At 39.6% G+C, this 72,089-nt stretch overlaps 2 protein-coding genes, 1 non-coding gene and 2 pseudogenes across 3 annotated transcripts; 3 read left to right on the top strand and 2 right to left on the bottom strand.

Annotated features, from left to right (window-relative positions):
* Positions 1-7,990: 7,990 nt before the first annotated feature.
* LOC119543128 (olfactory receptor 8S1-like) lies at positions 7,991-8,926 on the top strand. Its single transcript, XM_037847815.1, has one exon. The coding sequence runs from the start codon at positions 7,991-7,993 to the stop codon at positions 8,924-8,926; it is 936 nt and encodes a 311-aa protein (XP_037703743.1).
* A 24,305-nt stretch (positions 8,927-33,231) lies between these two features.
* Positions 33,232-34,862, bottom strand: LOC119542799 (annotated as a pseudogene).
* A 4,407-nt stretch (positions 34,863-39,269) lies between these two features.
* Positions 39,270-40,194, bottom strand: LOC119542798 (annotated as a pseudogene).
* A 741-nt stretch (positions 40,195-40,935) lies between these two features.
* On the top strand, positions 40,936-41,042 carry LOC119543569. Its single transcript, XR_005218635.1, has one exon. It is a non-coding gene; the product is annotated as a U6 spliceosomal RNA (small nuclear RNA).
* Positions 41,043-51,629: 10,587 nt separating this feature from the next.
* LOC119542797 (olfactory receptor 8S1-like) lies at positions 51,630-52,559 on the top strand. Its single transcript, XM_037847446.1, has one exon. It carries the CDS (start codon positions 51,630-51,632, stop codon positions 52,557-52,559), a length of 930 nt encoding a protein of 309 aa, XP_037703374.1.
* The last annotated feature ends 19,530 nt before the right edge of the window (positions 52,560-72,089 follow it).

The raw sequence follows: 72,089 nt of genomic DNA, 5'->3' as shown, positions 1-72,089 counted from the left end.
TTTTTATTTTTTGCTACAGCACTGGGCATACTTGCTGGGGGTAGGGGGTGTGGGGGTGGAGGCTCCTTTTCCTCCACTTCCTATATTTCTTCCTTTTCCCCCTCTTCATCCTCAGATGAAGAATCTATGGGATCCCTTGGTTTTGGGTCTCATCCTGCACTAATTAGTATTCTCTGGACTTGAACTCAGGGTAATTTTCAACCACGAGCTCAGCATATCTACAAGCTAAAATTTCTAATTGATCATCCACACTACACAAGCACTTGGTTAAGGCATCTTTCATGTTTGCTTGAGGGAGCTATGTGTCCCTTTCTAATTTTAATTCCTTCTCTAGATGGTGAGCTGTTGTTTTTGCTGAGGCCATATGTAAGTCTCCTAAAAGGGACCAGGGTATAGCTGCCACTACTTGGCATTATCCTACCTTTTTGCTAAGATTTAGTTGTCCTGCTATATGTTGCAAAACAATTAGCAAACCTGCCAGTTTTTAGGGCACCCCCGTATTCTCATGGTGTTCTCCATCCATTCAGGAGGGCAGCCACCCCTCCCCACATAGATGATGCAGGCCAATGTGGGACTTCCCCCACCAAATCTCCCTTCCCCAAAGGCTTTGCCCAAGACTACTGCTGAGGGCAATGTCTCAGTCTCCTGCCTGGCTTGACAATTGTTTAGGCCCAGACCAAGTTCATGCAAAGAAGGCCAGGGCTGCTATGAGACCAGAAAACACATCAGTCACAGAAGTAAACATGGATTTATTAGAACTTAAGAACAGGAGCGAGTCTCTGGTCTGGATAGTTGGCACTCTGCAAAGGAGCAGGGAGTACAAGGGTCAATATGTACATGACTTTAAAACAAAGACATTCCATATAGTATGATGATAGTATAATCATTAAAGCGGTGTAACTCTTGATGTGTTACTAGAATTAAGGTTTAAGACTAAGATACAATAAGTGCCATTTTGCATTCATGATTACATGCTTCTCCATCCAGGGAGATTGTTTACTTTCTCAACCTTTCTTCTGGTTAAAACAGTCATTACATGCTCAAGATCTCATTTCCATTTAGAAAGGGCCTGGGTCTTCGGTCGCCAAACCAGTTTTCATAAAATATTATAAGGCGTGCAAATACTCAGAAAAATATGATTCAGACACAGGAAAATAAGCAGTTACTAGAAACTGTCTCTAAGAGGTACCAGATGCTGGAGTTAGTAAAAAAATAAAAAAGACCTTTAAGCAGTAATTAAGGTGGAAACCTGCCAACATGCAGATGAACTCAAGTAGGTTCCAGGATATCAGACAGCAAATTAGTATATGTGTGCATACACATATGACATGCACATATATATTACATTCAACATATATAAAATATATGTGCATACACAACATACATATACTGGCATATATGTAGGAATGTAAATACCTCATATACAAAATAATAAGATACTAAGTAAACATAAATAAAATAATTTTAGTATCTTTATACGTATTCTATAGAAATCCAGAATTCTGCAAATGGACTTAATTATTCTAATTTCCTTACAACTATTTTCCTTTTGATTATTTAAGAAATGACAGAGAAGAAACAGAATGGCTGTTAAGCATTTTAGCTGGAATGAAAGCACTATAGCACATCATAAATAAATAAATGAAAATATTAGTTTAATGTAATAGGCTATTATGATATAAGACAATGAATCTAATAAGCTAACTTTTCTCTAAATAAAATCTTAATCACTGAACAAGCAAACTTTTATAGAGCCATTGTGTGGCTTGAGTATAAATGGATTCATCACACTAGAAAGAGTTGACTGGGCAGTTTAGACAAATGACTGGTTATGGGATTTCTTTCAACTTGTTATTGTTTTTATTCAACTGATCATCAATTCACATGTACGCAGCAAATTTATGTGGGTGAAGGTAACTGAGAATCAAAGAGAGAAAACACAGTCCTTGGAGTATCAACTGAAAAATGGTCATTCTTAAAAGGAAACTGAAATACTCTATGCCTTCACTGTCTCTTATGAACTAAAGCAAGAGTTCAATTTTGATGACTCTGGTCATTATTTCAACCCAGAAGTCCCAAAGGGTCACTTAAGAAACCCCTACTCCAAAAAGGTATTTATTAAATGGCTTAATTCTTGACTACAATGTCTGACTTCAAGTTCTCTCCATGGGGAATAATTGGCATTGCCTGAACCATCCCTTGGGCTACTGAGATCAAACAAGCTGCCTAAACACAGCTGCTCTGAAGATTAGTTAGACAAGAGTATCCTATATATGACTGAGACTATTTATTTAGAAAAATAGGGGAAAAATAAAGAAATGCCAGAGTAATATTGCTTGAGACCATTTGAAAGAAGGAACTGCCCTGGTGCCATTTCACATTCAGAATGAAGAATCCAGGAAAACACCTCTTCATCAATAGAGTATTATAACCTCAATCATAAAACCAACTGTAGGAAACACCTTCTCCAGGTCATTTTTATTTTTAGTTGTGGAATCAAACAAGGTCCTGCAGCCACATCGGGGAGCAGACTGTCTTTTGAACAGAAGGTAAAGTTAATGTGTATTTGGGTTTGGGGTTTGGGGAAGAGAATAGGGATGTGTTGATGACTGAATACTTAAAAAGTGAGGACTCAGAAATTCCCCTTTGACGGACAGCAAAGAATGGCCAAAACCAGGAAATGTACTCGGCCAACATGGCTAGTCCTATGCAGGAACCGAAGGTCCTATTCTAGTACATCCAGACCAAAGCTGAATCTGAAGAATAATATTCTGTGTTCAAACAGCCAGAGCATTTTTAGAAGGACACCTAAGTTTTTGACAAAACCAAAGTCGAATGAAAATGATTGGCCTGAATACCAGAATGCCAAGAAAAGTATAGAAGTACAAAGGTGAAAGGGGAAATCCAAGTATCTGTACTACTAAGATAAACAGGACCAAATGTTCCTGAATGTTCCTGAATGTTGAATGTTTCTTAGAATGGGTGGAGAATAGCTCTTTATTAAAGACATCTTTCATTGGGGCAGGGAATAGCAACTACTGATGATTCCTGAATCATTTAAGTCTTCTGTCAAGCTCTTAAGGTTCTTGAAACATGGGCTTTGAAATTCTGTCCCTCCATTTCTTCCATCCTACCATCCTTGGGACAGTGGTCCCTGCTATGGAACCTTACACGGAACTCCTTCAAATCACCTCTTCCTCATTGTCCCCTCCTTCAATCACCTCTTTACTCTTTGCCCAGAGGCTTGGCACTTCACAGGATACATAATCATCCCAGAAATTGATTTCTAGACGGAGGACGCTGGTCCAACTTCTTTCCTTTGCCCTCTCTGGAGTCTGGCTGCCCTTTCTTCCTCAATGGTATTTTAACCTCGGTGACTTCAAGATAATTAATCCTCTTAAGTGAGAGGATGCAATGTGATTGAAATTGCTGAATTTCCTTTCAAATGGGAATGTGGGAAAAGGAGAGAAGTTAGGTAATGAACACATGTCAAAGCTGGATGTAAGAGCATCTCCTGTTAGTCGTTGCACTAAGTTGCCTACCCACATTCTAGGCTGCAGCTACTAAGAAATATTCAAGTTTTCTCCAACATGATTTGCTACTTCTCAATCCTGATCCTCTGATCAAGACAATCTCAATCTAAACATGCTTCCATTGCATGACTCCACTGAGAAATAATACATATCTCTAAAAATTTTGCCCAAGTATCTTCAACAGGATGACATTACTGTCTTTTTTCTAAATCATTCTTAGAGCTCCTGTAACAGTCACCCTGTGATTTTTTTTATAATAAATTTTATTTTGAAATAAGTTCAATCTTACAGGAACAGTTGCAAAAACAGTACAAACCCCATACATGGAACACCATCATACCCCGACCCCCCTGCCCCAATACCCCGATCCATCACCTTTAAGATCCTGTCACACCACTGTCTCTTTCTTTCCCTCCCTCCCTCCCTCCCTAACACCCATCATCTATTGCTCTATCCTCTGAACATATGAGAGCAAGCTGCACACATCTTTGAACAAACAATATAATTCACATATACCTTCCCCATGGACAAGAACATTCTTTTATGCAATCCCGTTAAGCACAGCTAAGAAGTTCAAGAAATTCAACATTGGTATAAAGCTTACATTCTGTATTTCCTTTTTTATTTTTTTTTTCCTTGTGTCCCATCTGTGTCTCTTTGAGCCTCCTCTCCTCCGACCTCAGATCCCATCCAGATCACCCTTGACATTTAGTTGTCATCTATTTAGACTGTCATTTTTTTTTTCAATTATGGGAAGATATATATAGCCTAAATCTTCCTATTCCACCCCTCCCTAGCATTCCATTAGTGGGATTAATCACATTTAGAATGTTGCAATGCTATCACCTTCTGACCATCCATTTCTAGAAGTTTCCCTTCACCCCAAACACTCTACTCTCATTTCTTAACTCCCCATTGCCCCTTCCCCCACTTCTTGGAACCCCTACTCTACTTTTCATCTCTTTGGTCATATTCTCTGATACTTTCTTTGTGTTTACCATGGGGCTTAAATTTAACATCTTAAATCTATAACTATCTTGTTTTTCTTGGTACCAACTTAAGTTCAATGGGAAACATAAACTGTGTTCCTATACTCCTCCATTCCCCCACCTTTGTGTAGTTTTTGTCAAAAATTACATATTTTACACTGAGTCCAAAACCACCAATTTATCATTACAGTTTATGTATTTTAGATCCTGTAGGAAGTAAATAGTGGAGCTATAAATCAACAATACAGTAGTATTGGTCTTTATATTTACATGTGATCTTTACTGGAAATCTTTATTTCTTTATGTGGTTTCAGTCAATTGTTTAGTGTCCCTTCCTTTCAGCCTGCTTAGGACTGATCTACTGGTGATGAAGTCCCTCAGCTTTTGATTATCCAGGAATGTTTTCATCTCCCCCTCATTTTTATCCTTTAGGTGTTTGTGAATTTTCCAAGTCTCTGATGATTATTGACTTCTATTTGTATTCCACTGTGGTCAGAGAATGTGCTTTGAACAAATTCATTTTTTTATTTTTTATTTTGTTGAGGCTTGTTTTTATGTCCCCGCATACAGTCCATTCTGGAGAAAGATCCGTGATCACTAGTGAAGAATGTGTGTCCCAGTGACCTCGGATGTAATATTCTATATATGTCCATTAAAAGTCTCTATATATCTCTCTCATTTCTTTGTTTCTCTGTCGGTAGGGCTCACTTTAGCATCTGAAGTAGGACAGGTCTTTTATTAGCAAACTCTCTCAGCATTTGTTTGTCAGTGAAAAATTTAAGCTGTCCCTCAAATTTGAAGGAGAGTTTTGCTGGATAAAGTATTCTTGGTTGGAAATTATTCTCTCTCAGAATTTTAAATATGTCATGCTACTGCCTTCTTGCCTCTATGGTGGCCGCTGAGTAGTCACTACTTAGTCTTATGTTGTTTCCTCTGTATGTGGTGAATTGCTTTTCTCTTGCTGCTTTCAGAACTTGCTCCTTCTCTTCAGTATTTGACAGTCTGATCAGAATATGTCTTGGAGTGGGTTTGTTTGAATTTATTCTATTTGGAGTTCGCTGGGCATTTATGCTTTGTGTATTTATATTGTGTAGAAGGTTTGGGAAGTTTTTCCCAATAATTTCTTTGAATACTCTTTCTAGACCTTTACCCTTCTCTTCCCCTTCTGGGACACCAATGAGTCTTAAATTTGGACGTTTTATTTTATCTATCATATCCCTGAGATCCATTTCAATTTTTTCAATTTTTTTCCCCATTCTTTCTTTTGTTCTTTCATTTTCTGTTCTGTGCTCCTCAAGGAGGCTGAGTTGTTGTTCAACTTCCTCTAATCTTGTATTATGAGTATCCAGAGTCTTTTTAATTTGGCCTACAGTTTCTTTAATTTCCATAAGATCTTCTATTTTTTTATTTACTCTTGCAATATCTTCTTTATGCTCTTCTAGGGTCTTCTTTATGTCTTTTATATTCTGTGCCATGCTCTTCTTCAAGTCTTTTATATCCCATGCCATGCTCTCATTGCCTGTCTGTAGTTCTTTGACTAATTCTGCCAGGAACTACGTGTCTTCAGATCTTTTGATTTGAGTGTTTGGGTTCGGGTTCTCCATGTCGTCTGGTTTTATCATATGCTTTAAGATTTTCTGTTGTTTTTGGCCTCTTGGCATTTACTTTACTTGATCTTTAATTTGTTAGAATTGCAGCTTGGTGTCATACACTTTCTCTAACTAACCAGCAGATGACGTCTGTGAGTCACTTATTCCCCTCAAGTCAGTTCTCCCCAACTTTGTGGTGTGTGGGGATCTGATTCTTTTGGGGTCCAGTTGGTGCACTTAATTTGGGTGTGTTGTCGGTGCTGTCTGCCCTCAATGAGGGGTGTGTGCCTGAGCGGTTAGGGAGGAAGGGCAGGTTTAACAATCAAACCTCCCAGGTGTTCCCAGAGATTTAAGGCTGTTCTCTGTCACTGACACAAAAGTCCTTGGTATTGGCGTAGGTTCCCTGGGATTTCCGAGCGGTTCCCCCCTCCCTGCTGTGCTTTTCTGGGACCTCTGTTGAGGGGGGGAGGGCCGTGCCACATCACAAGTGAGTCCCGGCCTCCAGGGAAGCCCTGGGCTGCCGGGCTGTGTAGGGGCGTTCCCAGCCTGCTTCAAAGATGGTTGAATGGGACGTGTTAACTTCCCCCTTTCCACACAGCTCCACTCTCCCAGCTCCGGGACAATCAGCCGTGGGTGTATTCAAGGCCACTGTCCACGGCCAATATTGTGTCATGTGAGCAGTGCTGCGGGAAAGACTCTCTGTCAGGTTGGGTTTCTTGGCTCGGGTCTGTGCTGTGTGTTCAGCCCCGGGCAGGAGTAGCCCCACCCGCTGGGGAGATGGCTGCAAGTCGTGCATCTCCCCTTTGCTCCCCTGGACCCGAGACAATCAGCAGTGGGTGTGGGAAGGGGTATCCTCCACCCCAGACACCGAGGTGTTAGTCCAGACTGCTCTAGTCTTATCTGCAGCTGTTCCCCGGCTTCTTTTTTTAAAAAAAAAAAAAATGCCAACCCACCATTTCCCCACACCACAGCATGGCTGAGGGACTCAGACGACTCACCACTTGTTTCAGAATGCAGACTCCTGGTTTCACCAAATGCACGTTCCCTGTGGCTTTGGCAGAACTTGTCCGGCTGGTGCTACTCTGGAAGTGGTGTTCTGGGTCACTTTCTGGTTTTTTATCTAGTGTTTTCCATGGAGGTGTTTTCTTCTCTGTCTCACCTAGCCGCCATCTTAGGTTCCTCCCAGCCTGTGATTTAATTGCTTTATTTCTGTGTTCTTTTGTGGACTGTGACATTTTAGATACAAGAATTGTGTCATTCATTTTTATGATGCAAGTGACAGAAACAAAATCTGGCCCACAATTTCTGTAAGATTGTGATATTAAAAGGGAACCAGTGTGAGTGTATGACACAGTGAATTTTGTGGTTGAAGATGACTGTGATTAACAGTACAAATATTTAAAAGCTTTTTCATGAACTAGAACAAATGTATGACACTATTACAAGGAGTTAATAACAGAGTGGTATATGGGATAATTTGCTTATTGCAAACTATAGACTATAGTTAAGAGCATGTCTTAATATTGTTTCATCAACAGTAAATAATGTACCACAAAAATACTAGGAGTCAATAATGGGGGGTGGGGGGTATAAGGGATGTGGGATATTTGGGGTTTTCTCTTTTCTTTTTTTTTTCTTATTTTGTTATTAGAGTAATGAAAATATTCCAAAATTGAATGTGGTGCTGAATGCACAGCTACGTGACGATACTGTGAGCCATTGATGATATACTTTGAATGGATTGTGCAGTGTGTGCATATATCTCAATAAAGTTGCATTTTTAAAAAAAGGGAACCAATGCAATGTGAAACTTCTTTGGTGGTGTATATAACTTCACTAACCATGCTGTCTGAATCTATCATAGGCATCAGTCATCTAGATGGCCTTTGTGAACCACAGCACCATGGCAGAATTCATCCTTCTGGGATTCTCTGCTGACCCCCACATCCAGGCTCTGCTCTTTGTGCTGTTCCTGGTAATTTACTTCCTGACCCTGATGGGGAACCTTATGATGTTGTTGGTGATCAGGACTGATTCTCACCTCCACACCCCCATGTACCTCTTTCTGAGTCATCTGTCTTTCATTGATCTCTGTTTCTCTTCTGTTATTGTGCCCAAGATTTTGGAGAATCTTCTGTCCAAGAAGAAAGCCATTTCAGTAGAGGGTTGCCTGGCTCAGAGTTTCTTTGTGTTTGTCACTGCAGGGACTGAAACCTGTCTGCTCTCAGTGATGGCCTATGACCGCTATGCTGCCATCTGCTACCCACTGCTCTATGGCCAGATGATGAGGAAAGAGCAGTGTGTGCAGCTTGTGTGGGTCTCATGGAGCTTAGGTATTCTTGACGGACTCATCAATATCCCCCTGGCAACAACAATGGACTTCTGTGAGACCCAAACCATCCCACATTACAGCTGTGAGCTGCCCTCTCTCTTCCCTCTGTCCTGCTCTGATGTCTCCACCAACCTCATTGTCATGTTCTGCTCCATCATCCCACATGGTTTTGCCACTTTCTTCTCAGTCTTCTACTCTTATGGCTGCATTGTCTCCACCATCATGAGCATCAGCTCCAGCTTAGGCAGAAGTAAGGCCTTCTCTACCTGCTCCTCTCATGTTGTTACAGTGAGCTTATTTTATAGCTCAGCTTTTCTTCGCTATCTCATGCCACCCTCAGGATCACCCCTGGAGTTGATCTTCTCCCTGCAGTACAATGTGATCACACCCATGCTGAATCCCCTCATCTACAGCCTGAAGAACAAGGAGGTGAAGGCAGCTCTGAAGAGAATGGTGGGAAAGAATTTACAATGTTTTAGGTGACAGCATAAAGAGAAGGAATGACAGCCAATTAATATAGAAATGCATGTAGAAGGGCACTGGGTGAGCTGTCATTGAGGAGACTTCCGAATTGCTCATGATATGAAATTTGGCAAAATAATTAAATAATGCATAAGAAAGAGGCACAGAATTATTATAGAGTGGATCAGGCCATTCAAGCCCATTCAGAAGCAAAAGAATGGATTAAATATTCTTCTCACACCATAAAATTTAACCCGTACTTATTAATTAATTGTTCCCATTTCTCCTCAGATATATACATTAAGATTGATTTGGGCAAACTATCCATCATTATTTGTAGTTGAGTTTGCAAAGACTCTAAAATCCATTTTTATTCCTATGTAGAGAAGTGCCCGAGTCCTTGGAGCAGAAAGGTCACAACTAGAGCTCATGGGGACATTGGATAAAGAGTTCTGGTTAGAGCTGTCAGGAGAGAAATGAACAAGTCACCACAATGAGCCGAAGCCTTCCTCTTACACGGAGTTTAATATGGGAAGTGGCCTGTGGAGAACTGACTCTTAGGAAGCTCTGCAGACCTACTTCTTCCTCTTTCCTGGGTTTAAGTGAGGATCTGGGTTTGCAGGTAAGGGCAATGTTCTTTTCAGGTCTCCTCCAAGAGGCTCAGAAATGGGGCTTGGGATGGAAGGCATGTGTGGTCATCTCTCCAAAATAAGGAGATGCAGGTTCGATTTGGGGGAGAGTTGTAAGTTAGGACATGTTTGATCAGTCTTGCATGATTTCATGAATCCTATATATATGAGGAACATTCCTGGAGTCTCCTTACTTGGCTTCAGGGAAGGGAGTCACCCATCTCTCACCCTTGCTGTGAGGAAGGTAATATTTGCCCATCAAATGCATAGCAATTCCCAACAAGGAAGAAGGCATCGAGAACCGCCCTTCCTAATTTTACTTTCCCAGAATTTCCCTTAAATATTGTTGAGTGTTTGTTTCCAATAGCACATTTATTCCACCCCTTGTTAGTAAACCAAGGGGTAAGTGTTTGGCCACAGTTGTCAGTTCCATTTAAAATGAGGAAACTTAGCTTCAGCTCCACTCTGAGACCCAGCACCACTTACAGCTCAGCAGGAAATTTCCCATTGAGATGTTTTATATTTTCTTATATATATATGCAATCATACAACATGTACAATTTTTTATCCAGACTTTTTTACTTAAATTATATCATATTTTTGTTAATGCATGCCTCTTCTAAATAAATTTTATTTTAATAATTGATTCTGCATATATTTCAAGGTGTGCTTACTAATTTCCCATCATAAGGAATACTTTATTGGACTATTATCACTCATTTCCTGAGGCTGATAGAAAAAACCCAAGTATCCACATTAAATGATGTAACTGGAATTCACACTAAGCAACTCAGAATCTAGTGACAATAATATTAACTATTACAAAACAGGAAAATTGAAATGAATTTTAATTGATTCCATTTATTGATGTAAATAATTACTTTTCCCAGCTTTCTACACACACACACACACACACGCACACACACACACACTTTTAGAGGGAACTCATCATTGTCTACATGCATGGGTGACCAGCTTTTCAGTCAGAGGGGTTACAAGGAGGCACTGAAATCTAACTTTGAGTTCTCATACAATCTTCATTGTCTGATCAGGAAAACTTCTTTTCCTTCAATCCATTTATATTTCTTGATTCTACCTTGTGAAGGTGTAAGCATGCACCCCTTTTTAAAATTGTCTATTTAACATGCCCCAGACTAATCATCTGTTTTTAACTACCTTTGTGGGTTTGTTTTTTGTTTTGTTTGGTTTGGTTTGGTCAAACAGCAACTGGTAGAAGTGTAGGAGCAGCCCTGTTTGCTTGTACTAAGGCCATTGCTTAAGTCTGCAACAAGAACTCATTTCTTTCTGAAAATTACAAAACCACATTAACATGGTTCTAAATATTTCATTTATATTTAAAATTATTTTATTCACTGTCATTAAGTGAAATCAGGAAAGGAGGAAATAAAGAATTTCCAGATAATTAATATTAACTCATCTTCTCCAGCCTCTTCTGTGAGTTTGCCTCTGGTTAGGGTGTTTCTTGCTCTTCTGGTAGTTGACCTGTCCTAAGGCATGGATGTTCTCAATTGCTACTAAAAACAGAAGCAAATAACAAATAATGAGACCCAGGATACCTGTTACCATACTGAGTGTTGACTGACAGAAAGTTATCAACAGACTCATGTATTTTCCTTTGTGTAATAGTAACATGAGGGAGTAGCTGCACTAGGGCAGATACAATCCCAACGTCAGTTGTTTTTTCGCAATGGAGGGGCTGCTCCTCCACTCCTTTGGGCTTCCATGCCCCACAAGAGCCCTCCACTGTCCACTATTCTTCCTCACCTTGGGAGGATCTCATAGGACCCCTGGCGGTATGGCCACATGGTGGACTTCTGATTAGCACATATAACTGGAAATAACCCCAGCACATATGCGAATGCCAGTAAGGGTCAACTCATGATGAATTTCCAAGCTTCTGTATCCCAGGAGTAAAACCCCCTAGTGACAGCTGCAATATAACTGACAAAGGGGCAAGAAAGGCTGCCTGGGAGGGAACCTTGAAATGTAATCTGTTTATGTGATTTTTGTGAACTTACTTTTTTTTTTCCTAGTTAACAATATCATCATTATTGTGAACTTACTTTTTTTTTTCCTAGTTAACAATATCATCATTATTGTTATGTTTATATATAAATATATCTGTGGTAATTTTATCTCCGTTTTTTAAATACATTTTTTTTCTGTGAAATTTAACATATCTACAAAACAGTGATAACTTTCAAAGTACAATTTAACAAGTAGTTAAGAGCAAATTTCAAAGAATGTTATGGGTTACAGTTCCACAATTTCAGTTATTTCCTCATTGTGATATATAACATATACACAGAAAGGGGATAACTTTCAAAATGCAATTTAACAAGTAGTTATATAGGTAATTTCAAAGAATGTTCTGGGTTACAATTCCACCATTTCAGTTATTTCCTTCTAGATATTCTAATACCCTAGTAGGTTCAGATGATTTTTAAAATTTAACCATAGGTACCCTATATATTGTTGATCATAAACTTTTTTCAATATTTTTCTTTTTTCTTTTATTAGTGTAAAATACATTTAACGAGATATATAATGTGTATATGTATAATGTATATGAATTGTGAAATAATATGACTGTATAATTTATATGTATATCATATATAACTGTATATACATATCTGTTCAGTTTATGTATATATGCAACATAAAAAATAATAATGAAATGTGTGGAAAGCCGCCTCCCGAATCGGGCCTAGCGTATGCGCTGCAGCCTGCTCTAGAGTTACCCCCGCCCATCGAGTGAGCCAAGATGGCGCCTGCATCCTGTTTCCGCATAGTGACGCATGTATCCGCCACCCGCTCCTACCAATCGAAATCCTGTATACGCGATACTAGCCTAGAAGCTTATTGGTTGTTAATTGTGTATAAAAGGTCTTACCCGGACGGGGTAGGGTGAGACAGCCCACAAGGAGCCGTGCCTGACGGCCACATCGAGGCTGCTCTCCCACGAGGCGCCGTGCCCCGTGTGGGAACCAGTAACACAGAATGTTCATCTAGCTGTAGTAAAGGGCTTGCTTTCACAACTGCCGTGTGGTTCGAGTCGTGATTCATGACCAGGTTAGTTCGCGCAGTCTGCATCTCTCTCTCTCCTTCCCTGTTTCCCCTCGCCGGCCGGGAACCGGGGACCGAGCGGGGCAGCGCCGGACAAGTGGTGGCCCGTACGGGGACGCTCCTCCTCCTGCCTCGCTCTCGACGGTCCCTCTGTGAGGAGAGCAGCGCTGCGCGTCGAGCTTACGGCGGACTTCCCGCGCCTGATCAACGCGAGAAGGTGAGTGCGTCTTATTACATGATAGTTAGGGCCCGTGGGTTTTCAGGTGACCCCGGGGGACTCGGAAGAGCTCTCCGAGTGACTGAAGTATAGTGCCGACTGCAATCATGGGGCAGTCCGGAAGTTCACCTCTCTTAGCTCCCTTAAAGAACCTTTTGAAACAACGGGGTATCTCGGTCAGGAAAAGCTCCCTTCAGCGTTTTCTTGATGATGTTGATACTTTTGCCCCTTGGTTTGCCTGCACCGGCAGCCTTAGCCTACCCTCTTGGATGAAGCTCGGTCGCGACATAGACCGAGCGCGCCAGACGGGCGTGTGTATGGACCCGATTCTAGTACCCATATGGGAGACCGTCCGTGCGGTCCTTGAACTAGAATCGGCTACCGGCCTAAGCCCATCCTCTGTCTTGCAAGAAGCACGGTGCGCGCTCCAAGAAACCCAGTCAGTTTCGTCAGCGGACGGCTCCTGTAAGGGCAAACCGCCGGAGTCCAGTGACTCTGACTCAGAGTCAGATAGCGATACTGACGAGAAGGCGGAAGCATCCCCGCTAATTGAGTGGGAGGAGCCTCCCGCCACACCCGTGCGGCCTTCCGCCCCGCCAATGTCTACCGCTGCACCCCCAGGGACACCCCAGCTCCCAACTGACGCCTTGGGCGGGTCCCACCAAAGGACCTTGCCGAGAGCTCCCTCTAGTGGCCATGCCCAGTAAATGTAATTATCCTTTGCTGCCAGACCCGGAAACCCCGATGGGTCGGTCAGGGGAGGGGCAACCTTTGCCGTACCCCCCGCCCGAGTATACAGGCCCTCAGGACCCTTTGCCATTAGGTAGTGGTGGGAGACATTTCTGGAGATGGAACCCTTTCACAACATTTAGACCTTTTGGCATGCTGGGTGGCTACCAGCCACTTGAGCCGCAGCCAGTCTCAGAAATGTACCCGGTTATTATCAATCCCCAAGGTGGCAATCGGCACGAATCATATGATTACAAACTATTGAGGGAATTGAGGCAGGCCGTCCATCAGTATGGCCCCAATGCCCCTTATACCTTGAACATGATCGAGAACCTCTCTGCTCTAAATCATACACCCGCAGATATTTTTCAGCTAGCCCGTGCTTGCTTGCCGTCAGGCCGATTCATAGATTGGAAAGCATGGTTTGAGGAGTTAGCTGAAGAGCAGGCCGCAAGGAATGCGGCGGGGAGACGTGGCGGGTGGAATGCTGACATGCTGTTGGGGAGAGGCGCCCATGCCCAGAACCAAACGGGTTTCCCACAAGAGGTCTATGCCCAGATCTTCCGCTGTTTTGTGGGTGCCTGGAAAAAGCTAACAGGTGAGGGAGAGGCTCAGGCCTCACTCAGCAATATACACCAAGGCCCCACAGAACCATTTGCGGATTTTGTAGCCAGGATGCAAACCGCAGCTGAGAGAATCTTCTCAGATCCAGGAGTAGCAGAGACTGTGGTTAAGCAAATGATTTTTGAGCAGTGCAACAAGGAGTGCAAAGTTATCCTGGCACAAAACAGAGCAAAAAATTTGACAGAGTGGGTCAGGCTCTGTAGAGATGCTGGCAGCCCTTTAACTAATGCAGGTCTAGCTGCCATGCTAGCCAGCTCCCTACAGGTGGCTACAAAAAGCCCGAGAACCTTAGGGGCAAAGTCTAACGGGTGCTATGGCTGTGGCCAATCAGGGCACTTTAAGAGAGATTGTCCCAATAGACGTCAACCCCCTGCCACTCAACGGTTTGGCGAACCAGGTGCAGCAACCAGGCCGTGTGGCCGTTGCCACAAAGGCCCCCACCGCGCAGAAGACTGTAAATCGGTTTTCGATGCGCAGGGTAGACGCCTCTCTGGCCGCCCCGAGCAGATTCCAAAAAACGGGAAGAGGGGGTCCGCCCTTTCGACGGACCCCCTTGCATGCCATTCGACAACACAGGATCCGATCAAATTCGTGCGTCCCCCGGCTCAGCAGGACTGGACCTCTGTGCCACCTCCAGACTCGTACTAACCCCCTCCATGGGTGTCCAGTTAGTAGGGACCTCCTTCAAGGGGCCCTTACCGGCTGGTACTGTAGGGCTCATATTGGGAAGAGCATCCACGGCCCTGAAAGGATTAACAGTTATACCAGGACTTGTAGATTCAGATTTCACAGGCCGTGCCCAAGTTATGGTTCAATCTCAGCGGGGCACCTTAGTCATTGCAGAAGGTGATAAGCTGGCGCAGCTCCTGCTCTTACCCAGCTTACATGCAGTCTTTCCAAGCAGAATCAGACAGAGAGGGGAAAAAGGGTTCGGATCCAGTGGAGCGATTTTTGAGGGACTCCATATGTCCCTGGAGTCTCGACCTATGCTAACCATTAAGGTGCAAGGCAGATCTTTCTTGGGCCTGCTCGATACAGGGGCCGATCGGTCTATCATAAGACAACAAGAATGGCCCCCCACCTGGCCAACGAGCAGGGCGGAAGAGCCCATTAGAGGAATAGGCCAAATTTCAGCGCCCATGCTCAGTGCAGCTGCCCTTCATTGGGCCGATGAAGAAGGACACCAAGGCAGTTTCCAGCCTTATGTATTAGCCCTGCCTGTGTCTTTGTGGGGAAGAGACATTCTGACCCAAATGGACGTTACTTTAATTAGCGGCTACTCCCCAACCTCTAAGCGACTGCTAAAAGAAATGGGGTATACCCCCGGCAAGGGTTTAGGAGCTTCACTGCACGGACGTGCGGAGCCTATACAAGCTGCCCCCAAGTCTGACAGACGAGGCTTGGGTTTTTCATAGGGGCCACTGAGGAGAGATTCCCACCCACACCTATAAAACTAAAATGGAAAACCGAGGCTCCGGTGTGGGTGCCTCAGTGGCCCTTGCCACAGGAAAAACTTGCAGCGTTGCACGCCCTAGTATCAGAACAACTAGAAAAGGGCCATATCGCCCCTTCCACGTCACCGTGGAACACCCCTATATTCGTAATAAAAAAGAAATCTGGTAAATGGAGACTGCTACATGATCTAAGAGCTATTAACGATTGCATGGAGCCTTTAGGGCCCGTTCAGATGGGACTGCCCCTCCTCTCGGCATTACCGGAGCACTGGTCGATTTTCATCATAGATCTGAAAGATTGCTTCTTTTCTATTCCGCTCCACCCTGAAGACACCCCTAAGTTTGCCTTTACTGTGCCCTCTAGTAATCAAGAGGAGCCCTGTCAACGCTTTGAATGGACAGTCCTGCCCCAAGGCATGGCTAATAGTCCTACCATGTGCCAGCTGTATGTCGCTGCGAAGCTAGCTAGCACTCGGCAGCAGTTCCCTCAAGTGAAAATCATCCATTATATGGATGACATTCTCTTAGCCCATAGAGACACAGATCTTCTTAAAACAGTTTTGTCACATTTAGTCCTTAGTCTTAGAGAAGCTAACCTAGAGATTGCCCCTGAAAAAATCCAAATGACTGACATTACCACTTTCCTGGGGGCGAAAGTCGCACCCACTCATGTTTCCCCCCAAAAGGTGTCTCTCAGGCTAGACAATATACACACTCTCAATGATCTACAAAAACTCATGGGGGATATCAATTGGATCCGTCCATACCTAAAAATACCCAATGTCAAACTAACACCTTTGTTCGACCTGTTGAAGGGGGATTCTAATATAAACTCACCTCGAAGCTTCACTCCAGAGGCAAGGCGAGCACTATGCCAGGTGGAACAGGCGCTCAGTGGCGCTGCATTGAAGAGAATAGACCCTGATGAGCCTTTTGAAGCCTGCGTGCTGCCGACAGAATTACAGCCCACTGCGGTACTGTGGCAGCGGGGGCCGCTGCTCTGGGTCCACCCTGGAGTTTCCCCCAAAAAAGTCCTAGAGCACTATCCTACAGCGGTTGCAGACTTGGCCCTAGAATGCATTAAAAGGGCTGTGCAGCATTTCGGTCAGCAGCCCAAAAATCTCAGGGTGCCTTATTCTTCCCAGCAGCTTGAGATACTCACCGGATGCATAGATCAATGGGCCATTCTCCGGTGTACATTTCTTGGTCCCATTAACAATCAGTTCCCTAAGGCTCCTCTCTTGCAGTTTGTCACCCGGCACCCAGTGATTTTTCCCAAAGTAACCTCTCCTAGGCCACTAGCAGGCGCCCCCACCGTATACACGGACGGCTCCAGCTCTGGAACAGGGGCGTATTGTGTGGAGGGGGACACTCCTAAAACAGTGCTCTTCCAACCACAAAAGCCTCAATGGGTAGAACTGCAGGTTATCATTGCAGTCCTGGAAAGCCTTTCCGAGCCCTTAAATGTCGTCTCGGATTCTGCTTATGTTGTGAACTCTGTACAAATTTTAGAAACGGTGGGCATTGTTAAACATTCCTCTACAGTAAGGACGTTCTTTGCCAAACTACAGGAGGTTATATGGACCAGGCAACACCCTTTTTACATAACCCATATTAGAGCCCACACAGGTTTGCCTGGCCCTATGGCCCAGGGGAACCATAGCGCAGATGTAGCCACTCGACAGCTGCACATCTTTCCGACGCTGGTACCGTATCAACAAGCCCGAGAATTCCATGCCAAGTTTCACATCAATGCAGGTACCCTAGCTAAGCGGTTCAGCATACCACGTGCAGCTGCTCGAGATATTGTCCGAGCCTGCAACAATTGTGCAGAGCAGAGAGCAGTCCCCTCGGTTGGGGTCAACCCTAGGGGTCTCACCCCAGGGGATACTTGGCAGATGGATGTCACTCATCATTCAGAGTATGGTAAGATCAAGTACTTACATGTGTCGGTGGACACATGCTCCCAAGTTTTATTTGCCTCTGCTGAACCAGGAGAAAGAGTCTCCCACGTCATTGCACACTGCCTTGCTGCATGGGCAGCTTGGGGTAAGCCAAAGACGTTAAAGACGGATAACGGGCCTGCCTACACTAGTAAATCCTTCCAAAAATTTTGTGACAACATGGATGTCCAATTAAAACATGGCATCCCCTATAACCCTCAGGGGCAAGGAATCATTGAAAGAGCGCACAGATCTCTCAAAGACTTGCTTAAAAACAGAAAGAGGGTATAGGCCACGGCCTGTCCCCAAAAGCTCGACTGTCTGTAGCCTTGCTCACATATAATTTTTTAAACGAAAATTCACAAGGAATGACACCTGCCCTGCAACACACCACCCCGAGTCCTCCGCATAGAGGTCTAGTCCGTTGGAAGGATGTCCTGTCGGGGCAGTGGAAAGGCCCTGACCCGGTGCTCAGCTGGGCCAGAGGCTCTGTTTGTGTTTTTCCCCAGGAACCAGGACGTCAACCAGTGTGGGTTCCAGAAAGACTGGTGAGAACCGTGACATCACCTGAAGAAGCCAAGGAACAGCTGTCAGAAACGCCAACGAATATACAACCTGAACCATTAGACCAAGCCTCCGACCCTGCTGATGATGGCGACGACCGACAAGACGATAATAGTAGGACTGACCACCCCGCGGTTGCCCAAAAAGAGGATCGGTAACTCTGTTCTTTGCTCTCCTATAGCAATCCTTCTAATCTGCCTTTTTCTTTTTAGTGGAACTATATTTCCTCCACAAGCTTCAACGAGTCCTTCCCCCTCACCAATGACACACTGATCCTCTCTTTTGCTAACCTCTCTGTCAAGGTTGTCAACACCACAGTTGCGGCGAATGCTACTTGTGAAACTGGTAATGGCGAGTTAAGTAAGGGAGTCTTGCTTGAATTTCTTAACGTTACAGGGAAGAGCCGCCAGTCTTGTGAAGGGATCTTGAGTAAAAAGGAGACTCAAAGGTGCCTTTTCCTTCCAGGGCTTGCTCCTACAGTCTGCAACCGTTCCAAAGACCCGGATGCCTCGCCGCCCCGCTATCCTAGTGTATCGCCCAAGTTATGTCTGGCTCCCCGTCAAGGCAACCGACTGGGTTGGCCCTGTTTCTCAAGTTGTTTCACTTAACAATATCCCCTTCTCTAAGTCTAGGCGTCCAAGAGGCATAAAAGAATGGCTATCGAATGCTGCCAGTGTAGCTTCCTCTTTGTTTGTCCCAACGATCGGGCAGGCTGTGCTACAAGCATGGACAGATCGGCAGCTCGCCATAACGATGGAAACGGTAAATGGCTTGGTCAACCTTACCCGAGACGTGCTACGCCGCCACAATCAGATGCTGAACTTAAATTTCCAGGCCATTCAGAAACTCCAAGCGGAGATAGATGAACTTGGACTGGAAATAGATGGACTCTGGAGAGTGCTTCAGCAAACATGTGACACCCGGTGGCTTACGGTTAAACTCTGTGTCACTCCTGTCAGGGCCAACGTGACCGGAAGCATTTCCAGAGTCTCTGATTGGCTGAAAAGGTCATATTTTCCTGAATTTGTTAATCTCTCCCAACAGGTGGAATCTAGTTTAGACACAATTGGGGGGATCAAGTTAAAACCCGTTAAAGTCGATCTCTCCGGGTTAGGCGAGGTTCTACAGAAACTATTGCACAGTGTTTCTTCCTGGTTCTCTTGGCCCAATTTAACTAATTGGATCCTCATTGCAGTGGGATTATTGGTGGGATTAGTCGTTGTTAAATGTTTGCTAGAACGCCTGTTTCAAGCGCAGCAGCAATTGCGTGTTACCACTATGATGGCTATGACTCCCACCTCTGTTACCCCCGATAGTGACCGATTTATTAACCATACCCCTTCCTGGTCGCCTCAGGTGGGGCGCTTTGGAGCAAAATTTGTAGCGAATCGCATGGCTGTTTCTCGGGTGTAAAAGGCGACACCAGTAGTCATAATTTTGTCTCAGGTGGGTCTCTAGGGCAGAGTCCTAGTTGTGGCCAGACTGGACCCTAGCCATTGCACAGAGACACCTAGTGACACCCCCGACTCTGGTTACTGCTGTTCCTGCCCCCGTCGTTGTTCCCCAGTTGCCAGGCAAAGCACTGCAGGGAGAGTCACGTTGCTTCCAGCTTACGGACTCTCCGGTCTCCATATGACGTGAGCATTCTGGTTGGTGCTAGAGGCTCCGCCGCTGGATGGCTGAGGCCTAGTCCAGACTCCCCAAAGCACCAAAGAGGTTGTGAACCATTTGGGTTCATGGGAGCACGCTCATCACTGGAGACACTGGGTCAAAAATAAATAAGAAAGGGGGAGATGTGGAAAGCCGCCTCCCGAATCGGGCCTAGCGTATGCGCTGCAGCCTGCTCTAGAGTTACCCCCGCCCATCGAGTGAGCCAAGATGGCGCCTGCATCCTGTTTCCGCATAGTGACGCATGTATCCGCCACCCGCTCCTACCAATCGAAATCCTGTATACGCGATACTAGCCTAGAAGCTTATTGGTTGTTAATTGTGTATAAAAGGTCTTACCCGGACGGGGTAGGGTGAGACAGCCCACAAGGAGCCGTGCCTGACGGCCACATCGAGGCTGCTCTCCCACGAGGCGCCGTGCCCCGTGTGGGAACCAGTAACACAGAATGTTCATCTAGCTGTAGTAAAGGGCTTGCTTTCACAACTGCCGTGTGGTTCGAGTCGTGATTCATGACCAGGTTAGTTCGCGCAGTCTGCATCTCTCTCTCTCCTTCCCTGTTTCCCCTCGCCGGCCGGGAACCGGGGACCGAGCGGGGCAGCGCCGGACAGAAATGAATATATATCTAGCTTAAAAACAACTGATTGTATGGATATTTTAGAACCCACTGAGGTGCTTCTTCTTGATCACCTCCCCATGTCCTCCACCACCAGAAGTAAAATCTCCCCTGAGTTTGTTAATTGCATAACAGACAAAATAGATACATATTTACATTCAGTAGATACTGCCAAACTGTTTCCCATAATGACTGTATCATTATTCACTACCAACTACAGAAGAGTTTCAGTTGTTCAACATCCTCACCAACAGTTGATGTCGCCATTCTTTTTCTAGACTTTCTGCATGGGTGTATAGTATTATCTCATTGTGGTTTTAGATTTCACTCTCTGCTTAATAATGGCATTGGATGTTTTTATATGATTATTGACCAGTTGGATATCCTCTTGTTTGAAGGAATCAGTCGACAGTTTTGTCTGTTTGTAATTCAGTTGTTTGACTTTTTTCTAATTGATTTGTAAGAGTGCCTCAGATATCTGGAAATGACTATGTTGATGGATAAATAAATTGTAAATATGTCTCCCATTCTGTGGTTTGTCTTTTCACTTTCTTAATATATATTTTGATGAACAGAAGCTTTTAATTGCTATCATGACAAATTAATACACTTTTGTGATTGCTAGTGTTTTGCAGTTTTGTGTACATGTATGTGTTTTAAGAATTGTTGCCTATATGAAGATCATAAAGAGAATTTCCTTTGTTTACTTCTAGAAACTTTATTATTTTATCCTCATCTTTAGATCTCTGATCCATAAAATTTAAATTCTTTTAATAATGTGCATTAAGAGTTGAGGATCCTCTTTATTTTTTTTCATTGCACAATATGCATTATATGTTAAAAATACAGTTCTTAACTCAAATTCAGTATAATCTTTGCTGTAAATCAGACAATTTAAATGGCGCTACCGTTTCTACACTCTCAATTCTCTACAATTGATCTATTTTTTTCCATTCATACCACCCACATTTTGAAGGACCACAACATTTTTTTCAAGATTTTCAGGGACTTCTAGGTCTTTTTCATTTTAATGTGAATTTCAAAATAAACTTATTATTTTATATAATAAACTTCTGGATTTGTATTGCTATTCATTGACTCCAAAGATCAGTTTGGGGGAAAGGGTGATGTAAACTTACTGAGTCTTCCAATCTATGAACCTGGTATATTTCTCAGTTTATTGAGGACTTCCCTAATTTCTCTCTGCATTGTTTTGTTGTATTCATTGCAGAGCTATTCTGTATATTTTATTATGCTTATTCCTAGGAATTTGATATATTTATTCTATTTAATTGAAAATATTCTTCAGCTTATTTTTCAGGTGATCCTTGAGTATATATGGATAAAATTGGCTTTTTAATTTAGAATTAATAACCAGCAACTTGTCTAAATATTAAATATATTTAAAATGTTCAGTTTTCATGTACTATTATAAGAACTTGCAAACACCCAGTAAAAATGAGGCATAGACTGTAAAATAAGAGATTAATAGAAACTGCCTCTGAAAGGGACCAGATTCTGCAGTTACTATAAAAAGACACTAAAACAGTAATTGAAGTAGAAACCAGTCAGCATGCAGATGAACTCAAATAGGTTCCAGGAAATGGGTCAGCAAATTACTATATGTATATATACACACTAGACATACATACATATACATTACATATAAGATATGTGTATGTACAACATACATATACTCAATACATGTAGGAGTATAAATATTTCTTATAAAAAATAATACTAGTAAGATATCAATTAAATATAAATAAAAAATTTTAACATCCGCACAGATTTCCTATTGAAATCCAGTATTCTGAAAATGGACTTGAATTCTCTAATTTCCTTACAACTATTTTCCTTTTGATTATTTAAGAAATGACAGGGAAGGAACAGAATGGCTGTTAAGCATTTTAGCTTGAATGAAAACACTACAGCACATTGCAAAATAATAAGGGAAAATATTGGTATAACCTAATAGACTATTGAGATGCAAGACAATGAATCTAATAAGCAAATGTTTCTCTAAATGAAATCTCCATCAATAAGCAGGCAGATTCTTATAGAACCATTGCATGGCTTGAGTATAAATGGATTCATCACACTAGAAGCAGTTGACTAGGCAGTTAAAGCAAATGACTGGTAATGGGATTTCTTTCCTTTCAATTTGTTATTGTTTTTTATTCAATTCATCATCAATTCACATGCACACAGCAAATTTAGATGAAATTGGCTGAGAATCACAGAGAGAAAACACAGTCCTTGGAGTATCAGCTGAAAAATAGTCTTTCTTACAAGGAGAACTGTGAAATACCTATTGCCTTCTCTGTCTCTTAGGAACTTCTGAAACAAGAGTTCACATTTGATGATCCTGGTCATTGTTTCAATCCAGAAGTTCCAAAGGACCACTTAAGAAAACCTCTCCGCCTACAAGATATTTATTAAATGGCTTAATTCTTGACTACAGTGTCTGACCTCAAGTTGGCACCCCGGGGGAATAATTGGCATTGCCTGAACCATCCCCTCGGCTCCTGGGACCAGGGAGTCAACCGAGCTGCATAAACACAGCTGCTCTGAAGGCTAGGCCAGAGTATCCTGTAAACAGCTGAGGAAATTTATTTAGAAAAATAGAGCAAAAATAAAGAGATGCCAGAGTAATGTTGTTTGAGACTACTTGAAGGAAGGAATTGTCCTGGTGCCATCTCACTTTCAGAGTGAAGAGTCCAAGGAAACCCCTCTTTATCATAGAGTATTATGAACTCAATTGTAAAACCACATGTAGGAAATACCTTCTCCAGGTCATTTTTATTTTTAGTAGTTGGATCAAACACAAGGTCCTGCAGCCACATGGGGGAAAGGATTGTCTTTGAATGGGAGGTACACATAATGTGCATTTGGGTTTAGGGAAGGGAATAGGGAAGTCCTGATGGCTGAACACTTAAAAAGTAAGGACTCAGAAATTCCCCTTTGTCAGACAGCAAAGAATGACCACGACCAGGAAACAGACTTGGCCAACATGATGAATCCTATGCAGGAAATGAAGGTCCTATTCTAGCACATGTTAAGGCATAGAGAGGCATGGAAGCTAAGCAGTCCCCCTGGAACAACTGAAAAAAACCAGAAACAACTAGTAAATAATCCAGAATAACTGTGGGGGGACAAATGAGACTGTCCACTCATCATACACCAACCTGAATAGGGAGGATTGCCCAAGATCACAGTATAAAATCTGTAAGTAAAACCTGCGGATCCAAGCCAGGAGCCCCCTCCCCCATAGCCTGAGCTGCAAAGCCTCGTGGTGTCAGAGCGAAGCTCTCTCCCAGCAAGCAAATATAGCTCAGCTGAGCTCCAACTGGGGTTTTAAGTAGTGAGCATGAACTGCTCACTACAGGTACGAATCCCCAAAAAACAGACAGAGGCTTTGGGTGACAACTGACCTTGGAGAGCCAGAGGGTTGCCTTGGACTAGGTCTGAAGAGGACTATCTGTTTCTTTTTCGGCTCAGTGGAGGAAGCCCCAGCCATTTTTAGTTCCCAGTGCTGTGACTCAGAGAAGGGTGAAGATAGCACAAGCAGAGAGAGAGAGACCATTGAAATGCTAATGACCTCCCCCTAGGGAGTCTATCTTCTCCAAGAGGAAAGGGGTGGGGCCCTTTCTATTCAGAGCCTGGGGGAACACGGCCACACCTCCTCACACCAGTCAAGAATTATAGGCTAACAGACACCACCTGCTGGGCAGAAAAGCACAGTGACCTGAGGCATCACAGAGGAAGGTTGGGAGCATGTGTGACACCAGAAGAAAGGAGGAAAGATAAAGACTGTGACTGTGTAACTTGGTGAAATCTAGAGTATTCAACAATTGTGATAAAATGTACAAATATGTTCTTCTATGAGGGAGAACAAGCAAACGTCAACCTTGCAGGGTGTTAAAAATGGGGAGGCATTGGGGGAGGGATGCAATCAACATAAACTAGAGACTGTAACAAATAGAATCATTGTATCATGCTTCCTTTAATGTAACAAAGGTGATATACCAAGGTAAATGCAGATAAGAAGGGGGCGGATAGGGGAGGCATGTTAGACACTTGACATTGGTGGTATTGTCTGATTCTTTACTCTACTTTGATTTAAGATTATTTTTCCTTTTGCTGCTTCATAGCTGTCTTTTTTTTTTTTTCCTCTTTCTTTTGCCTCTCTACCTTCTTTGACTCTCCCTCCTGCCTTGTGGAAGAAATGTAGATGCCCTTGTATAGATAGTGGTTAAGGTGGTGAACACATAAATATATGACCATACAGAGAACCATTGATTATTTACTTAGGATAGAATGTATGGTGAGTGAACAAAACCATATTAAAAAAAAAGGGGGGGTTGATGAAAAAATCTCGAGGGCAATATACTGAGTGAAATAAGCCAGACACATTAGGACAATTATTGCAGGGTCTCATTGATAGGAACTAATTATAATATGTAAACTCATAGACATGAAATATAAGGTACCAAGATATAGGACGAGGCTTAAGAATGGGGAGCGGTTGCTTAGTATGAGCAGAATGTTCAGTTAGGATGAACTTAAATGTTTGGAAATGAACAGAGGTGTCTGTAGCAAGATGTGAGAATAACTAACAGCACCGAATGGTGTGTGAATGAAGTGGAAAGGGGAAGCTCAGAGTCATATACGTCACCAGAAGGAAAGTTGGAGGTCAAAAGATGGGAATGTATAAAACTGAATCCTATGGTGGGCAATGTCCATGACCAACTGTACAAATACTAGAAATCACTTCCATGAACCAGAACAAATGTATGACAATATAATTAGAAGTTAATAATAGAGGGGCATATAGGGAAGAAATATATACCTATTGCAAACTATATACTACAGTTAGTAGTATTTCAATATTTTTTCATAAACAGTAACAAATGTATTATACTAATACTATGAGTCAGCAATTGAGGGCGGTTGGTTAGGGATAGGGGAGGATTCAAGTCTCCTTTTCTTTTTTTCTTTTTTCATCTTTCACTTTATTTCTTGTCTGGAGTAATGAAAAGTTTCTAAAAATTGAACAAAAATTAAGTGTGGTGATGGATGCACAGCTGTATGAGGATACCCAGGGGCAAGTGATTATACACTTTGGATCTTTGGATAATTGTATGGTATCTGAACAATCTCAAAAAAAATGAAAAAAAAAAAAAACTGACACAAACCATTGGAGAAGGAACATAAAGCAAGCCTGTTGCTCTTGAGTCTGGGGAAGGTGAGAAGTTTGGAATGGAGGGAGGTGCAATAGTAGTAACTGAGAGATTTGGATTTTGAGAGTTCTCGGCCTAGCAGAGATGGGAGCATCCAGAGGAGATAGGGCAGCCAAGACAGAAAAGGATCCATCAGAGGGTTCCACAAAAGCCAGTTTCAAAAATCTCTTACAAAGTAAAATATGAGGACATATCAAGGCTGTGATTTCATAAAATAGACCATTTAACAGAAAGACTTTTTGCTCTTGAGTGTGATATTAGGATAAAATAGGAGAAGACATAGTTTGAGGAGGAAAAGAGCAGACTTCAGTGATGAACAACAGGATCAGAGTGGGAAAGGACAGTAATTAGAAGTCCAGATCAGCCAAGCAATGCAGAACATCTCTTTGCTTTAACAATTCATGCCTTAATTGGCCTCTAAACTGATGATTGCTTAGGTCTTCATTGGAGGATGGAAGTTCTCTACAGAATTCTGCAATAAAGTACAGTATTGGGACTTGAGGATGAAAGGACTTTGCATTGTTTTCCAAAATATGAGAATACAAGTGGTTCCCAGCTAAGTGTAAAAGAGATCAAGTTGGAGACATTCTCTACTTTCTTTTCACTTCCTCTTCTTGGTGCCGTGTTGCCACTGAGGCACCAAATACCTTCAAATTAACCTCTGATTCTTTGACACATAATTTCTACATTCAAAAAATTATGGGATACACCAAAAAAGCAAGGGAAAACATTGTAAGAGATAAAGTATTGCACCAAACCAGATTCAAAGATAAAGCAGAGATTCAAAATATCACACATGGACTTTAAAATACCCATGATAAATATCTTAAGGGAGCTAGTAGAAAAGGTGGTCAATATTCATGATAGATGGATAATTTCAACAGTGTTAGAAACTATAGAAAAGGGTCAAAAATAAATGCAAGGAAAGCAAAATAATAGAAATGAAGAATTCTTTTGATGAACATATCATCTGACTAGACATAATTGAGGAAAGAATTGATGAAATTGAATATAAGTGACTAGAAATTATCCATATAAAAACACAAACAAAAATAGAATGAAAGAACAAAAATGGAAGAAAAGGTTTGAGAGCTTTCAGGCACCAAGAAGCAATTAAGATATAGGCATCTGAAAGTTTTTACATGAGGGAGAAAAAATGAATGTCACCATTGCAAGGTGTTGAAAATAGGATGGTATACAGACAAAATACAATCAATGTAAGCTAGGGTCTGTAGTTAACAGTAACAGTGTAATATTCTTTCATTAATTGTAACAAAGGCAATATACCAAAGCTAAATGTCAATAAGAGGTGGATATAATTGAGTGGTATGGGATTCTTGTTACTGATGTGGTTGTCTCTCCTTTTTATTTTTCATTTTTCTTTACTTTGTAATTTTTTTCCTCTTGTTTCCTTGCAGAATAAATGTGAATGTTCTCATATAGGTTGTGGTGGTGAATGCATAACTATGTGACCATACCAGGAGCCATTGATAGTTAACTTAGGATAGATTGTATAGAATGTGAATAAAACTGTCCAAAAAAGAAACAGAAAGATACAAGTGCTGGAGAAGATGTTCAGTGAGGGATATACCTATTCACTGTTTGTAGGGCCATAGAATGGTGCAGCCCCTCTGGACAACAATGCAGTGGTTCCAAAGGTGCTGGGTATAGGGCTGCCATATGATCATGCAACCCTGTTATGTGGTGTATACCTGGAAGAACTAGAAGCAGGGACACACATAGACATTTGTGCACTGATGTTTATGGCAGCATTACTCATGATTTGCAACAGATGGAGGTGGCCTAAGAGTACAACGATGGAGGAATGGAGGGGCAAACTGTGGTATTTGCATACAACAGAATATTGAGTGGCTGAATACAGGATTGATTTCATGTGGCATGCAAACAGGTGAATGCATCTTGAGGATATTATTTTGAGTGAAATAAGCCAAAAATAAAGGGGCAAATATTATCAATTGACACTAATATAAACTAACTATAATGAGCAAACAATGAGAATTGATTTTGAGAGCATAGGTTTTGTGGAGATAGAACGGGGTCAGAAATTAGGCAATTGATGATTTAGGAGTACAGAATATTCAATAAGTCTTACTGTAAAGGTTCCTAGATTGTAAACTTTTACAGCAGTCACATGTATTCCTGAGTTTTAACTGTTATTTCTAAATTCTGAGATGCTGAACTCATAGTTCCCTGGAAATTTGGATATCTGTGTGACACCTAATAGTCAGAGTTAACGTTCTACAGCTCTGAACATCAACATTACTCCATATATCAACTGTTAAAGAAGCTGAAAAAGAGATCAGACTACAATTAGAAATATGCATGAAACAGACTTGGTTAGGACAAAGGTAAATTAGAATACAGGGTAAAGGATGATATTGACTGTATTTAAAAACTTCAACTCAGACCAAAGGAAAAGAGGTTTATTTGGTACAAAATTTATATTTTTCTGTAGCACACAATGTAATTTAACCTGGCTGGTCAGTTTATTTAAATAACATTCTTACCCAGAACCTAGAATAGGGAACGAGTTCTTGTTATTCTGTACAGGCTAATGTATAACTCCAATGCATCCCAGAATATTTGGTACAGAAAATAAAAAAGTATTTGCAAAGTCCCCTTGAGGGATTGGGAAAAAACGTGGAAGTATTAAACTTCCCTAATGAGGCAATTCCTGCTATTCTCTAAGCAATATGGGCCCCCAATTTAATAAGACAAGCCCTTGATCTAGAGGCTTGCCCTTATGCAAATTCTCTCCTATGGTAAAGCTAAGCCTATTTATAACTATGTCTAAGGGTCACCCCCAGAGAACCTCTTTCGTTGCTCAGATGTGTCCTCTATCTCTAAGCCACCTCTACAAATTAACTCACTACCCTCCCCACTGTGTGGGATATGACTCCCAGGTATGTAAGTTCCCCTGGCAATGTGGGACATGACTCCCAAAGATGAGCCTGGCCCTGAAATCATGGCATTAAGAAAGCCTTTTTGATCAAAAGGGGGAAAAGAAATGTAACAAAATAAGGCTTCAGAAGCTAAGAGATTTCAAATAGAGTCAAGAAGTGACTCTGGAAGTTATTCTTATGCATTATATAGATATTCCTTTTTAGTTTCTAGTGTATTAGAATAGCTAGAAGGAAATAACTGAAACTGTTGAACTGTAATGCAGTAGCCTTGATTCTCAATGATGATTGTATAACTATTTAGCTTTTATCATGGGGCCATGTGATTGTGAAAACTTTTGTGACTGACACACCACAGATTCAATGTATGGCAGATGAATAACAAAATAAAGACAAAATATACATAAATAGAAGTGGGGGGGTAAGGGGTATGGGATGTTTTGAGTGTAATTTAAATTTTTGTTATTTTTTATTTTTATTATTTTTTGGTAGCAATGAAAATATTCTAAAATTGATTGTGGTGATGAATGCACAACTATATGATTATACTGTGAGCCATTGATTATATACTTTATATGGATTATATGGTGTGTGAATATATCGCAATCAAATTGCATTTTAAAAAAAAGACATAGGAACCATATAGCAAAGTTATTGTCCTCCTGCAATGTCTCTCTAGTACCCCTCTAGTAACAAAATTTCAGTACTAGATGGCACAAGAAAAAATTATTCCAAAGACTCAGATCCATGTTCACGTAGCAGTCTAAAAGGGTGAATTTGGGGTTGAGAAGTATAACTGGGGGCTGAGATAACTGGCACAAAGGACTACGTAATGACCAACTTCCCAAGCATCTCACTATGAACCACATTCTTCCCACACATAACACACTAAGAACTCTTAAATGGATCCCATCAGTTGTGAACTATGTATGCTTCTGTCTTTTTCTTCTGTTCTCCACAAGACACATTCCAGCAGCACTTGTGGACTTTCCAGCTTCTCCAGTGTCCAGCTCCATTATATTGACTTCCATGAAAGTGGAGAAAAGAGACTGGGTGTTCACTGCTACATTTGCCAATATATATTGGGCATCATTATTGTGCATACTCCAGATGCAAAAAGAATGAAAACTAGTTGCGGGGATCATAAAAAATTTAAAAAAATAGTGATTTTTAATAACTACTGGGGCGGTTACCACAAGTTTTCAAATGGCAAAATTATAGTACGATCAAAGACATAACACCCAATGATGGCAGAACACATCACTAATAATCTCATGGTATAAAGGAGAGGGAGTGTCACCAGTTGAGAATTAGGAATTGTTTGCTGTCTGTGCTTGTTTGTATGTATTATGTACCCCAAAATGCCATGTTTTTTAATGCACTCTTGTGAGGGCAGGCATATTAGTGCTGATTAGGTTGGAACCTATTTGTTGTTTCAATGGAGATGTGACTCAATCAACTGTGAGCAAGACCTTTGATTGGATAATTTCCATGGAGGTGTTAACCCACCCCATTCAGGGTGGGTCTGAATTAAATGACTGGAGTCATATAAAAGTGCTGACAAACAGAAGGAACTCAGAGCAGCTAAGAGTGTCATTTTGGAGAGCAACTGAGAGTGACATTTTGGAGCTGTAACTGAGAGACACATTTAGAAGATGGCCATAGAAAGCTGACACTGACAATTTGGAGAACACCATTTTGAAATGCAACCTGGGAGTAAGCAGATGCCAGCCACATGCCTTCCAAGCTAACAGAAGTTTTCCGGCTGCCATTGGCCATCCTTCAGTGGAGGGACCCTATTGCTGCCATAGCTTGGACACTTTTATAGCCTTAAGACTGCAACATTGTAACCAAATAAAACCCCTTTAGAAAAGCCAATCCATTTCTGGATTTCTGGTATTCTGTATAATGGCAGCATTAGCAAACCAGAACAGTATCCAATAAAAGAATTTAAGTTGTTTCAGTAATACCAAAAAAAAAAAAAAGAAAAAAAAAGGCATAGTTATCTGGAGTGTCATAAAGAGAATAAAAAAGCAGTAGAGAAAAATATTTCAAAAGACAATGGCCACAATTTTTACAATATCAATGAAAGTTATACCATGAATCTAAAAATCCCCAATAATGCAAAGCAAATAGATACCTAAAAAGAAAAAAAAAAAAAAAAAAGAAACACAATGGTGAAGGTTGGAATCAACAGATTTGCCCAGATTGGGTGTCTGGTCAGCAGGGCTGCTGTAAAAACTGGCAAAGTGCAGGACATGGCCATCAGCAACCCCTTCATTGACCTCAACTACATGGTCTACACATTCCAGTATGATTCCACCCATGCTATATTCAAAGGTACCACCAAAGTTGAGAACAGGAAGTTCATCATCAATGGGAATCCCATCAGTATCTTCCAGGGTGAGATCCTGGCAGCATCTAATGGGGTGATGCTGGTGCTGGATCTGCTGTGGAGTCCACTGGTGTCTCCACAACCCTGGAGAAGACTGTACCATCAATAAAGTGCACTGTACTAAAAAAAGTGAAAGCACAATAAAGACATTTTAATAAAAATTATAGCTGTGATAATTCACTTCCTTGGGGCTGGAGCTACATTAAAAGTTAAAGGAAGTTGTTCAGGCAGAAAAGGTATTATAGAGGATGAAAATGTGAATGAACCAAAAAAATGAAGGGCTTAAGAAATGGTAAAAATAAAGGGAAACCAGAAAATGTTTGCTTAAAAATAACAAACTGGCCAAAAAATATATTGTTGTGTTTATAAAATAAAGAGAGGTAAATTGTATGACTCATAGCACAAAGAATGGGAGTGGGGAAATTTAAGTACACTGTTGTAAGTTACTTACACTATACATGAAATGTTATACTATTGGGAGGTAGAACATAAGTTAAATATATTTCCATACACACAGACATAGTAAGTCCTACAGCAAATAGCAAAGAAATAAAAAAGAGACATAACTAATAAGTCAGTAGTGGAGCTAGAATAAAATCAAAAAATAAAATTAATGCAAAGGAAGTCCTGAAAAAAGGAAACATGAGCAAAGATAATAAAGACAAATATAAAACAACTAGTAAGATGGTAGGTTAAATTCAACCATATTCTATTAGTCAGGGTTCTCTAGAGTAACAGAACTGGTAGGAGATACCTGTAAATATTATGAGATTTTATTAAAATGTCACAGGTAACTGTGGAGATGCATAAGTCCAAAATGCATAGGACAGGCTGCAAGCTGGAAACTCCAATGAAGGTTTTCAATGAATTCCCCAGAAGAAGTTGGCTGGCTGACGTAGAGATGGAAATTCTCTCTTGTGACTGCTGAGGTCATCACTTCTTTTTTCTTTAACTACAAATAACATTTATTTTAATTTTATGCAAAAACATACAGGAGGTAGGCAGACCATTGTTGGTATGGCTGTTCCACAAAATCAGCAGGTTTGTAGACTACCTCTGTATTCCACCATCCCTAACACCCAGCTGCCATTCTCAAAGTCTCCATGGGACTGCTGGAGCTTCAACTTAGATGTCAACATTGTAGACAGGGTGGCGATGGGAGTGGGAAGAGGAGAGGGGTAAAAAGTGTTTCCCAAATATCTTAACCATACAATTACCACTTCCATCTTATTGACCTTCCACCATGGCTGAGTTTTTCAGCTCGGAATTCTGTTACTAAAAAAGGGAAAATGTATTTGGGGTAGGGAATAGCAGTCTTTGACGCAGGCTCTCATAATTTTTCATTTCAAGATAGTCTGCAATATCAGTTTTTGTTTTCATTTTAATTCAAAAGGGTATACATTCCAGTTTGTTAAAATTTCCTACTAGAAAGATTTATTATTGTTATTTTTTCATTTCTAAATAATGCTTTTGATGTGTGGTCAAAGACGGTAGAAAATATGAGTTTTTGGGCTTTGTTACAAATTACTTCACACCTCTTCCAAATTCTCTAACAGCTGGGCTCAACAATCTACTAAGTAAATCCACAGGAGTCCTTTCCAGTATGAATTTTCTCTTGTAGCACATTGAATAAAATCAGAATGAATGCTTTCTCATATTTATTACAGCATACAGACTTCTCCCAAAATAGTCCAGGAAACATGTTAATGAAACATTATTCAATATTCATTACACTCATAGTGTCCTCTGGTCATGCAAATTCTCTAAAGTAACAATGATATTGATGGCTAATATTTCTGATAGTGCTATATTCAAGGCACTGTTCTATGAGCTTTACATGTAATAACTCATTTAATACTCCCAGGAAACTTATAAGGAAAGTATTTAAGACTATAGTACAAATGATTAAACCAAAGCAGAGGTTGATTGTCATGATAAATATTATCAAAGAAATTACTGATAGAACCAAAATGATATTGAAGAAGATGTATGCTATGGCTAAAGACTTTCCTATATTTACAGAATTGTCCCCTATTATAATTTGCTAAAATTTCATACATTTTTATTAATGATAGAAGGGTTTTCTACATGGATTAATAGTATCTTTCCCCCATGTGAAAACTGATGCTGAACTTCATGAGGCAAATGTACTCCCATATTCACATTTTTTAAGATTTCTTTGAAGGTAATGGTTAAGCAGCCAGAGAAGACCCTCTACATTAATCAGAGTCAAATAATTCATGTATAAACTTGTGATCCATGACTAAAGTCAATTCCACATTCCTTAAATTCAAAAGATTGCTCATAGATATGAATTCTCTGATGTTATATTAGCTGTGAGCCATGAGTAAATGCCATCCCACATCCCTTATATTGATATGGTTTCTCACAAGTGTGAATTCTCTGATGTCATGAAGGATGTGAGCTTTGAGCAAGGCCTTTCTACATTCTTTGCATTCATAGGGCTTCTCACCTGTACAAATTCTCTGATGTAGAGTAAGTTGGGAGCTATGACTAAAGGCCTTCCCACATTCCTTGCATTCATAGGGTTTTTCTCCAGTGTGAATTTGCTGGTGTTGAGTAAATTGTGAACCACAAATAAAGGCCTTTCCACATTCCTTATGTTGATAAGTTTTCTTACCAGTATGATTTCTCTGATGTTGAATAAATAGTAAGCCATGAGCAAAGGCCCTCCCACATACACTACATATATATGGTTTCTCACCACAATGAAGTCTCTGATGTTGAGATATCTGGGAACTCTGAGTAAAGGCCATTCTATGTTCTTTACATTCATAGGATTTCTCACCAGTATGAATTCTCATGTTGAGTAAGTTCTGAGCCATGACTAAAGGTTTTCCCACATCCTTATATTCATATGGTTTCTCACCAGTATGAATCTTCTGATGCCAAGTAAGGAGTGAGCCATGATTAAAGTTCTTTCCACATTCCTTACATTGATAGGATTTCTCACCAGAATGAATTCTCTGGTGTTGAGTAAGTTGTGAGCCATTACTAAAGGTCTTCCACACTCCTTACATTCATAAGGCTTCTCATTGGTATGAATTCTCTGTTGCTGAGTAAGTTGTAAGCCACATATAAAAGCCTTCCCACATTCTTCACATGTATTTGGTTTTACACCAATATGAATCCTCTGATGTTGTATAAGTAATGAGCCCTGAATAAAGGCCTTTCCACATTCCATATATTCATATGGTTTTTTTCCCATCATGAATTTTCTGATGCTGAGAAAGCTGTGAGCCACAAATAAAAGCTTTCCCACATTCCTTACATTCATAGGGTTTCTTGCCAGTATGAATTCTTTTACGTAGAATAAGTCGTGAGAACTGAGTAAAAACCTTTTTACATTCTTTATATTCATAGAGTTCCTCACCAGTATGAAGTCTCTGGTGCAAAGTAAGTTTTGAGTTCTGAGTAAAGGCCTTCTCACATTCTTTACATTCATAAGGTTTTTCACCAGTATGAACTTTTTGATGTCGGGTGAGTTGTGAACTAGGAATAAAGGCTTTCCCACATTCTTCACATTTATACAGTTTTTCACCAGTATGAATTCTATGATATAAAATAAGTTGTGAGCTTTGAGTAATGACCTTCCCACATTCCTTGCATGCATAGGGTTTCTCACCAGTATGAAGTCTCTGATGAAGACTGAGCTGTGAATCTTGGCTGAAGGCCTTTCCACATTGCTTACATTCATAGGGTTTTTCTCCAGTATGAATACTCTGATGTTGAGTAAGGTGTGAGGCTCATCTGAAGGCCCTCCCACGTTCCTTACATTTATAAGGTTTCTTGGTAGACTGACATCTTGGGTCTTGAGAAAAGTTAGTACGCTGGTTGAAAATGGACATTTTTTCATGTGTGGTTATCCACTCACTGAAGTATTCCTGCTGCCCAACTCAGCAAATAAATTCATTAACCTCCCCCACAAGAGGGACATGATTCCCAGGGAAATGAATCTCCCTGGTGACATGGGACATGACTCCAGGAATGAGCCTGGCCCTGGCAGGGAGGGATTGAAAATGCCTACTTGACAAAAGGGGGGAAAAAAGAAAGATGACAAGGTGTGGTCACAGTGGCTGAAAGATCCCAAATAGAGTTGAGAAGCTATCCTGGAGGCTTCTCTTATGCAAGCTCGAGCTAAACATCCCAAATGGCCACAGCATGCCATGCCTTTACCAAAAGTAGTCCCCAAATACCTAGGTACCTACCTGAGATTCTATAAAAGATTCACTCACTAAGTTTTATCTTTCAGAAATGTAAATCCACCAGAGTGTGGATTTGTCAGTGTCTATGCCAGACAAGTCCTAAAATGCAGAGGTAACAGTCTCTTTAAGAACAACAATCAGATGCAGCCCCCTTCCCCATACTGTCAACAACCCCTTTCCATATGAAAAGTTAAGGTGTTCATTGCCTAGCTGCATTTGAAGATGGAGAAAGAGATTAAGTGAGAGGAAGGGGTAGCAACAAACAAGATAAGATTTAACAAAGGTCTATGAATACTGAAACTTTATATGTATATATACACACGCACATATATATATACACACTCATACATATATTAGATGCTGGAGTGTTGGAATAGCTGGAAGGAGGTAAATGACACAGTGAAACTGTAACCTACAACAACCATAAAAATTTGCCCTATAGCCACTCATTGAGTTGTGCTTTGAAAGTCTTCACCTCTCTGTATATACCGTTTATTACATAATAAGTAAAGAACTGAAACAGTGGAACTGTAACCCATAACAATTTTTTAAATTACCTACATAACTTGCTTGTTGAGCTCTACATCAAAAGTTAACACTTTCCTGTAAGTATGTTATATTTTATAATTATAAAAACAGTTGAAGTTGTGGAGCCATGGCCCATGACATTCTTTGAAATTTGCTAACTACTTGTTAAATCATACTTTGAAAGTTATCACTGTTATGTATATATGCTAAAGTTAATAATAAAAATGCATTAAAAATATATCTATAACCAAAAATAAACCAAAAAATCTCAAAAAAATAAAAAATAAAAATGAAAAAAAGTACAAATTATGATTAGCAAAAAATACAGAAAACATTCAGCCTCACAAGTAAAGGAATGAGAATTAAATCCACAAAGATGTATTTTTTCTCTATAATATTGTGATTTTTAAACACAAGTAAAATCAGAATTAATGAGTATGAGGGCGCAAGGCAATTGCATAGATTGCTATTACAGTGTAATTTGCTATCACCCTTGGAAAACCTTGGCTAAGATATCTTATTAGTTTTCATACCCTTTGACATATAATTTCTGTCTAGAATATTTAGAAATTACAGAAGAGGCTAAAATGTCTAAACATATTATTTATAATTGTCAAATTCTGATATTTATCTTTTATAATCAAGGTGAGAAGTGAAGGAATAACTGAAGAACTTCAGAAGGTTCTTACAATCACGGTCTAAGTTAAGATTTTTCAAGCAACAAGAAAGAGGAGACATGGTCCCTAAACGACTGTTGGAATGACAGCAGAGGAGTCAGCACAGCCACAGCAGAAGGCAGGACATCAAGAATCATACCTCAAATTTTAAAGAAAAAACAATTCATGTAAAATTATGTGTACATCAAGAATATCTTTCATGAATGAGACAAATAAAGATATTCACAAATAAACAACAATGGAAAACTTTTATAATCTAGTTACATGTTCTAAAAGAGCTTTTAAAGAATGTGTTGAGGAAGAAGGAAAATAATCCCAAAAGAATATTTGAGATGCAAGAAGATATGGTTAATGTATATACTGGTTAAAGTTAAATAAAATGTAACTATTTCTAATATATAATTAGTGTTTATTTGTAATGTTAATTAAAAAAGTGAAATATTTGCCAACAATATTGTTTGGAATGGGAGTGAAGCCCAAGATAGATGCTTTTTATTAGAAGTAGTTTAGTCTTAGGCCAAGTGGTAGGGTCATGGAGAGTTTATATTATTATTAAAAACCAGCAAATATTCATTAAAAAGTTAAAATAAAATAAAAGATATACATGTATAGACCAATGATAAATAAAATTACAGTTAATTTAATTTTGTGATATAAGGTCCTAAAGGGGGAAGAAAAAAAAAAAGAGGATAGAATGAAGAAAGGGAAAAAGGAAGACAGAACTTCTGACTTTAAATATTTTGAGCAACTTAAATGGTGAATAATATAGTGTACAGAAAAACATTTAATACTAGGTGAGTTAGTAACAATGGAATGGCCTATGTGGTTAACAAAATATAAGAAAACTTTAAAATTATGTTTTGAAATGTGGATATATTTATTAATGATACTTTAAAATACTGGATAATATTGCAAATAAATATGATTGTGATTATGTATAAGGATGTATATTACAGACTGTTCCCATAGAAAAAAAGGGGAAGAAAATGGAGCTCAATGATAGCAATAATTTTCCAATGAAAAATAGGTGGGCTATTTTTTCTTCAAAATTTTAAGTTGAAAAAATTTTAGGGATTAGGCAAAGGTGAATATTGCTTAGTATTGTACAGAAATCAATATTGCTTTGAAAAATTAAAGAAGTGAAAAATAAAACAAAACGGAGCTTAATATGCTAGCAATATTCATTACATATTTTCATTAAAATGGTGGGAAATAGAAACAAAATTTGACCACACACAAAATTGCTTCTTATACCCTCAGTGTAAAAATGCATGCAGATGAGATATTGGCAAAAACAAGGCAAGTATCTTCAAAATGGCTAACTAGGGTGAATCACATATTAAGAATTGAATATTTCATAAACACTTATTTAAATAATGCCATTAAAAAGAAAGGGGATTGGCTGAAAACCCTCAAAATCTTCAAAGTAGGTGAAAGAGAAAAATAGACATGTAATAAGGAAAAATAGGGGAAAGCCCTAGATCAGCCTTTAGGGCATGAAATTCTGAAATTAAGTAATGAAGAAATCCAAATCTCCTTGAGGAAAAAAATCCAGGTGAATTTGGAGATCTGCAGAGGGCAGTGCCTGATGAGAACAAATACTCATGAAAGTGAGGGGCACAAAAAGGGGAGGAGGAGGCCACCAAGTGAGCCTGTTGCTCAAGGCTGCTTCGTGATTTCTGAGAATTTTAGAGTTTGAAGAAAGACCACTGACCCCTACAGCCCAATATTCTGCCTTAGCACAAGGGCATAATTGAGGAATTCTGTCCACCCTTAATCTCTCCTCTGCATTCACTGAGGAATCCAAGTCCTGTTATCCAAGGATGTTACTCTTGCTCACTCTTCCGACCCTCATTGAATTTTTCTCCTTTCTAATGTCCTCTTCTTCCTCCCATTCTCCCCTCCTTCCCTTTTTTTTAACATACTTAGCCTTATCTTTATAATCTCGTTTCCTTGCCTGAGGAGGGTCATACGTTCATGATTATCTTTAAGGCCAGTTGGTTTTCTGTTTGCCATCAGCCAGAAGCTCTTTCTAGTTTCTCTGCTTTCTATTGCTTGGACTAGGTGCATGCAGAGAACATAGCTTTGCAAAAAAGCTTTGGTTTAAAATCAGCCCCTGGAAAACATGATGGGGAAGGAAAAGAAGCAGCTAATCTGGTTCTAGCAGAGTTTACGCAGTATGTCTTCAGCAGCCAAGCATCGGCTGAAATCGCCCTTCCCTGGCCTCAGCACCTCCCCATCAGTCCCAATAATAGTGTCCCCTGAGTGGGGGCTGCTGACCTCCCCTTTCCACCTTCCAGGTGAAGGCGCCAGCAGAGACGGGTCATGTGGAATGAATCTGAGAGTCTGGTCTTTACCCTGCAGGATGACTCCCTCTCTCAGCCACTCTCAGCAACTTCTACCTTTTCCACACTCACCGTCCAGTCCAAGCTCCAAACCTCTGAGTCTCAAGTTATGTCTCTTTATTGTGTCAGAGTTTCTGACTTTTTATTTCTGTCAAAAGTTATCCTCTAAATCTCAAACCACACTTGGATCCAAATATGAACTCAGATCATAGGCAATGTTCTCAGTGCTAAACCTAATTAACATTTCACAAATAAAAGGGAGAATAAGTCAGCAATCATGTTTTCTGCATTATAATTACCTGACCCATTGCTATGCTCCCAAACAAATTACATACGAGCAAGTATCTTCTGACTTTTCTTGAGAATTTCAAAGGAAAGAGGCTTTTACAAGGTAAGTTGTCATATCTGCCATGAGCAAAGAAAATTTTGCCCAAATTCTATTTGCAGCTATCTTGATGTCAGTCAACCCTGTGTCCCAAATTTCCTCTGCCTGTTCTCTGTTATCTGAAATGTTGGAAACCTTTTTGCAACATTCTATTCAGAGCTGCTTTTACCTCATTGTTCTTCAAGCTGTAGGCAAGGGGATTCACTAGAGGACTGTCCACACTGCACTGCAAGGAGAAAACAAATTCCAGTGGGGAACCTGAAGTTGGCATGTAATAGCAAAGAAAAGCAGAACCAGAGAACAAGCTCACTGCAGTGAGGTGGGAGGAGCAGGTGGAGAAGGCCTTGCTTCTGCCGGTTGTGGAGCTGATGTTCAGGATGGTGGAGACAATGTGGGTGTAAGAGCAGGAGAAATGTGGCACTGGCATGCAGGAGGGCAGAGCATATCAGAACCACAAAGTTGGTGGAGACATCAGAGCAGGACAGAGAGAACAAAGAGGGCAGCTCACAGCTGAAGTGAGACATAATATGAACCTCACAGAAGTCCAGGTTCCATGCCAGGAGGGTGTTGATGAGAGCGTCCAGAAAGGCCAGTCCCCACGAGGCCCACACCAGACCCTCACACAGCTGCTCTCCCATCACCTGACCATAGAGCAGAGGGTGGCAGATGGCGGCATAGCGGTCATAGGCCATCACTGTGAGCAGGCACACTTCCGTCCCAGCCGTGGCGAACACAAAGACCTGAGCCAGGCAGCCCTGTACTGAGATGGATTTCCCCTGAGAAAGAAGGTTCTCCAGCATTTTGGGCTCAGTGACTGAGGAGTAGCAGAGGTCCAGGAAGGAAAGGTGGCTGAGGAAGAAGCACATGGGGGTGTGGAGGTGGGAATCCGTCCTGATCACCAGCAGCAGCATCAGATTCCCCATCAGGGTTAGGAGGTAAATCCCCAGGAAGAGCACAGATAGCACAGCCTCAGTGTGGGGGTTGTCAGACAGTTGGAGGAAGATGAACTCGGTGACGGTGCTGTGATTCCCTAAGGCCATTATGGAAGATGCTCCTCTGGAATAAACACAGAGTCAGAGCTGAAGAATTCACCTTTGCTCCTGCCACTTCAGGGTTCTCTTATCATTATATGTAAACAGAGCTCTGTCCTCAGCTGCTCACTTTTTCTCCTGGGTTTCTTTTGTATTCCTTCCCTCCCCGGATCCTTCCCTGACCTGAGGGCTGACTGCACAACTCCCAACCCTGAATCAGCCCATTTAGGATCTTTCCCTTGGGGCTCCTCCACTACAAATGACATACTTTTTCTGGCTAGTTCATGACTAATTGGTTCCATTTTCTTGAACTGGCCCCTGCTTTTTTTCTGCAACACCTCTGGTGAACTTTGCACTTGGCACACTTCCTTGAGAAGCAGTTTTAATGGTCTGCTTTCCTCAGTCACAGTTTTATACTCTCTTCAGAAAAACTTGCCATGGTACAATACTACTTAACTACATCATGCTGTATTTGTTGTATTTTTTACTGTTTATATGATATATTCCATTATTCTATACAATGGACAGTTCTAAGGTATGTGTGGGGGAGTGGGGAATGGGGATAAGAAAGGAGATTGATAAATACATTTTTTCAACATTAAAGAAAACTGAGCCTGAGAATTGATACAACTTGTTCACTTCCCAAGTTTGAATATCCAAGATATGTATCCGCTATATATGAGCCTACAGCTTATTCTACTAATCCATGTGCTGTTTCCACAGCTCCTACTGAATAAAGATGAACTTCTCGTGCTCGCTTCGACAGCACATATATTAAAATTGGAACGACACAGAAAAGATTAGCATGGCCCCTGCACAAGGATGACACACAAATTCATGAAGCATTCCATATTTTTATAAAGACTGGGACTGTTTAACTTAGAAAAAACTGGAGTGGCCAATGATTGTGACTAAATGTATAAATACAAAAATGTTCTTGCATGTAGGAGAGCAAATGAATGTCAACCATGCAGTGTTGAAAAATGAATGGTAATGGGGAAAAAATATAATCAAAGCAAACTGGAGTCTATGGTCAACAGTAACATTGCAATATGCTTCCATTAAATGTAACAAAGGCAATATACCAAAGCTAAATGTGTATGAGAGGGGCATATAATGGAGGGGTATGGGATTCTTGGTAGTGGTGTTGTTGTCTGACCCTACTATTATATAGTATTGTATGATATTTTATTTTTCTTTTTATTATCTTTTTTATTATTCATTTAAAAAAACTTTTTTGTAGTAATCAGTGTGTTCAAGTGCTGACTGTGGTGATAAATGCACAACTATATGATGATACCATGAACAACTGATTGTACACTGTGAATAATTATATGGTCTGTGAAGATAGCTCTATAAAATTGGAAGGAAAAATATAAAAGTGCTGAAGAAAACATGGAGAGAGGGATGTACATATTTACTGTTGGTTAGGAGGCAGAATGGTGTAGCCTTTCTGGAGGACAGTGTGGTGGTGCCATAACGTCCTGCAACCTCATTAGGGGGCATATACTTGGAGGATCTGAGAGCAGGGACATGAATGGACATTTGCACAATGGTGTTTATGTAGAGAGTATGCATGATTTGCAATGGGTGGAGGTGGCCTAAGGGTACATCGACTGAGGGACAGAATGGTGAACTGTTGTATGTGCATATAATGGAAGACTGAGCAACTGTGAGAAGGAGAGAAGCTGTGAGTTACATAAGGAGGCGAATGGATCCTGTAGACAGCATTTTTAGTGAACTACACTAGAAACAAAGGCAAACACTATAATGCCTCAACAATATGGACTAACTACAATGTGTAAACTCAGAATTGAATCTTAGAGCACAGCTTATCAGGGGAACACTTATTGTAATGGTCCCTAGATTGTAAGCTCTTACAGCAGTCACATCTATTCCTGAATTGCAATGGGTATCTCCAGATTCCTAGATGCTGATCCCTTTGTTTATAACCTGATCAATCCCTGGAATTTTGGGTATCCATGTGACACCTGAAACTCAGAGCTAGAACTCAGCAGATATGAATGTCAGTAGTAGTGCATACAGCAACTGTTAAAAAAAAAAGCTAAAAAAGAGCCCATACTTCAATTTGAGTTATGAATGAAGCAGATCTGGTTAGGACTAGGGTACATTGGGCCAAAGGGTAAAGGATGATACTGACTGTGTGTTAAAATTTCAACTTTCATATGAGACCAAAGGAAGAGATGTTTAGTTGGTACAGGATCTGTATTTCCTAAACAATTTAACTCAACAGTTTGTTCAAATACCATAATTACATGGAATTTTGAACAGGAAGTGAGACCTAGTATGTTTGTATAGGTTAGTGTGAAATAGCAACACATTCCAAAGTAATTCGGGCAGAGATTAAAAATATGTACGCAGGGCCCCACTGAGTAGCTGGGGGAAAATGTGAGGGTGTTGGGCTTCCTCACCTGGATTGTTGCTGATGTTCTCACAAACATTGAGGACTGAGCCTTCTATCTTGGGACTTGTCCTTATGAAGCTCATTTACTGAGAAGGAGAGACTAAACCTGCTTGTAATTGTGCCTAAGAATCTCCTCCTGAGTACCACTTTGTTGCCAGATGCCATATGATTCCATCTTTATGAAACTCTAGAAAAGGTAGATTTAATTTTAAGGGACAAAAAGCAGATCAGTTATTATCTAGACCTCTTATTAACTCATCCCAGGGTCACTTGATATACAGAAATCAATTGCATTTCTACACACTGACAAAACACATATAAAATGATATTTTAAAAAATGATATCACTTAACAGAATAGGAAACACTAAATGCCTAGTTACATATTCCATAAAATGTGTGCAAGAAATCTGTAATAAACTGTCCAAGATATTTTTGTGAGAAATTAAAAATACCTAACTAAATGGAGAGATAATAATAATTTTTTTTACATTTTTAAAATTGTGAAATATAACATATATACAGAAAAGTGATAACTTTCAAAGTATGATTTAACAAGTAGTTATAGAGCAAATTTCAAAGAATGTTACAGGTTACAGTTTCACCATTTCAGTTATTTCTTTATTATGAAGTATAACATACATACAGAAAGGTGACAATTTTCAAAATACAATTTAACAAGTAGTTATAGAGTAAATTTCAAAGAATGTTATGAGTTGCAGTTCTACCATTTCAGTTATTTCCTTATTGTGAAATATAACACATACACAAAAATGTGTTAATTTTCAAAGTATAATTTAACAAGTAGCTATAGCACAAATTTTGAAGCAAGTTACATGTTACAGTTCCACAGTGTTAGTTATTTCCTCCTACTATTCTAGTATCCTGAAAACCAAAAAAAAAAATTTTTATATAAATATTCAGTATTCATAATCCTTTGTTAAATCCTATTTTGTCAGTTTCTATCCCTTTCTCTTGCTTGAGCGCTGTCTCAGTCTTCAGGGATATCTGGGCAGTGACCAACCTAACTTTTTCATATTGAAAAGGGGTGTTGACATTTTGGGAAGGGGGAATGCACCTGGTTGATGTTCTTGGAGAGGCTGCCTCTGGGTTTGGGGTCTTATCTGGCATAGGAATACTCTTGGGGATTTAAGTTTCTAAACAGTAAACTTAGTGAGATAAACTTTTATAGAGTCTCAGATAGGGACCTAGATATTCTTTAGTGTTTTGAGGACTACTGTCGGTTAGGGCTTGGCATATTGTGGGCATTTGGAATATCTAGCTGGAGCTTGCACAAGAATAACCTCCAGGATAGCCTATCAACCCTATTTGAAATCTCCTAGCCACTGAAACCTTATCTTGTTACCTGTCTTTTCCCCCTTTTGGTCAAAAAGGCATTCTCAATCCCTCAGTGCCAGGGCCAGGCTCATTCCTGGGAGTTGTGTCCCACATCACCAGGGAAATTTACTCCTCTGGGAGTCATGTCCCATGTAGTGGGGACGGTAATGAATTTATTTGTAGAGTTGGGCTTAGAGACAGAAAGGTCCCATCTGAGCAACAAAAGAGGTTCTCTGGAAGTGACTCCTAGGTGTAATTATAGGTGGGCTTAGCCTTCCCTTTACAGCCATAAGTTTCACAAGAGCAAGCCTCAAGATCAAGGGCTTGACTTATTCAGTAGGGGTTTCCTAGTTTCACACAGCATATATTCTATTCAAGATAAACTATCAATGTCTCACATTATCTTCACTTAGTTGTACAATCATCACTCTCAAATTTTAAACAATTATCATAACTCCAAACACCCCAAAGTCATATCAGCCCTTAGTTATTTATCCCTAGTATTAGTGTGGTACAGGTTAGGTATTCCTATTAAAAATAGTCTATAATATGCAATATGTAGTTCTTTCCATATACTATCTGTTAACTCTTTGTACCAGTGTCATACCTTAGAAGTAGATCATGCAAGCACTTGTGGGATACATACCTTTAAACAAATGCTTTCAATCATGTTCATCCTCAATGTGGCACTGATACTTATAATCCCATTAACAAACTATCATCACTCTGTCCATTCCCATGCCTTTAAGTTCACCCTCATTAATATGTCTGTACAAATTGGATTATCATTTCCCCTTCACTAGCTTCTGATTATCTCCTGTTTCTCTATATTCTACATTATAAGACACTAATTTACATTGATCAGGGAGTTCATAGTAATAACATGCAATATCTCTTCTTTTGTGTCTGACATTTCACTCAGCATTATGTCTTCAAGGTTAATCCATGTTTCACGTTTCAGGACCTCATTCCTTCTTACTGATGCATAGTAGTCCCATACCACATTTTGTTTATCCACTCAAAGTGTTGAAGGACATTTGGGTTGTTTCCACCTTTTTGGCAATTGTGAACAATGCCACTATGAATATTGGTGTGCAAATGTCTATTCATGTCACTGCTTTCAGATCTTCTGGGTATATTCTGAGAAGTGGAATTGCCATGTTGTAGGGTAACTTGATATCTAGTATTCTGAGGAACTGCCAAATTATCCTCCACAGTGGCTGTACCGTTATACATTCCCATCAGCAATGAATAAGAGTTCAAATTTCTCCACATCCTCTCCTAATAATTGGCATCTTTTGCAATCTGGATAGGCCTAGGATTTCCCAAATCATCAAACATGGTTCCTTTTTACTTCCTGGTTCTTCCTTAATCCATGTTTTTCCTCTCACATTTTACTATAAGCAGCAAGAAGAAACAAGGCTGCATACAAGAAACATGTGGCTTGGAAATCTATTCACTAAATAACCAAGTTCATTGCTTACAAGTTCTATTTCCACAAAACTGTAGCAATAAATTCAGTAATGTTTCCTGCCACCACATAACAAACTTTACCTTTCCTCAAGTTTCCAATAACATGTTCCTCATTTTCTTCTGGAACCCTTCAAGTAACACCTTGAATATGAATATTTCTGTCAACATTATATTTATGTTATTTATATTCTTTAACAGGATAGAAGCTTAATCTACCAAGCTTTTCATTGCCTTGTGAACCCTCACCAGAATCAATTTTAATGTCCAAATCTGTATCAATAATCACTTCAAGACAATCTAGGCTTTTTCTATCATGCTTCTCTAAAGTCTTCCAGTCTCTACCCATTATCCAATTCCAAAATCCCTTCCTCAATTTTGGAAGAAGCACCCCGCTTCTAATATTAATTTCCTATGGCTGCTGTAACAATTTGCCACAGCCTAGTGACTTAAAACAAAAGAAATGTATTCTCTTGCAGTTCTGGAGGCAAGTCCAAAATCAGTCCTTTTTGGAGGTTCTAAAAGGAATCCATTCTCTGCCTCTTCCAGCTCCTGGAGGCTGACAGCATTCCTTGACTTGTGCTCACATCTCTGTAATCTGTGCTCTATGATCACATTGTCTCCTCCATTCTCTGTGTCTTCTCCTCTTTATGTGTATCAAATTTCCCTGTCTTTCTTTGATAAGGATACTTGTCATCAGAAAGGGCCCATCTCAATATCCAGAAAGATCTCCTCATCTCGAGATCCTTGACTTAATACATCTACAAAGACTGTTTTCCCAAAAAATAAATATTCACGGGTATCAGGGATTAGGGCTTGGACATATGGTTTGAGGGCCCCTATTCAACTCATTACAAACTAAGACCAACAACCTAGCCTTGAAAAGAATTTCTCTTCCGCAAGCAATATATGAAAATAATACCTCATGCTAAAGAAAAGTTAGATAAATCTCATTTCCATTCATTCCTTATTCAACAAATATGTTGTAATTACTTTGTAGTGCAAGGATCTTGCATATATTAAAAATTGAAAAAAAGAGCTACCATGATAGATCTTACATGCTTACATTCTAGGAGGAATAGAGTAATTATCAAAATAAGACATGTATATATGGTAATTTGTGCTATGGGAAAGAATAAAGCAAGGAAGGAGGATAGTAAGTGAGAATTTCAAGTTAAAATAGGGTACTCAGGAAAGGCCTCAACAACAGGGTGACTTTTGAATAGACTAAAGTCCAGAATGAGGTAAAGGTAAAGTCTTAGGGAAAAAATAGGGAAAATATTCTGGGAGAGAGAATAGCAAGTATGAAGGTTGTAAGAGGGACACTGCCTAGTAAATTCATATTTGATAGAGAGTAAAAGGATAGGAAATCCTTTGTTACTTTCTATCTCTTATTGTAAGAAATTTACTTCCTTTGATGTTGTACTTGGGCAAGTGTTGGCCAGTCATCCCTAAAACTTGCCCTTTATCATGTTTTATGTCCTCGCTTGAGACTATGTACCCCAAAAAAGCATGTTCTTAAACTTAATCCATTTCTGTGGATGTGAACTCATTGTAAATAGGACCTTCTGATGAGGTTATTCAGTTAAGGTATGGTCCAAAGGAATCACTATGAATCTTAATCCTATTACTGGGGTCCTTTATAAGTAGAATGAAATTCAGAAACACAGAAAGAGAGGGACACAGCAAGAAGTCAGAAGTCAACAGAACCCAGAGAAGCCAGGGGAGGCTGCCACATGCACTGCCACATGACAGAAAAGCCAAGGACCAAGGATCGCTGCAGCCAGCCCCAGAACGCCACAGTCTTTTGGGAGGAGGCATTGCTTTGCTGACACCGTGATTTTAGACTTCTCCTAGCCTCAAAACCATGAGTCAACAAATTCCCATCGTTCAAGCAAACCCACATTACATGGAGTTGGATATAGCAGCCAGAAAGCTAAAACAATCACAAATTATTATTCATTGTTTATTGTTTTTATCCATAAACCATCCTCAACCCAATTGTTCTGTGTTTTGTTACGGGCTCACAATCTTCCTGTCTACTTCTGTTTTTGTCATCATAATATGCAATTTCAGCATTTATATGGATGAACCATCCAAAACCTGATCTCAAATACCTATAATCTCTGACCTCATCCATTGTTAGCCAGTGTGCCAGACCCATCCCACGGCTGTGCTACAGACACATTTCTGATTGGTTCCAGTAGAGATTTCTTTCAGCAATGCATTAATGAGTTGTCCTAATCAACTGGAATAGCCTGGCCTCTGTGATCTTTAATCTCTGACTATCATCTTCTATCTTCCCACTTTGTCACTTTCTTACTTTCACTATACTTTATTGAAACTTCAACCTCTATAGTTCCTCCCTTTCATGACTCTAAGTGGTATTTTATTACAAAGTATAATTTTTGCTTCCTGAAATTAAGACATTTATTTGCTAACATGCAGTCAGTCAGATATTAAGCAACCAGTTATGACTGAATCTAATTTCTCTCAGTGGATGATACTGCAAACACAAGGACTATGTCAACCCAGAAGGACTGATGAGGATGGGAAGGAAAGCATTTTATTTAGACTTGAAGCCTAAATTTTTCAGTGCCTGGCTCACACTTCTCACTGAAGATATGTTGAACAAATGAATGCTTTATAGATTTCTACCAAAGTTTTTAAAATTATTAAGGAATCCATGTCCTCTGTGTTTACTTATGAATAAACTACATGAAAATGTTTATGAAATACCCTATGTCAAATAAGGAATAAAAATTGTTGACTTTAGATCAGAAACGTTTTAATAATTCTTTTATGCTTAGAAAGATCAATCCTATAATTTCCCCATTTTAGCTGGTCCCAGTTTATCATTATTTTGGATAATTACATGGCAAATATAAGAAAAAAATCACATGTACACAGAAAAATGAACTAGAGTAGTGTGTTACAGCTTAGCTTCCTTGAGAATTCCCAAAGGCATTCTCACCCCCATACGACCATGAAGAAAATGCCATTTTTCCAGTAGAATAGATTTTTTTTTAAATCCATTTCTTTTTCTTACTTTTTTTAAGGCCACACAGCATAATAAGACTTCTTTTCTAAGTTTTAAATAATTGCCTTAATTAAGACATTTCAAATACTCCCTGGTGCTTCTTACTGTTTACCTCTCTAGTTACCCAGCCACTGTGCAATTAGTCCAGAACTTGACTTTAGTTTGAGGCTTCGGGGAATACAGGACATTGGCCCAACTCCCTTCAGGTACCAGACCCAGCCCATGGCTGCCTAAGTACAGAGAGCCTTCTCGTTGATTCCATTACAGAGTTCTTTCTTTAAGTGATGCTCTCAGAAGAGTATTCAGAATTAGAGAGGAAATACACGAAATGATGCCAGGTTACTGGACCTGAGAGCACTTGACAAAGATTCTATGAAATATATGCCAGCTGTTCATTACATGAAGTTCTTTAGAGAAATTGCCATCGTCTTTCCCTATGGTGGCCTTTTTCTACAGCTGCCACTCGAGATTAAAATATTGAGGAGATAACCCTGATTATGCGACATTTCAAATGTTTCTAGATCTTGAATGAGTCTAATGCCTAGCACTCATTAGGCAAGGAGAGCAAGCTATCTACTATGCCAAGGGTCAGGCTCCTACAACATGAATTCTCTGATGGGGACCCTTTACCTGTGATGTCTACCCATGGTGAGAAAGCCGGAACACCCGAGTGCTGCCTCCTCCAGGGAAGGCCAGGAGCATGGTAATATCTTCTCTGAGTCCCTGATTCTCTGATATTTTTCTTCTTAAAATGTCTCTATATGTCTTTTAATTCTGCAGTCCATCCTCTCCCCCACACAACAGCTTTCTACTTCAACAATTACATTTATGCTAGAGTCATCTGCACCGTTCATCTTCTCTGAGCTGAGATAGAAACATCCTGCTACTAGGGAGGCGATGTCCTTCCCTGGATGGACCCTGATGTATCATTTACCTCCAAATGGTGCATTTGTCCCAGCTGCCTGGGGCAGCTTCTCAGAAATGTTTCTTTCTCTCCCTGCCTAAGACTTGGGAACAGGAATATCATACATCCTGGGCATAAAACTTCTAGTGCTTCAGATACTAAAAAATGGCTGAATGCTGAGGCCTGAAATTAATTGAGTATATTAGACATACATTGGACTTGTGGAGCTATGTTTCCCCTGCTTTTCCAAACTCCAGTGAGGGGAACTACAGGAAATTTTCTGTTATTTAAACCCCCCTCGGATCTGGGCAACACCGAGACAGTGTGAATAGTGTGAGGGCAGCTGGCAGAGGACACCTCTGAGAATAATGTCAGTGGATGAATTTGCCTTTGGTTCCCCCTCCTGCTTCTAGAATCCTTCCTCATGAATCTGGTGTATGAATTGGGCCCTGTAGCCCCCAGGATCTCCAAGGTGATCTTGTCTAGGTTTACTTCCACACACAACCTTCACTCATGTGTTTATTCTAGACATGTCTTGGAGGAAGCCATGTAAACAAAGCTTTCTAAGACCTTCTGAAACCCTCTTTTCACATCTTTACCCTTTGCCATAGTCAACTGCTCCTTTCACTGTAGACTTCTCCTGTACTTACCCATGTATAAATCTCACCTCCTGTTCTCACCTGTCACTGTGAAAGGAAGCCAATGCCTTAGGGAATGAGTGCTTAGATTTATTTTCTTGCTTAGTTGATCTACAATTGAATTGAAAGGCTTTTTTCTTTAACATTAAAGAAATGTGTGGCCTCAGATGAGATGCTGTTTAGCCTGGTGAGGGAAGATGGTCTGCTTTCTTTGTGATACACCCAAAATCGCATGATGCAAATAGGTGTTGCCTTCACCCACACAGAATGTAAATGTGAGAGAGGAAAGAAAAATATCCTCCAGGAAAGCTATACTGTTCTTAATGTGAGGCCCCAAACCTGCCATGGACACTGTGGTCTATTCCCGTTTGTGAATGAAAGTGGAAGAATGGAAACAAATGTCTGGGTAGCCTGAAAACATTCAAATCCTCTGAAACACTTGAAAATATCCAAATCCTTGAAGAGAACAAGGCCAGTTTGTCATTTTACTTTGCTTGTGTATATTCCAGGTAAAATGTTGCTTTCAACTTTATCTACAATTTTTTTCCATGCAGAATCCTCAAAGTAACTTCTCCAGCTGATTGTTCTTCACCATCACTTAAGATCTGTGGGCTCACAAAGGGGAACATTGCCCTGTTTATTCAAGCTTACAGGTAACTTAGACTTGGGTCTAAGAAGAATTCAAGCTAGGGCTCTTGGGATTGTTATTGAGATCAGAATTCAAACTCCTCTTTTCGAGGAATGGCAGGGCCTGAGTTGAGGCTTGAAGGCCCATTGTAGTTTGGACAGGGGAACAAAGTGGGAGGACAATTGGAGAAAAACATGACCAAAGACACAGAAACAAATAGATCTAGCCAATACCCAAAGCAGCAAAAATAGGTAAGAGCTGATGACAAAGAATTCTTTATGCCAGAGTTGCAAAAGTGGTCCTTATTCCTAAGGAACAAGCCAAAACACTGGGCTGAGAATTAGGAAAAAAAAAAAAAATAGAACTAACTTCCTGATTCTTCTACTTATTGTCAGTGTGACATTCAAAAATATCCCTGAATATAAGATTTCTCACAGATAAAAGAGGATAAGTTTTCATGGATGAAATAATTCACAGAATTACTATAAGAACCAAATAGGATATGATTTTGATTCCACAAAAGTGTTCTATTAAAATTTAACATGGTGTTCAGGAAGTGAGAAATCCTGGATTATTTTGAACAAAAGAATAATATTTGGGGAAAAGAAAGGGGGAAAAGGTTTCAAACAACTGATGCAGATATATGCTATAATGCTTTTTCAAAAAATAATAATTATAAAGATTTCAAAATTGTACAAGAGTGCAGTGAAAATAAACAGCATGAATGTAATGAGCCAGCAATAGTCTTTATCCAGTAAAGCCCTGTGGAACAGGAATAGGATTCTCTGAAGTATGTGAAGACTGTGACCTATAATTCGTGATTAACAAGAAAGGATCAAAAATTTACTGAGATATAGTGGGGGCATCTTTGAGATGTCTGATCAAGGAGTCAAGACAGAGCAAGGAGTAGTTGTGAGAAGAAAAAGGTGATTACCTGGAGAAGATAGAGCAATCACAGCAGAGCTCACTTGTCTTCCTACTTTATTCCAAGGAAATATCCTCTATGGCCTTGAGGAACCACAGCACAGTCACTGAGTTTATTCTCATGGGGCTGTCTGCCGACCCCCACATCGAGGCCCTGCTCTTCGTGCTCTTCCTGGTGATTTACCTCCTGACCCTGATGGGGAACCTGATGCTGCTGCTGGTGATCAGAGCTGATTCCCACCTCCACACCCCCATGTACTTCTTCCTGAGTCACCTCTCCTTCCTGGACCTCTGCTTCTCCTCTGTCACGGTGCCCAAGCTGCTGGTGGACCTCCTGTCTGAAAAGAAAACCATCTCAGTACAGGGCTGCCTGGCTCAGGTCTTCTTTGTGTTCTTCACTGCAGGGACTGAAGCCTGTCTGCTCTCAGTGATGGCCTATGACCGCTATGCTGCCATCTGCCACCCACTGCTCTATGCACAGGTGATGAGCCACCAGCTCTGTGTGAGGCTGGTGTTGGTCTCGTGGGGCCTGGCCTCTCTCAATGCATTCATTATTGTGCTGTTGGCTATTAACCTGGACTTCTGTGAGAACCAAACCATACACCACTATACTTGTGAGCTGCCTGCTCTCTTTCCCCTGTCTTGCTCTGATACATCCTTCAGTAACAATATCCTGCTCATCTGCAGCTTACTGCATGGGCTTGGAACCTTCCTCCCCATCTTCATCTCCTATGCTCACATTATTGCCACCATCCTGAGCATCAGCTCCACCACAGGGAGAAGCAAGGCCTTCTCCACCTGCTCCTCCCACCTCATTGCAGTGATCCTGTTCTTTGGCTCAGGTTTCCTTTGTTATCTCTTGCCCCCTTCTGGTTCCTCCCTGGATTTGCTCTTGTTCTTGCAATATAGTATGGTCACACCCATTCTGAATCCACTCATCTACAGCCTGAAGAATAAGGAGGTAAAGGCAGCTGTGAAAAGGACATTGGAGAAATATCTGATATTTTAGGTAATGTAAAAGGCACAATTACTCAGCAAAATTGCAAAGATGGCATTTCTTTGCATTTTTCCTTTTGTCCACACCTGTTCCCACTATGCTGTGTTAAATAAGATGAGTGAAAGATTCTAGAGCTTGTCTAATCACACAACCTTCTTATTTCAAAGTATGTGCTCTTGATTTTGGACCCCTATTTGGGAAATTCTATGCTTGCTATTGGAAGAGAATGTGAAGACATTCTTCTACAGAGTAGATCAATACGACAAAAAAAAAAATAATAAAGGGAAAGGGTAATATAAGGAGATGATGATTTGATGAGATCCATAATGTAATTGTGAGGAGTCCCAGAAGAAAGAACTAAAAAAAAGGGAAGGAATTTAATAAACAGAAGTCAGATTTTTTGAAATCCCAACTACATATAATTTTTTTAAGAAGCCATTACTAAAAACAGTCCTGTGTCAACAAAAAAAGCAAAACTACATGTAGAATATTATGCAAATGAGAACACTACACACTAAAATGACAAAATATTGTCAATGCAGAGGACAGCAGAAAATACTCTATCCTAAAATGCATTAACAAATAAACAGGAAAAAATTTTAAGTATCTGGGTGCTAAAATCTATAATTTATAAAGATGACAAAAGCCAATGTAAGAAAGATAAAGTAATCGAATAAAAGCACAAATTAGTGAACTAGAAAACACAAAAACAGATTCAAGAAGAAAATTTAGACTACAGTTACTTAAAAACATCCATAAGCTTTGACATAACTCTGTAGGATATATTCAAGAAAAAAGGAAAAAGAAACTAACACACCATCGATATAAAAGAGAAAAACTTCAAGACACTGCTTAGATATGTTGCAATAAATTTGAAACAGTATTATGTTTCACTGTCTAGGAATATATATATAACTCCTGAAGAAGAAAAATGAGCTGTTTCACATGAAACAACCAAAAACTTTTTCAAAGAACTAGTTTGAAAGGGCCACAGGCCCTGATAGTTTTCAGATGAATCTTCCCAAACTTCAATGTTACATGCATTTTTCCAAAGTACAGATAAGATGGAAAATTGTTAACGTATTCACAAAGCTAAAGTAACTCTGATTCAAAATCTAAACTAATAACCTCTAATGAATATTTAGGACACAATTATAAATAAAATATTAATCCATTGTTCCAAATGTATGCTGAAAAAATATTTCATGACCAAGGTGAGCTTATCATTGACTTAATTCCTCAAATCTATAGATTAAATGAAAATAATCATGTCTTCACTCTGATAGATTCTCAAAAGGCATAAAATAAAATTCCACAAACATTAAATGAATTCCACAATTCATTTAATCAATTTGTTAAATAAATATTCAAATGATTCCTTCTTTATTGATTAAAAATATTTAACTTTAAACAGTATCTATCCATGCTTCCTAATAAAATGTCACATTGGAAGAATTATCATTAAAGTAAATAACATGAAAAGAACATTTTCTAACACCATGTTACTTAACAGAATTGTGTAATTCTTCTTAATGCAAATAGCTCTGATAAAAGATGAGATTTCAATTTTGTAGGGGGGAATCTACAATATTTAGAAGTGAAATGATTATCCATCTGGATGTATCTATGAAAACTTTATTTAAAATGAAGTATTATTAGAATTCCAAGGTAGTTTAATGTTGTGAAAATTTAAATATATTCATACATTCAGTAGTTTTTCTATTTACCAACAATTACTATTGAGAAAACAAGAAATATGTATCATGTAGAAAAGAGTCTAGTCACCATAACAAGAGCAATAAAACCCTCAGGATTAAACTTAACAATAAGTGCTTAGAATCCATATGAACAAAACAACAAAACTGAACTAAATTAACTAAAAGATACTTAAACTAATAGAAGATATACCAACTAGGCATAACAGGAATGTGACTAATGTTAATGTAAGAATATTTATTACTGACTTAACAAGAGGTTTGGGGGTAGACAGTTCCAGAGGCGGTTCAGTAGCTCAATAAAATCATCAATGATTCTGTTTCTTTCCATCCATCTGCCATGCTGCCTTCTAATTACTGTACTTGACCCTCAGACTTGCACCTATTGCTACAACTCTAGGCATCAGGATCTTATACCGCACCAAATAAAGCTAAAGGAGGAGGAAGAATTAGTTTAGCTTGTTGAAATTTGCTTAAAAGGAATCATTCTAAATGCTAAAATTGAAAATACTGAAAGTAGTCAAGTGCTGATGATGAATGGAATAACTGGGGTCATACCCTTTGCTACCAGGAATGTAAATTCATTCGACCACTTCAGAAAACTTTTTGACAGTTTTTACTAAATCAAAGCCATATGTATTCTCTAAGACCTGAAAATTGCATTCCTTTGTATATACCAAAGAACAATGTGTATACTTAGTCATGAAAAACATTACTAAAATATTCATGAGAGTTTTATGCATTATAGCCAAAAGCTGTAAATAACCCAAATGTCCATCAACTAGAGAAAAATAACATTTAACGTATTCATACAATGGAATGCTTTACAACCCCAAAAAAACTATGGACAAAACATAGATGAATCTCAAAGGTATTATATGACTGAAACCAGACTCATAGTATATGATTTCATTTATATAAAGTTCAAGACAGGGAAGTGCACACATATGTGTAAATTCACTGAGCTTAACTTTAAGATGAGTGCACTTTCCTCACTACTTATGTCTTTTCTATCTCAATAAAAGAGAAAACAAAGTAAATGAAAAAGATCCATTCCCAGGCATGTTCCCTCACTTCTTTCTGGTACATATAATCTATGTCCTGCAGCTGCTTTGGTAAATAATCACCTTCCTCCAATAGCAATGTGGTACTTCACCAGCCCAGGCATACTGAGACTTGACTCCAACTTTTGGTCTAGAGGGCAAGTAACATCTTACAAGGCATCTGCCTCAGGTGAAGCTTCTTCATGGCCTCCAAGCAAAGAAATGCTGCTTTTATCTAGTAAGGGGTAGTGAGTCCCTTATGGTTCAAGAGAGTCAAGGCCTTCAAGCACAACCATCCAGATGTTCCCATGCTGAGTCTCACAGTCCCATTCCTTTCCTATAAAGACCGTGAATTTAGCAGAGAAGATTTTCTGAGCTGTGAATTCAGCACTCTTTAAAATTCAGCTACTCTTATTATCAAGTCCTGGACCGTATTTTTGTCACAGCTACCTTTTCTCTACAGGAAATTGGGTATTTTTAAAAACTGTCATAAAGCCCTTCTGACTTTCACACCATGTCCTAAGTTGGTAGTTGCTAACCCAAGCCTGTCATTTCACAACAGGAAATACTGTACAGTACTCCTTATTATTTCTCCAAATTTTTCAATAGCTAAAGATATCACATATTCAGTGTATACTCTGGTCAGTCTCTGGAACTTTGGGTACCTGTGTGACATCTGAAACTAAGAACTAGAGCTAGGCAGATATGAATGTCAGTATTAGCAAATACAGCAACCATTTAAAAAGCTGAAAAAGAGTCCAACTTCAATTAGAGATATGGATGAAGCAGATCCGGTTAGGACTAAGGCAAATCAGGCCACAGGGTAAAGGACAATACTGACTGTGTTTTAAAACTTCAACTTCTGTGTGAGACCAAGGGAAGAGATGTTTATTTGGTGCAGGATATATATCTTCTGCAGCACACTAAATAATTTAATTTGTACAGTTTATTCAACAATAATTACATGGAACTATGAATAGGAAATGAGATCTTGTAGGTTTGTACAGGTTAGTGTGAAATAAGAACACATCACAAAGTAATTTGGGCAGAGAATAAAAATATATATGCAGAGTCCCGCTGAGGAGCTGGGGGAAAATGTGGAAATGTTGGACATCCCCACCTGGGTTATTACTGATATTCTCACAAACATTGAGGACTGACAATTTGGTGTGCCTAGCCCTTGATCTTGGGGCTTGCCCTTATGAAGCTTGTGGCTGCAAAGGAGAGGCTAAAGCTACTTGTGGTTGTGCCTAAGTGTCTCCCCCCAGAGTGCCTCTTTGTTGCTCAGATGTGGCCCTCTCTCTCTCTCTAGCTAAGCCAACTAGGCAGGTGAATTCACTGCCCTCTCCCCTACGTTGGACCTGATTCCTAGGGGTGTAAATCTCCCTGGCAATGCAGGATATGATTCCCAGGGATGAATCTGGACCCAGCATTGTGGAATTGAGAAAATCTTCTTGACCAAAAGGGGGAATGAAATGAAACACAATTAAGTTTCAGTGGCTGAAAGATTTCAAATGGAGTTGAGAGGTCACTCTGGAGGGCATTCTTATGCTCTATATAGATATCCTTTTTTAGATTGTAGTGTATTGGGATAGCTAGAAGTAAATACCTGAAACTATCAAACTGCAATCCAGTAGCCATGATTTTTGAAGACGATTGTATAACTATGTAGCTTACATGGGGTGATGGTGTGATTGTGGCTCACACTCCCTTTACCCAGTGTATGGATGGATAAGTAGAAAAATGGGGACAAAAACTAAATGAAAAATAGGGTAGGATGGGGGGGGGGGATTTGGGTGTTCTTTTTTACTTTTTATTCTTATTTTTATTCTTTCTGGTGTAAGAAAAATGTTCAAAAATTGGATGGGGTGATGAATGCACAACTATATGATGGTGCTGTGAATAGTTGGTTGTACACCATGGATGACTGTATGGTATGTGAATATATCTCAATAAAACTGAATTTTAAAAAAAGATATCACGTATTCAATGCATTCCTTTCCACCTGTATCCCATCCCAATTCAGTACAGCTAAGAAGTGAGTAGCTATGATTTTCACAGCAAAATCTGCTGCAATAGCAGCAGAAAAAGAACTTCAGACTGACAGTTGGAAGCTGCACAAGTGTGCACTGAAGTGATAAAAGTGAGAGAACATGATGTATAGGTAGCAAAAACATATGTTACATTGTGAAAAGAAACTTGATGATAATAAATGTATGGGAATTCAATCCAGTACTCAAAATTTAACAATTTAGACAAGAAACATCAATGAATGCTATATCTAGTTGGTGAAAGTTCCATAAGGAGTGTGATATTTATGTACAAAATGCCAATTATTTATAAAGGGTAAACAAGCAATTTTACAGTGGAGAAACTGCAGTGCCAATCTTACTTAAAGTGATTAAAGTTACAATCACCTGTTGTAAAGGTTAATTTTATGTGTCAACTTAGCTAGGTTACTGTGCCAGTCTGGAAGCATTATGTCCCCCAAAACACCATTATCTTTGATGCAATCTTGTGGAGGCAGACTGAATTAGTGTTGATTACATTGAAACCTGTTGGTTCAGTGTTTCCAGGATGATGTGACTCAATCAACTGTGGGCAACACTTTGATTGGATAATTTCCATGGAGGTGTTACCCCACCCATTCAGGGTGGGTATGAATTAAATCACTGGAGCCATATAAATGAGCTGACAAACAGAAGGAGAGGGAGAGCAACTGAGAGTGACATTTTGGAGAGGAGCTGCAGTTTACAGAGACATTCTGAAGATGGCCATTGGAAGCTGACATGACATTTTGAAGAAAGCCATTTTGAAGCCATAACTCCAGAGCAGATGCCAGCCACATGCTTTCCCAGCTAACAGAGGTTTTCCAGATGCCATTGACCATCTTTCAGTGAAGGGCTCCAACTGCTGATGCCTTGGACATTTATAGTCTTAAGACAGTAACTGTGCAACCAAATAAACCCCCTTTATAAAAGCCAATCCATTTCTGGTATTTTGCATAATGGCAGCATTAGCAAACTGGGTCAGATTTTGGTACCAAGAGTGGGGTGCTGGTGTTGTTGAGTTTGCTAATACCAAACATGTTGGAATGGCTTTTTAAATGGATGAGGGGGAGATTCTGGAAGAATTGTGAGGAGCTTGATGGAAAAGGCCTAGACTGCTTTGAAGAGACTGTTCTAGAAAGATGGACCCTAAAGATACTTCTGATGAGGCCTTGAGTAGAAATGAATGTGTCATTGCCAACTAGAAGAAAGACTATCCTTGTTTTAAAGTGGCAAAGAATTTGGCAAAACTGAGTCCTGGCATCAGAGGGAAGGCAGAAATTGAAAACCACAAGCTGGGATACTTAGCTGAAGAGATTTTGACTCTAAATATTGAAAGTGCAGTCTGGCTTCTCTTTGCAGCTTATAGTAAAATGTGACAGTGGGGGAGATACACTGAGAAATGAACTGCTGGATATGAAGAAACCAGAAACTGATAGTTTGGGAAACTCTGGGCTTCCAGAAAATGAGTCCCCAGAGACTACAGCCCTGCATGAGGATTTAACCAAAGATAGAACCCAATCACCATTTCAGTACAAGCCAGGATTGGAGATGGAGTTATCCAGAAAGGATTTGTGGGAACTCCTGTTGTCTGATGGTTTTGACCACTGTAAACTGCATGACAAGCCTACAGAATTTTTGTGAAATCTGTATAAAGGGAACCATTGATGTTCTGGACTGGAGGAAATGAAGAAGGAACTAATTGAAGGAAAAATTTCTTCAAAGATGGAGCCATGGAGGTTGAGTTCTGGAGTCAAGAGGTCTTGGGCTGGGAGAGTGGAGCAGCCCACACACGTGGAAAGGGTGAATTTGCCCTGGAGGCAGAGGGCAGACCTCCCACCTCAATGTTCAGGAAGAGTGTTGCCACCCTAGTCCCCAGAGAGGGTGGAGCACATTCCCAAGGGATTGGGGAAAGCCTGACCACCACTCCATTGTTTGGAGAGAGGAGAGCCTTTGCCTCAGAGAGGCAGAGTCTGGGTGGCACTCCAATGTTTGGGGATGGTGGAGCTGAGAAGAAGGTGTTCTCCCCAAAGTGTGGATATGTTGGAGCACTCACCCCAGCATTTGGAGAGAAAAGGACTGCTACATAGGCCCTTGGAAAGGGTTGGACTCCCACTCTATCAAGCCCCAAGATGCAACTTTGTTCTATGAATGACTTTCAGACTTTGAAATCTAATAGAGTTTGCCCCGTGGGTTTTAGGAACTGTTTGGGTCCCATAAACGATTTTCCTTTCAGTTTCTCCTTATGGAAATGGGAATGTTTATCCTATGTTTGTCCCTCCTTTGTATATTGGAAACAGATAACTTGCTCTAAGTTTCACAGGTCCACAGCTGGAGGAGAATTTTGCCTTAGGACAGACCATGCCTGTAATTGATTTTGATTGGATCTCTTACTTACCTATTGTTACTGAACTGATTTAAGTTTTTGTGATATTGTGATGGGATGAATGTATGTTGTATATGGAAAGATGATGTCATTTTGGGATCCAGGGGGTGGAATGTGCCAGTTTGGATGTGTTATGTCCCCCAAAATGCCATTATCTTCGATGCAATCTTGTGGAGGCAGACTGTATTAGTGTTGATTAGGTTGAAACCTATTGGTTCAGTGTTTCCATGGTGATGTGACTCAATCAACTGTGGGCAATACTTTGGATAATTTCCATGGAGGTGTTACCCCACCCATTCAGGGTGGGTCTGAATTAAATCACTGGAGCCATATAAATAAGCTGACAAACGGAAAGAGAGGGGAAACAACTGAGAGTGACATTTTGGAGAGGAGCTGCATCTTACAGAGACATTTTGAAGATGGCCATTGGAAGCTGACATGACATTTTGAAGAAAGCCATTTTGAAGCCATAACTCCAGAGCAGACACCAGCTGCATGTCTTCCCAGCTAACAGAGGCTTTCCATATGCCATTGGCCATCCTTAAGTGAAGGTACCCAATTGTTGATGCCTTGGACACTTTATGGTCTTAAGATTGTAACTGTGCAACCAAATAAACCCCCTTTATAAAAGCCAATCCATTTCTGGTATTTTGCATAATGGCAGCATTAGCAAACTGGAACAGTTATGGTGTCCAGTTGTCTGATCAAACACTAGCCTAGTTGTTACTGTGGAAGTATTTCATAGACAGGGCTAGCATTTACAGTCAGTTGACTTTGGCAAAGGAGATGACCCTCCATAATGTGTGTGGGCCTCATCCAATCAATTGGAGGTCCTAAAAGTGACAACTGAGGGTTCCAAGGATTAGAAGAAATTCTGCCTCCATACTATACCCTCCACTCATCCCTGGCCTCCACCACAGATTTGGACTTAATAGTTCAACATCTCTCCTTCCAGAATATTCAGCCTAACCTGTCCTTCAAAATTTGGACTTGTCATCCCCCACAACCACATAATAAATGTCCTTATAATAAATCTCTTACTATATATACATATATCCTGTAGGTTCTGTTTCTCTGGTGAACCCTAATATACCTGTAATGGAAAAAATAAATATCTTTGCCACCTGATGTTATACAATGAGAAGAGCACAATTTCATTTTTGTGATATTCTTGCCAAACTTGTGTAATTGAAATCTAGTCATGAAGAAACAACAGACAAGACAAATCCAAACTGAGGAACTGTTTTAGTTTCCTAGGCTGATGAAAGCAGATACCATGAAATGGGTTGGCTTAACAATAGGAATTTATTAGCTTATAGTTTTGAGGCTGAGAGAAATATCCAAATCAAGGCATTAGCAAGGCAATGCTTTCTTCCCAAAGACCAGCTGCCCAAAATCCTTTGTTTCTCTGCAGCATGGCAGGGTACATGGCACCATCTGCTGGTCTCTCCCTTCATTCCAGGCTTCATTGCTTTCAGTTTCTTGCTTCCCTGGCTTTCTGGTGTTCTCTCTCTCTCCCTCCTTCTCTCTCTCTCTCTCTCTCTCTCTCTCTCTCTCTCTCTCTCTCTCTCTCTCTCTCTTTCTCTCTCCCATTTCATTCCACTTATAAAAATAAGACTCCAGTAAGAGGATTAAGACCCATCCTGAATGAGGTGAACCACACCCTAACTGAAGTAACCTCATCAAAAGGTCCTACTTGGAATGGGTTCACATCCATAAGAATGTATTAAATTTAAGAACATATTTTTCTGGGGTGCATACTGCTTCAGGCCACCACAGGAACCAAATGGCTATCCTGTAATCTTCAAAAATATTAAAGTCATGAAGGTTAAGGAATGATTGAGAAACTGTTCTGTATAATGGGGTCTCTAGTTGAAGGTTACATGGGGATATTTGTAGTATTCTTACAATTTTTCTATAATTTTGAAATTATTTCAAACTATAAAGGTGAAAAACTGAAAACCATCTTGCTTTCATGCAGAATTAAACTGTTCATGTCCTATCTCTCTTCCCTACTCCAGGCTATGGTAACTCCTCTTTCAAGAAACTTGACTGTTACAGAAAACAAGATGTTTTTTTTTTTTTCTTGCACAAAATCCCTGCTAAGAAAAATTATCCAAAATCTTGGAAAAAAGACAAAAGGATGACAAAATGTTTTCTGATGTTATTTATTTTGCTACATTGCCTAATAGACCAGGAAAAGAATTACACAATTTTCTACAGAAATGTGCCTTGTTTGAATCAGTATTTAATACCAGATTCTGTGACAATAAAAGTGTGGAATTTAGTCAGTCCCCTATAGCATTTAGTTAATAGCCAGGAATAACTAGAAAATAGCCTGGAACAACTGTGGGGGACAACCGTGTTGGACACACATCATACACCAGTCTGGAATGGGTGGAATGGCTGAGATCACAGGATAAAACAGTAAGTAAAGCTCCCCAAACTGTGGAGCTAGTTCCTCTCCCCCACTGGCATGGCAGGCTAAGTGGGGAAAAGAAGTGATATCCTCAGGGAGCAAGGAAAGATAACTCAACCAAGCTTCAAATGTGGTTTTAATTAACAAATTTGGACAACTGAACACAAGCTATGAGCGCAGATAAACCCGGAGCAAGCAGGAAAGGAACACTGAGGTCTCTCCCAGCAGAGAGGAGGTGGGTCTGATGGAAAAAATAATAATAAATAAATAAAAACAGAGGCTTATGGAGTTGGTGAACTCAGTATACTGAAAAAGGGCTGTGTCCCAAGAAAAGGGGGCACATAGAACCAGGTACCAACACCAGTCAACTGGCAAAACTGGGGTGCTGGGGACAAGCTCTGAAAAGGGAATTTCTATATTTTTTCTATTTTTTCTCTCATTCTAAATAGTTCATTAGAGAAAGCCTCAAGCATTTACAATTGTCAGCACTTACCAGGCAAGGGTGGAGTTAAGATAGTTAGACACAGGAAGAAATCAAGTGAAGGAGAGAAATCCCTAAGAACTTCTCTTCCTTAGAAAAAGGGGTGGCTCAAGTGGCTGCCCTCCCTCAGAGAATTCAGACCCCAGGGCCTGGGAGAAAAGAAAAAAATAAACAAAAACACTTAAGTGTGGTTCCTGATTCATCCTTTGCCCCTGGCAGGAAAAGGGTCTACTGAGAATTAAAGGCACTGCACCTCTTTATGCTGGTGGGGAGCTGTGGGCTAACAAGCACCACCTGCTGGGCAGGATAGGAAAAGCACAGAGTCCAGAGGCCTCACAGGGAAGTCCAACAATCTACTGGGTCTCATACTCAGGGAAACTTGATACTGATTATAACCTCTGCCAGGGACCTGGGCCCATCTGATCTGGAAAAATCTGATTGGCATAATCAAGGAAAACAGATGCCTAGAAAACAAAAAATTACAAGTCACAGTAAGAAAATGAAGACATGGCCAAGTCAAAGAAAAAACTTACACTTCAAATGAGATACGGGAGTTGAAACAACTAATTAAAGATGTTCAAACAAATCTTCTAAATCAAATCATCAAGCTGAAATAAAATGTGACAAATGAGATGAAGGACATAAAGAAGACACTGGGATGATATAAAGAATTCATAAGCTTGAAAAAACAAATGGCAGAACTTATGGGAATGAAAGGTGTTCTAGTTTGCTAATGCTGCCTTTCTGCAAAATACCAGAAATGGATTGGCTTTTATAAAAGGTGTTTATTTGGTTACACAGTTACAGTCTTAAGGCCATAAAGTGTCCAAGGTTGAACACATCAGCAATTGGGTACCTTCACTGGAGGATGGCCAATGGTGTCCGGAAAACCTCTGTTAACTGGGAAGGCACCGTGGCTGGCATCTGCTCCAAAGTTCTGGTTTCAAAATGGCTTTTTCCAAGGACGCTCCTCTCTAGGCTGCAGTTCCTCAAAACTGTCACTCTTAGTTGCACTTGGGATATTTGTCCTCTCTCAGCTTCTCTGGAGCAAGAGTCTGCTTTCAATGGCTGTCTCTCATCTGCAGCTCCTGTGCTTTCTTCAAAGTGTCCCTCTTGGCTGTAGCTCCTCTTCAAAACATCGCTCACAGCTGCACTGAGTTCCTTCTGTTATGTCAGCTCATTTATATAGTTCCACTGATCAACTTAGACCCACCCCAAATGGGTGGAGCAACACCTCCATGGAAATTATCCAATCAGAGTCATCACCCACAGCTGGGTGGGGCGCATTCCAAAGAAACACTCAAAGAATTACAATCTAATCAACACTGATAACGTCTGCCCACATAAGATTACATCAAAGATAATGGCATTTGGGGGACACAATATATTCAAACTGGCACAAAAGGCAAAATAGAAGAGATGAAAAATATAATAGAGACACAACAGCAGACTTGAAGAGGCAGAAGAAAGGATTCATGAACTAGAGGACAAGACATCTGAAATCCTACACACCAAAGAACAGATAAGGAAAAGAATGGAAAAATATGAGCAGGATCTCAGAGAATTGAAGGACAACATGAAACACATGAATATATGTGTCACAGGTGTCCCAGAAGGAGAAGAGACGGGAAAGGAGACAGAAAGAATAATGAAGGAAATAATCACAGAAAATTTGCCATCTCTTATGAAAGATATAAAAATTACAGATATAAAAATATAGATCCAAGAAGTTCAGCATACACTAAACAGAATAGATCCAAATAGGCCTTCTCCAAGACACTTAATAATCAAATGTCAAAGACAAAGAGAGAATTCTGAAAGCAGCAAGAGAAAAACAATCCACCACATACAAGGGAAGCTCGAGAAGAGTGTGCAGATTTCTCGGTAGAAACCATGGAGATGAAAAGGCAGTGGTATGATACATTTAAGATAATAAAAGAGAAAAACTACCCACCAAGAATTCTATATCTGGCAAAACTGTCCTTCAAAAATGAGGGAGAGTTTAAAATATTTTCAGACAAACAGACACTGAGAGAGTTTGTGAACAAGATAGGTGCTCTACAAGAAATACTACATTATGTTGAGTAAAATTAGCCAGAAACAAAAAGGTAAATACTGTATGGTCTCACTAATATGAACTAACATAGATGAGTAAATGTTGAGAAATAAAGTTGAGAACACACGTTATCAGGAGATAGAAAGAGGTTAGAGATTGGACATTTGATACTGAAGGAAGAGAGAAAGTTCAACACAATTGATGGTATAGATACAGAAATGGATAGCACATAACTATGTAATGGAAGCACAATATTGTAAGTACTCTGAACAAAGATGAGTGTGATTATAGTTGAAAAAGGAGGGCTAGGACCAGAAGGAAAGATAGAAGGTAAAGACTGGGGTTGTATAATTTAGCAAAACTTAGAGTGGTCAACGATGGTGATTACATGTACAAAAATAAGAATGTTTTTACATGAGGGAGAACAAATGAATGTCAATATTGCAAGGTGTTGAAAATTGGATGGTAAAGGGGAAAAAACAAAATAAATGCAAACTAGAGTCTATAGTTAACTGTTACATTGTAAGATGCTTCCATTAATTGTAACAAAGGCAATCTACCAAAGCTAAATGTCCATAAAAGTGGTATGTGAGGCAGTGGTGTGGGATTCTTGGTGGTGGTGTTGTCATCTGAACCTTTCATTGTAATATATTTTACTTTATTTTATATTCCTTCTTTTATTTTTTTATTCTTCAGGTTTTTTCTCCCCTTCCTCTTTCTTTGCAGAAGAAATGGAAATATCCTTGTATATATTGTGGTGATGAATGCATAACTATGTGATTATATCAGGAATCATTGATTTTTTTTACTTAGGATATATTCTATGATATGTGAATAAAACTTTTAAAATAAACAGGGGATACAAGCACCGGAGAAAATGTGGAGAGATTGGTGTACCTATTCCCTGTTGGTGGGGAAGTAGAATGGTGCAGCCCATCTGGAAGGCAGTGTGTGGCTCCACAGGCAGCTAAGACTGGGGTTACCATATGGTCCTGCAACCCTGTTATTGGGTACATACTTGGAAGAACTGAGAGCAGGGATGAATGGAAATTTGCACACCAGTGTTTATTGTAGCAGTATTCACAATTTTCAATGGATGGAGGTGGCTTAAGGATACATAGACTGATAAACAGAATAGTGAACTGTGGTGTATACATACAATGGAATATTGAGCAGTGGCAAGAAGAAATGAAGTTGTGAGGTACACAACTAGGTGAATGGACCTTGAGGACAGTAGGTTGAGTGGAATAAGCTGGAAGCAAAAAGACAAACATTATAACACCTCACTAATATGGACTAACTAATGTGCAAACTCTGAGAACTGAATCTGAGAGCATAAGTTATCAGAGAAAGGCTTATTGTCGAGGTTCATAGACTGTAAGCTCTTACAGCAGTCACAACCATTCATGAGCTGTAGGACTATTTCTAAATTCTGAGATGCTGAGCTATTTGTGTATAACCTGGTCTATCCCTCCAACTGCATGTATCTAAACCTGAGACTCAGAGCCAGAGTTTGGCCACAATGAATGTCAGCATTACCCCATACAGCAATTGTTTAAAAAGCCGAAAAAGAAATTGGACTTCAATTAGAGACATGAACAAAATGGACTTGGTTGGGACTAGGGTAAATCAGACTAAAAGGTAAAGGAAGATGTTGACTATCTTTTAAATCTTCAACTTCTATGTGAGACCAAAGGAAGAGATGTGTATTTGATGCAAAATCTATATTTTCTGTAGCACACTATGTATTTTAACTTGTATGGTCAGTTTTTTCAAACAACATAATGACATGGAACCTTGAATGGGGATAAGTTCTGGGTGGTTTTTACAGGTTAGCATGAAGCCCCAATATATCCCAGAGTAATTTGGGCAGAGAATAAAATGTATTTGCAAAGCCCCCTTGAGGGACTGGGGGAAAATGTGGTAATATTAAACTTTCCCATCTGGGGACATCCTGATATACTTGCAAGTATTGGAAACTACCAGTGTAGTAGGCTGAGCCCTTGATCTTAGGGCTTGCCCTTATGAAGCTTTTTACTGCAAAAGAGAGGCTAAGTCTACTATAACTGTGCCTACGAGTCACCCCCAGAGAACCTCTTTTGTGCTCAGATGTGGCTTCTCTCTCCAAGCCAACTCTGCAGGTAAACTCACTACCCTCCATCCTTACATGGGACATGACTCCCAGGGGCGTAAATCTCCCTGGCAACAAGGGACAGAACTCCTGGGGATGAGCCTGGACCTGACATCATAGGATTGAGAAAACCTTCTGGACCAAAAGGGGGAAGGTAAATGAAACAAAATAAAGTTTCAGGGGCTGAGAGATTTCAAATAGAGTTGAGAGGTCATTCTGGAGGTTATTCTTATGTATTATATAGATATCCCTTTGTAGTTTTTAGGGTATTAGAATAGCTAGAAAGAAATACCTGAAACCATTGAACTGCAACCAGTATCTTTGATTATTGAAGATGGTCATATAACTATACAGCTTACATGCTGTGTCTGTATGATTGTGAAATCCTGATTGTTTACTCTCCTTTATCCAGTGTATGGACGAATGAGTAGAAAAATGGGGACAAAAAGTAAAGGAATAATGGGGGGCGGTATGAGATAACTTCGATTTTTATTTTTATTCTTATTTTTAATCTTATTTTGGGGAGTAATGAAAACATTCAAAAAATTGATTATGGAGATGAATGCACAACTACCTGATGATATTGTGATCAATTGTACACTTTGGATGATTGTATGGTATGTAAATACATCTCAGTAAAATTGCATTTTTTAAAAAAAAACTGTTACAAGAGAGAAAGAAAGTCACTACATGATAATTAAGGGGTCAATTCAACAAGAAGATATAATTATAAATATATATATATGCACTTAATGGCAAAGACACAAAATATATGAAGCAAATATTGACAGATTTGAAAGGAGGAAAAGACAGTTCCACATTAATAGCAGGAGGCTGCAATACTCCACTCTCAATAATGGATAGACCATCTAGACAAAGATAAATAAGGAAATAACAGATTTGAATGATACTCTAAACCAACTAGACCCAGCAGACATATATATATAGAACACTTCACCCAAAAGCAGCAGAATACATATTCTTCTCTACTGCACATGGGTCATTCTCTAAGATAGACCACATGTTAGGTCAAAACACATCTCAGTTAATTCAAAAATATTGAAATCATACAATGTATTTTCTCCAACCAGTGTGGAATGAAGCTATAAATTAATAGCAGAGGGAGAAATGGAAAAGTCACAAATACGTAGAAATTAAACAATGCACTCTTAAGCAACCAATGGGTCAAAGAAAAAAATCACAAGGGAAATTAGGAAGTATCATGAGGAGGGTGAAATTGTAAACACAAAATACCAAAACTTATGAGTTGCAGAAAAGGCAGTGCTAAAAGGGAAATTTATAGTTCTAAATGCTTACATTAAAAAAGAAGAAAGATTTCAAATCAGAAACCTAACCTCACAACTGGAGGGTCTAGAAAAATAAGAGCAAACAAAACCTAAGTGAGCAGAAGGAAGGAAACAACAAAGACTAGAGCAGAGATAAATGAAACTGAGGACAAAAAAAAAAAACAACAGAAAGAATCAACAAAACCAAAAGTTGGTTCTTTGAAAAGATCAATAAAATCAACAAACCCTTACCTAGACTGACAAAAAAGAGAGAGCAGCCACAAATAACTAAAATCAGACATGAAAGGGGGATATTGCCACCCCACAGAGATAAAAAGCATTATAAGAGGATACTATGAACAACTTTACACCAACAAATTGGATAACCTAGATGAAACAGACAAATTCCTAGAAACACAAACTACCCACACTGACTCAAGAAGAAATCAAATATCTCAACAGAACAATCACAAGTAAAGAGATTGAATCAGTACTTAAAAATCTCCCAACAAAGAAAAGCCCAGGATCAGATGGCTTCACAGGGGAATTTTACTAAACATTTTAAGAATCAACACAATCCTGCTCAAACTCTTCCAAAAAATTGAGGAAGAGAGAACACTCCCTAACTCATTCTATGAGACCAACATCACCCTAATACCATAGCCAGATAAGATACTACAAGAAAAGAAACTTACAGACCAATATCACTTATAAATATTCATGAAAAATGCTCAACAAAATGCTAACAAACATAGTCAAACAGCACACCACAAGAATTTTGCACCATGATCAGATGGGATTTATATCAAGTATTCAAGGGTGTTTCAACACAAGAAAATCAATTAATGTAATACACCACATTAAAAGAATGAAGGAAAAAACACCTGATCATCTCAATTGACACAGAAAGGCATTTAACAAAATCTAGCACCACTTCTTGATAAAAGCACTTATTAAACTAAGAATAGAAGGAAACATCATCAACATGAAAAAGGGCATATATGAAAACAACATTGCTAGCATCATACACAATGGGAAATATGAAAGCTTTCCCTCTAAGCTCAGGAACAAGATAAGGAAGCCCACCATCACCAATATTATCAAAATTGTACTGGAAGTTCTTGCCAGAAAAATTATGCGAAAAAATAAAATAAAAGGCATCCTACTTGGAAAGGAAAAAGTAAAACTTTCCCTATCTACATGTGACAAGATCCTATATACATAAAATCCTGAAAAATACACAAAAAGCAACTTGAAATATAAATCAGGTAGAATTACTATGGCACTGCAATAGGTCTGGGTATGTTATGAGAGTCCTCCAGTTTCGTTTTTCTTCACATTGCCTTGACTATTCTTTACTTGGCTTTTAAAGGATTTTAAAGAACAGTGCTGCCCTTTTGGGTGTGAATAAAAACATCCTATCTCCAACGCTCTGTCAACAGAACTGCCCTAAGGTGCCCCAAAGTAAAATACTAATATTTCTTTCATGCATGCAGAATCAACCTCTAGAAAAAAATATGTACACACCTTCAACATTCATGGTTTGTATAAGGACAAGAAAGAGCTAAATTAGGTTTTGATTAAACATCCATTTATATTAGTTATTGCTTGAATTATTCTAGGTGGGGCAATTTAGTTTCTCTCCCCAGGATTATAGTATGACAGGGCCTCCAGCACTTTGTTCCTTTAAATCTCCTCTCCAGGCAACTAACCACAAAGTGTGAGGTCTCAGTAAACATATTTTAACTAAATGTAAAGTGCATCCAGAAAGGGAGGTACATAATCTGCATCTTCCAAATAAAGGCTCTTACTGGTAATCTAAATGGGGACAGTTTGTGGTGGAGAGTGAAGGGAAATGCTCTGGCAAGTTATGCAAGTGGGAAATAATAGTAGTCAGGGTTTTCTTGCTGTGTCACAAAGCACCCTAAAACTCAGTAGCTTACATTTATGTTTTTCACTCCTGGGTCTCATGAATTGGCAGTGGGTGTGGAGAAAGGAGCTTAGCTCTAGTAGCCTGGAGCTTGGATCCAGGATTTAGATTGCATTCAGGTCTGTTCAATCTGGGGTCTGTTTTTCTGGGGATCACAGAAGAACAAGAGGCCAAACAAAACCATGAAAGCATAGTTTTAGTCTCTGCTAACATTCCGTTGGCCAAAGAAATTCACATGGTCAAATTCAACATCAATATGATAGGGAAATATACTGTGTCCACCTCTGTTTTTCTTCTAATTTCTCCCTAAGAGAGCGAGAATGTTTATCCTATGCCCATCCCTCCTTTGTATATTGGAAGTAGATAATTTGTTCTCTAGGCTTCACACGTCCACAGATGGAGGGGAATTGTGCTCCAGGACAGACCACATCTATGACAGATTTTGATAAAACTTTGTACTTAGCATTGTTTCTAAAATGACTTAAGGCTTTTGGGATGTTGTGATGGTATTAATATATTTTGCATATAGAAAGAAACATGTCTTTTGGGGTCCACAAGGTGAATTTTGGTGGTTTGCATCTATATGTACCCCAGAAAAACATATTCTTAAATTTAATCCATTCCTGTAGGTGTAAGCCAATTGTAAGTAGGATCTTTTGATGAGGTTACTTCAGTTAAGGTGTGGCCCACTTCAATCAGGATGGGCCTTAATCCTAATACTGGAGTCGTTTTTAAGTAGAATGATATTCAGACACAAAGAAAGCCACAGAAGGAGCAGCCAGAAACTGAACATCAACACTGAAAGATAAGGGAGAGACCAGGAGATGCTGCCATAGGTCTTGCAATGTGCCAAGCTAAGGACCACGGATAGCTGGCAGCCAGCCCAGAAACCCACAGGATTTGGGGAGAAAACATCAGCTTGATGATGACGTGACTTGGACATTCTCTTAGTCTCAAAATCATGAGCAAATAAATTCCGATTGTTTAACCTGAACTATTTCAAATACAAATGGTATTTGTTCGAGCACTCCAGGAAACTAAAACACTAGGTCACAAAGATTTTCTCCTTCTTTCTTCTAGACAGTCTATAGTATTAAGTTTTACATTTAGGTCTATTGTGGAAGGAATGAATCAAAATTCATTTGTTGCACACAGAATCTAATTGTTCCCAGCACCGTTTGTTGAAATGGCAGTCCATTCCACAATGAATTGCCTTTGCACCTTTATAAAAAGTCAGTTGACCATTTATGGGTGGGTCTACTTCTGGACTCTATTTTATTCCACTGATTTATTTGTCTATCTTGATGCCAATACCACACTCTCTTGATTCCCATTGCTTCGTAATGTATTATGAAATCAGGCAGTTATTCCTCCTTTGTTCTTTTCCAAAGTTCTTGATATTTTTAAGAATCAGAATTTTTAATGTGCTAATTTCAAGTTTAAATATATGTTATTAAAATTCAGCAGAAACCACAGCAAATGTTTACAATGTAGACCAGTAAAAGATAATTTTTAGGGAGGAGTGTTTTATTGCTGACTTTGTTTAGTGCTTTAGCAAATAGTGATAATAAAAGGCAGACTTACCTTTTATTTTATTATTGTTTTTATATAATAGATATACAATAAACCCCCTTATAACTTGTACCTGGGCAGACTTCTCCCACCTCCTTACCCTTAATAGGCCATGACATCATCCAAATATCTGTCCAAAATTCACCTTCTCAGGATCTTCCCTGACTAGCACATTTAAAATTTTACCCTCTAAACACCGCATTCCAACTTCCCTGCTTCATTTTTTCCAATTGCACTTATCTACCACTAAGATACCATACCTTTCACTTATGTATTTAAACTGTAGCTTTATGAGAGTAGAGATTATTTTTCTGCCTTGTTTATACCGGTACTCATCAGAGCCTAAGATGTAGTAGATGTTCAATAAATATTTAATACGTTAACAAATGAATGCAGTATAGTTAATGAAATAGATATTATTATAATTATTATTATTATATTGTTACTATTTCATAGATGAGGAAATAGAGACCCA

This window comes from Choloepus didactylus, chromosome 8 (genome assembly GCF_015220235.1).
Source record: "Choloepus didactylus isolate mChoDid1 chromosome 8, mChoDid1.pri, whole genome shotgun sequence".
NCBI classification, from domain to species: domain Eukaryota; kingdom Metazoa; phylum Chordata; class Mammalia; order Pilosa; family Megalonychidae; genus Choloepus; species Choloepus didactylus.
This window is presented reverse-complemented; position numbering and strand designations above follow the sequence as displayed.

Bases quoted from the DNA above. Each gene is read 5' to 3' on its own strand.
- LOC119543128 (XM_037847815.1), top strand. From the start codon at position 7,991: ATGGCCTTTGTGAACCACAGCACCATGGCAGAATTCATCCTTCTGGGA.
- LOC119542797 (XM_037847446.1), top strand. From the start codon at position 51,630: ATGGCCTTGAGGAACCACAGCACAGTCACTGAGTTTATTCTCATGGGG.